This window comes from Tachypleus tridentatus, chromosome 12 (genome assembly GCF_004210375.1).
Source record: "Tachypleus tridentatus isolate NWPU-2018 chromosome 12, ASM421037v1, whole genome shotgun sequence".
Lineage (NCBI taxonomy): Eukaryota > Metazoa > Arthropoda > Merostomata > Xiphosura > Limulidae > Tachypleus > Tachypleus tridentatus.
In genome coordinates, this window is record NC_134836.1 from 118050780 (window position 1) to 118111727 (window position 60948).

General features: G+C 33.7%; 1 protein-coding gene across 1 annotated transcript; it reads left to right on the forward strand.

Moving 5' to 3' along the window:
* The first annotated feature begins 22462 nt into the window (after window positions 1-22462).
* On the forward strand, window positions 22463-60197 carry LOC143234481 (corticotropin-releasing factor receptor 1-like). The gene is made up of 11 exons (XM_076471874.1): window positions 22463-22795; window positions 44085-44219; window positions 44905-44993; window positions 46502-46605; window positions 49534-49663; window positions 49826-49982; window positions 53978-54108; window positions 54698-54783; window positions 55620-55749; window positions 57329-57370; window positions 59786-60197. The coding sequence occupies exons 1-11, from the start codon at window positions 22699-22701 to the stop codon at window positions 60020-60022; spliced, it is 1338 nt and encodes a 445-aa protein (XP_076327989.1). The 5' UTR covers window positions 22463-22698; the 3' UTR covers window positions 60023-60197.
* Window positions 60198-60948: the final 751 nt, after the last annotated feature.

Here is a 60948-nt window from a genome sequence, read left to right on the forward strand (position 1 = left end):
TAATTATAATAACACAGTTACAACATTGTATTAATAATAATATTGTAATAACAATATAATTAGAATAACACAGTTACAACATTGTATTAATAATAATACTGTGAAACAATATACTTAGAATGACAAAGTTACAACATTGTATTAATAATAATACTGTAACAACAATATAATTAGAATAACACACTTACAACATTGTATTAATAATAATACTGTAACAACAATATAATTATAATAACACAGTTACAACATTGTATTAATAATAATATTGTAATAACAATATAATTAGAATAACACAGTTACAACATTGTATTAATAATAATACTGTAACAACAATATAATTATAATAACACAGTTACAACATTCTATTAATAATAATATTGTAATAACAATATAATTAGAATAACACAGTTACAACATTGTATTAATAATAATATTGTAATAACAATATAATTAGAATAACACAGTTACAACATTGAATTAATAATAATACTGTAACAACAATATAATTAGAATAACACACTTACAACATTGTATTAATAATAATACTGTAACAACAATATAATTATAATAACACAGTTACAACATTGTATTAATAATAATATTGTAATAACAATATAATTAGAATAACACAGTTACAACATTGTATTAATAATAATACTGTGAAACAATATACTTAGAATGACAAAGTTACAACATTGTATTAATAATAATACTGTAACAACAATATAATTAGAATAACACACTTACAACATTGTATTAATAATAATACTGTAACAACAATATAATTATAATAACACAGTTACAACATTGTATTAATAATAATATTGTAATAACAATATAATTAGAATAACACAGTTACAACATTGTATTAATAATAATATTGTGAAACAATATACTTAGAATGACAAAGTTACAACATTGTATTAATAATAATACTGTAACAACAATATAATTATAATAACACAGTTACAACATTGTATTAATAATAATATTGTAATAACAATATAATTAGAATAACACAGTTACAACATTGTATTAATAATAATACTGTGAAACAATATACTTAGAATGACAAAGTTACAACATTGTATTAATAATAATACTGTAACAACAATATAATTAGAATAACACACTTACAACATTGTATTAATAATAATACTGTAACAACAATATAATTATAATAACACAGTTACAACATTGTATTAATAATAATATTGTAATAACAATATAATTAGAATAACACAGTTACAACATTGTATTAATAATAATACTGTAACAACAATATAATTATAATAACACAGTTACAACATTGTATTAATAATAATATTGTAATAACAATATAATTAGAATAACACAGTTACAACATTGTATTAATAATAATACTGTGAAACAATATACTTAGAATGACAAAGTTACAACATTGTATTAATAATAATACTGTAACAACAATATAATTAGAATAACACACTTACAACATTGTATTAATAATAATACTGTAACAACAATATAATTATAATAACACAGTTACAACATTGTATTAATAATAATATTGTAATAACAATATAATTAGAATAACACAGTTACAACATTGTATTAATAATAATATTGTAATAACAATATAATTAGAATAACACAGTTACAACATTGAATTAATAATAATACTGTAACAACAATATAATTAGAATAACACACTTACAACATTGTATTAATAATAATACTGTAACAACAATATAATTATAATAACACAGTTACAACATTGTAATAATAATAATATTGTAATAGCAATATAATTAGAATAACACAGTTACAACATTGTATTAATAATAATATTGTAATAACAATATAATTAGAATAACACAGTTACAACATTGAATTAATAATGATACTGTAACAACAATACACTAAGAATAAGACAGTTACATCATTTTAATAATAATAATAATAGAGTAACAACAATATACTAAGAATAAGACAGTTACAACATTGTATTAATAAAAAAATAATACAATAACAACAATACACTAAGAATAACACAGTTACAATATTGTATTAATAATAATAATAATACAGTAACAACAATATAATAAAAATAACACAGTTACAACATTGAATTAATAATAATACAGTGAAACAATATACTTAGAATAACACAGTTACAACATGGTATTAATAAAAAAATAATACAATAACAACAATACACTAAGAATAACACAGTTACAATATTGTATTAATAATAATGATAATACAGTAACAACAATACATTAAGAATAACACAGTAACATCATTGTGTTAATAATAATAATAATACAGTAAAACATTATGCTAAGAATAACACAGTTACAACGTTGTATGAATAATAATAATAATATAGGAACAACAATATACTAAGAATAACACAGTTACAACATTGTAATAATAAAAATAATACAGTAACAACAATATACTGAGAATAACACAGAACATTGTATTAATAATAACTATAATACAATAAAACAATATACTTAGAATAATACAGTAACAACAATACACTAAGAATAACACAGTTACATCATTGTATTAATAATAATAATACAATAACAAGAATATACTAAGAATAACACAGTTACAACATTGTAATAATAAAAATAATACAGTAACAACAATATACTGAGAATACCACAGAACATTGTATTAATAATAATTATAATACAATAAAACAATATACTGAGAATAACACAGTTACAACATTGTATTATTTATAATAATAATACAGTAACAACAATACACTAAGAATAACACAGTTACATCATTGTATTAATAATAATAATACAATAACAAGCAAATACTAAGAATAACACAGTTATAACACTGTATGAATAATACTAATACAGTAACAACAATATATTAAGAATAACACAGTAACATCATTGTATTAATAATAATAATAATAGAGTAACAACGATATACTAAGAATAACACAGTTACAACATTGTATTAATAATAATAATACAGTAACAACAATATACTAAGAATAACAGAGTTACAACATAGTATTATTAATAAAAATAATACAGTAAAACAATATATTAAGAACAACACAGTTATAACATTGTATGAATAATAATAATAATAAAGTGAAATAATATAATTAGAATAACACAATTACAACATTGTATGAATAATAATAATAATAATACAGTAACAACAATATACTAAGAATAACAGAGTTACAACATAGTATTATTAATAAAAAAAACAACAATACACTAAGAATAACACAGTTACAACATTGTATTAATAATAATAATACAGTAAAACAATATATTAAGAATAACACAGTTACGACATTGTATTATTAATAATAATAATACAGTAAAACAATATACTAAGAATAACTCAGTTACAACATTGTATTATTAATAATCATAATACAGTAAAACAATGTTCTAAGAATAACAAGTTACAACATTATATTAATAATAATAATACAGTAAAAGAATATATTAAGAATTACAGTTACAATATTTTATTATTAATAATAATAATACAGTAAGAACAATACACTAAGAATAACACAGTTACAACATTGTATTAATAATAATAATAATAATAATACAATAACAACAATACACTTAGAATAACACCATTGCACAGTTATATTAACAATAATACAGTAAAAACTTGGTATTACAAATAGTATAATTTCAACGAAGTGTGTTAAAGTAAATTATTGAATTAAAAAAAAGTGAAAACATATGTTTTAACTTTCAACGGTGATGTATGTAATGCTAAACAAATACGACGCTATTAATACAACGGGCAGGACGTATCATAGCAGTTAACTTGCTAGGCTGTACATCGAAAGGCCCAAGGTTCGAGAAACTATGATGCTTAACACATACCGCTTTTTATTTCAACAGTATGCATACAATAAAAGTAACAATCAGTAATGTTATTAGGTTCCCAAATTCAAATTTTCTGATTGGCTGCCTTCGGTTGTTCAGCAATTGAAAACTATATACAACGAGGCTCGTGACCTGCTAGTTTAACCCAAGTGCTCGTGAAGCATCATTCTGGTTGAAGAGTTTCAAAGTACGACAGTGCTGTTTGTGCAATACTTTAAACGTTTAAACCAGCATGGCCAGGTGGTTAGGGCACTTGAGTCGTAATCCGAGGTTCTTCATGGGTTCGAATCCCCATCGTACCAAACATGCTCGCAATTTCAGCCATGGGGACGTTATAATGTGACGATCAATCCCACTATTCGTTGGTAAAAGTGTAGCCCAAGAGTTGGCGGTGGGTGATGATAACTACTTGCCTTCCATCTAGTCTTACACTGGTAAACAAGGGATGGATAGGGCAGATAGCTCTCGTGTAGCTTTGCCTGAAATTCAAAAACAAACCTTGTATAAATCAAGTACATTAAACTATATATTCAAAATTAAACTGAATTAGTTTAGCAAATATACTAACTTTCCCTTTATATATTTATTAAAATTTAAATTATACTTTCTCCTGAGGCTCACATTAGGTTCTTAGCTCGTGTTTTTTTTTTATAATATTAAACGAGTGATAATAGAATAAATAAACATTTATGTATTTCCCATGAAACATCTCGAGGTCTCCAATAATTGTTTATCGTGCTCGTGGTTAAGTCGACAATGATGACATATAATGTAGCTCAAACATAACAACTGACTATTTAATATAGATGTGACAGCGTACATTTACGAGCTACCACCGTTAACAGAAATTAAATAAATTCGTCTCCTCGATTAAACTTTATTACCTCCGAATCTTATAATGTTTTAACAATCATTTTATAGTTCAACAAGAGTTTCAGGAAAAAAAATCGTTTTTTTTTAGCCTTGGATTCCGTGTTTTTAATACCCTAAAGTACATTTTTTTTCTTCTGAGCCCCCAAACCTACAAATCTGCCTTAAAATAGATATGAGTTTATAATTATATGTCCCCTCACTCTACTTTAGCATAATGATCGAAAAATATAGTAGTAGTAAAAATAATAATAACACCTCTTTTCGACCTATTGTATCATTTAATTAATTTAACGTATTGCTTATTTAAAATTAGAATTAATTCGCCATCTTTGTTTTCGACCCATCTTTTGGCGCCTCTCCTTAAAAAGCTTCACAGCCCCTCCCCCCGAAGCCGCGGCTTCCACTTCGGAAAACACTGCCCTAAAGAAGTTGGTCAAATTATTTAGTTTGAACCCTAATTTCACGTCATGAAAATGATTAAATTCTCTATAAATATAGCAGTGATGGAAGATTAGTTAACCAAAACATTAAATTAGTTACTGTGTTTATTTCTATATCAGAAAATTTGGTTTGTTTTGAATTTCGCGCAAACCTACATCGAGTCGTCCCTGAGTTATCAATGACAGACGAAAGGGGAGGAAGATAGTCATCACCACCCACCGCCAACTCTTGGGCTTCTCTTCTACCAACGAATAGGGGGGATTGATCGTCATATTATAACGCCCCCATGGCTGAAATTGCGAGCATGTTTGGTGTGATGGGGGCTCGAACCTGCGACCCTTGGATTGCGACTCAAATGTCCTAATCACCTGATAATATCGAGCCACCACGAGGTTGAACTCAGCCGTATTTGACTTAACACCAATGAACAGAATCCAATGCTTAATTTGAAAGCAACATGAAAATACGATGGATAAACAAGTGAGCTTACTGGTTCTTAAAAATACACAAACCTTGCTTGAAAACAAACAATAATTATCTGGTCAAACATTTTGTCCAAACAACTTTGGCTACTGCAAATAAAAAGAAAAAAAACGCATTCTGTACTCTGAGGCAGTGGATGAGTTATCAGTGTTTTTGTTTGTTTTCTGAATTTTCGCGCAAAGCTACACGAGGACTATCTTCGCTAGTCGTTCTTAATTTAAAAGTGTAAGACTAGATGGAAGACAGCTATCATTACCACCCACCGCCAACTCTTAGGCTACTCTTTTACCTACGAATAGTGGGATTGATCGTAACATTATAACACCCCCACGGCTGGAAGGGCGAGCATGTTTGGTGCGACAGGGATTCGAACCTGCCACCCTCAGATTACGAGTCGAACGCCTTAACCCACCTGGCCATGCTGGACCAGTTATTAGTGTAGAGATCAAATCCCATAATTTGATGACAGTAGTCCAGGTATCGGCTAGTTGCCTTTCCTCCAGTCTATCAATTGAAAAGTTGGTACAGTTTGTGTAATATATAAATTTAATGGCACCTGAAGCTATTTGATCTTCAAACTTCTCTGAGGTAAGTCTGATGGCTTATAAAAAATGATTTTGATACCCGTGGTGACCTCAGCACAGATTGAACTATGTACAATGTGTACCATTGTGAATAACTATAAACTTTTTCCACTTGATATTCAGATTTATTCATTACTTGGTGTTCTGCTTTATTCATTACTTGGTGTTCTGTTTTATCATTTATTTGGTGTTCAGTTTTATTCATTACTTGGTGTTCTGTTTTATCATTTATTTGGTGTCCTGAGAATTTTATTTTTCATGAATCAGAATGTAATTGGTGAAGGCCCTTTTTGTTTTTGTTTGTTTCCTAAAGCTAACTCCACTGTGCCCTTCCATTGGAATCGAAACCAAAATTTCAATTATATAAGCCCTCAAAATTACCACCGATTCACTAAATGGGGGAACATTTAAAAACGTAAATGAAGGTACGAAATTTCAGAAGAGATATGAAGATAAGCAAAAGATGTGTACATCCGCCGTAACTATGTTGTAAAGATGTGTACATACGCCGTAACCATGTTGTAAGAATGTGTTCATCCACCGTAACTATGTTGTAAACATGTGTCCATCCGTCGTAACTACGTTGTAAAGATGTGTCTATCCACTGTAACTATGTCATGAAGATGTATCCATCCACCGTAACTAATGTCCATGAAAGGTTTGAATTAGTTTGTCTTATTTAACTATAACAAAACTATAAAGACATTAACTGAGTGTCATTATTGCGAGGTAATATGTTTGAGTTTTTGTAGCAATAATCCGTAAAATATACACCATAAACTTCGTCACCTGCAGTTATTAGGATCAAAGCTACATCAGTTGATTTACGATCAAAGCTACATCAGTTGATTTAGGATCAAAGCTACATCAGTTGATTTGGGATCAAAGCTACATCAGTTGTTTTAGGATCAAAGCTACATCAGTTGATTTACGATCAAAGCTACATCAGTTGATCCCGATATTTCATCGTTTCTTCAATGTGGCCTTGACATTTGACCTTCGTTCAACAAAAGCTAATAACTCTAATTAAACGCGGGTGAAAACGTTTTGAGCTATATTGTGTTGACACAAACATCGGAGTGAAAACAACACACCTGACATCGTGGGGGGGGGATAAAGCACAGTTTTAAGGAATATCTCAAAGAGGTTAGTTAATTTATTTTATCTGTTTAGCACCATTGTATAATGGTAGTCACTGTTTTAATACCAGATATAATGATAGTCACTGTTTTAATACCAGATATAATGGTAGCCACTGTTTTAATACCAGATACCTTGGTAGTCACTGTTTTAATACCAGGTATGCTAGTAGCCACTATTTTAATACCAGATATACTAGTAGCCACTATATTAATACAAGGTATAATAGTCGCCACTATTTTAATACCAGATATACTAGTAGCCACTATTTTAATACAAGGTATAATAGTAGCCACTATTTTAATACCAGATATACTAGTAGCCACTATATTAATACAAGGTATAATGGTAGTCACTGTTTTAATACCAGATATAATGGTAGTCACTATTTTAATATCAGATAGAATGGTAGTCACTATTTTAATACCAGATATACTAGTAGCCACTATTTTAATACCAGATATACTAGTAGCCACTATTTTAATACCAGATATGCTAGTAGCCACTATATTAATACAAGGTATAATAGTAGCCACTATTTTAATACCAGATATACTAGTAGCCACTATATTAATACAAGGTATAATGGTAGTCACTGTTTTAATACCAGATAGAATGGTAGTCACTATTGTAATACCAGATATACTAGTAGCCACTATTTTAATACCAGATATACTAGTAGCCACTATTTTAATATCAGATATGCTAGTAGCCACTATATTAATACAAGGTATAATAGTCGCCACTATTTTAATACCAGATATACTAGTAGCCACTATTTTAATACAAGGTATAATAGTAGCCACTATTTTAATACCAGATATACTAGTAGCCACTATATTAATACAAGGTATAATGGTAGTCACTGTTTTAATACCAGATATAATAGTAGCCACTATTTTATTTTGTCACGTACATATCAGTGAAATATAAAATAAAAATGTTCTCTCGAAGTTTAATTAGGTTATTTGTGGAAAACCCCTTGATAACTCTGATCATCAATTCTTACATTTATTAATAAACAAAACACAAAAGATGAAAGTCATACATAGTTAGAGCCATCTACATACTAATATAGTTGTACCATTAACATAAAAATTAAATTGTGGACCTCAAATAGAACCTTGTGGAACACGATATTCCATAGTCATTGGATCACCCATTATTTCTCCATTTCTTGTTGTCTTAACCCTATTATTCAAATAATTCAAGAATCAGCTACCTGAATTCCCATTAATAGCCATCACGTATAGTATGTCCAACAGTGTTTAACAATTTAATGTATCAAGGGCTCTACTTAAATAAAAATAATGCGAGTACCTTTTGGTTTTTATCTAATTCTAAGTGTACACCCTTTGAAAATATTTCTAACGGTAATTTGGTATTTTTAATAAATCCATCTTAATACATATTTATAATGTGTGTTTTTTTTTCAATAATAGTGATCACGTTGATCAAACTAACATATAAGTAATTTATTACCTATTCGTGATGACGAGAAACCCAGTTGAAGTAAAAATGTGTCGCAGAACGGCTGGTATGAGTATTAACACTTTTACTGATAAAGCAGGTTGGTTTTGAGTTTCGCGCAAAGCTACACGAGGGCTATCTGCGCTAACCGTCCCTAATTTAACAGTGTAAGACTAGAGGGAAGGCAGCTAGTCATTACCACCCACCGCCAACTTTTGGGCTCTTCTTTTACCAACGAATAGTGGGATTGATCCTCATATTATAACGCTTAAAGGACAAGCATGTTTGGTGCTACCGGGATTTGAACCCGCGACCGTCGGATTACGAGTCGAGTGCCTTAACCACCTGGCCATGCCGGGCCACTAATAAAGCAGAGAACAGCGTTTCGACCTTCTTAGGTCATCTTCAGGTTGAAACGTTGTTCTCTGCTTTGGTAGTAAAAGTGTTAATACCCATACCAGCCGTCCTGAGATACATTTTTACTTAAAGTGGGTTTATCGTCATCACGAGTGATGTCACTTTCATTAGGGAACCTAACGTGTGACGTCACTTATATTATAAGGGACTTTATACGACTTGAGCATGTGATACTTGGACGTTGTAGGCACCGAAGAGAACGTAATGTCGTTTCCAATTCAGAAACAGCTGTTAAAACCGAACAGAACCTGAAATAATTTATATTATAGGAACACGATTTTTTTTATTGTAGCATTCCCTTGTAAGGTGTTCTTTTAGCCTAATCTCTCCTTTTAGACTAATCTTACATCTTAGACTAGTCCTATCTTTTAGAATAGACCTATTCTGGAAGAAACGATTTTAATGGTTGTTTTTGGGTTACATTAATATAATATGTCAATCAATAAATCCATTATATTCAGTTGCGGATTAATATCTCGGCCTGCGATGCGATATGTGCTTCATGTAATTCATGTTTTCCTAATCTATTACAACCTTTCTACTAGATTAATCTCTCAGATGTACGTTGTAATAAAATAGATGATGGCATTACTATAAAAAAACTGTAACGAACACTGAGTAGCAAGTGCGAAGTATATTATACGATTTATTTAATTGTTTTATTTGGAAAAGTTCATTTTCATTATTAAAAAAATCAAAAATATTAAATTTATGAAAATTATTTACATTTGTGTTTTCTTTTATTTATGAAAAAGCAGCTACGTCGATCCGCCACTGTTCCTGGTTTTGAGCTACATCAGAAAATTTATATATGTATATATATTTATATATATATTTAGTAGTATATCAGCAATGGCGAGAAACCAAAGCCTATCAAATTTGAATCCTTTAATATGCATTTGTAACTTCGTCCTTGTAAAGACATAAAAAGTAAAGGCCCTATAGCTTAGGAAAATCAAAACTTTTATCCCTTTTACTTTGAGTGTGTCTCTTCCGAGCATTGACCCTTGTACTGGCATTCATTGACCACGTGATTATTTTCCAATTACGTCAGTTTTATTATAGTAACAATTCTCTTAAAACTACATTTCTTGTAAACACATGATCATCGTTTAATACCTTCTGTTCATAACAAATAAATTAATTTCACTCGGTGATAAATAAATCCTAGGTACAAAAATTCCCTCTTTGACAGGCTTTTATATAGCAGAAAAACTGCCAAATTTTGGAATCTATTTACATCTATGTTAGCAATTGAATTTGACTAAAATGGGAACGGGCAATGAAAATATGAAGTATTATTGGAAAAAAAAGGATTGTACTCGTGTAACTTACGAAATTCGGAGAATATTAGCGAGACCGTGAGACACTTGTTTTTTATTATTATGTTATAGTATTGTTTTTTGTTTTTTTTTAATTTCACGCAAAGCTACGCGAGGATTATCTGCACTAGCTTTCCCTAACTTAGTAGTGTAAGACTAGAGAGAAGGTAGCTAGTCATCACCACCCACCGCTAACTCTTGGGCTACCAACGAATAGTGTGATTGGCCGTAATATTATGACGCCCCTTATCCTTATAGGTTGGTAATGGGAGTTAGCCTAATTACCTGTTTAATCGATATCCCATTATTAGTCAAATTATTTGTTTTACCTTCAGCTTAAAATTAGCTTAATTATCTATTTAATACATTTCCTATGGTTAGCCTAATTATCTGCTTAATAGCTATCCTAGTATTAGTCTAATACGTGTTTTACGTCTGCTCTAAGCTTAGATTAATTTCTTGATTTAACTAAACCTTAAAGTCTGTCTAATTTCTGGTCTGATCTTTATTCTAAGATTAATCTAATTACCTGGATTATTTGTACCTTGGAAGTTCTATTTTGTTCGCATCACTTTTCTAATCGAATCTTTTATAATACAATGTGTTTCGTGTTTGGTGGGCCTAAACAGAACATCACCAAATAAAAGGTTTGTTTTTTAAAAAAATGAATGAGATTTATGAAAGAGAAAACGAAAACGAGCTGAGAAAATCCACAAATTCTAGTAAAATGTTTGTTTTTGTTCTCATAGGTTTATAAAATGATAAATTTAATATTAAGAGAAAAGACGTCTTCAGGTAAGAATTAAAACGGAAACGTGTTAGGCTAAAGAATTGATGGATTTATCTGGCAAACAGAACCCGATTTACTATAATTCAGCATTTCACATCTCGAGGCTTAGTTTTACACAAGAACTCTAAGAAATCGTTTTGAAAAATTTCTTCTGAAACAGGCTGAAAATCCTATTAATATATCTTTAATTTTACGTAAACAATATTTAATGGATATGAAAATAACTTTTAGCGAAATATTTCAAATCGACATTTCTGACGTGAGGGCCATTTAACTTTTTCGAAACAAATCTCGTTTTATATACGAACAATTACAATTTAGTTTAAAAACACAACGTTAAACCTAATAAAAATGGTGTTTTAAAAATATGACAGTATAACAAAACCTTATATTGAATCTCTTCATATTCTCCTGTTGTAAAGCACAAAACATTCTTGATGTAATTATTACGATGTAATTTTAGCTTAGTGAAAATGAAATTCTGAAAATTCCGAAACATTTTTAATTTTAGTGGCGTTATTTATAATTACGTATCAAAAATATGTCAATTACCAGTAAGTTACTTACTTATTTCTTTTCTGAAGAATAATAATATTTGTGTTTGAAAGAGATTTTTAGTAGAACAAACTTGTATCTAATTTTCTTTTTCTCTATACAACTGTTTGTTAACTTTGTAATAAGATATGATACGAACAATTTATTAAAAACTAAATATCACTAGAATTATAATTACAGGGTTCTATTGCTGTTGAGGCCCAGGTGGGTTAAGGCGTTCGACTCGTAATCCGAGGGTCACGGGTTCGAATCCCCGTCACACCGAACATGCTAGCCCTTTCAGTCATGGGGGTGCTATAATGTTACAGTCAATCCCACTATTCGTCAGTAAAATAGTAGCTCCAGAGTTGGCGGTGGGTAGTGATGACAAGCTGCCTTCCCTCTAGTCTTACACTGCTAAATTAGGGACGGCTAGCACAGATAGCCCTCGTGTAGCTTTGCGCGAGTTTGAAAAACAAACAACAGTCTATTGCTCTTATAGACCTATCTTCAACATGATGTACAACAGATATTTTATAATAACTACAAAATTCTAACGCCTAGTTAACTCTTCACGGGTTTCAATACCCGTGGTTGGAACAGCACCGTAACTGTAAACAAACAAACATCTAGTATTAATTACGATAAGTATAAATAACGTAACATCCACCTGCAACGTCCCCTACAATCCCGTACCAGTTTATACTCTCGTCCCTAAGACACGTGTCCGTCAAAGGTACCATTCAAACTCTTTCTTTCTTATCCTGAGGACGACCTAGGAAGGTCCGAGCGTTGTTCTCTGCTTGTAAATAGAAGTGTTAATACCCATACCAGTCATTCTGAGATACATTTTTATTTCAAGTAGGTTTCTTGTCATGAAGAGTAAAACAATGTTTTCAGCAAAGATAATTTTATAAATTACGTAATTTTCATCATAAGAAAGAAGATGTAGTTTTTCTTAAGCTGAAGTAGAAAAATAAGAAACTTCGTAGAACATTTTAAGAAATTACTATTGCAATTTTTTATTTTCTTTATGTTTTATATAGGCCTTACGAATACTTCATAATTCTATATTATCACATATTTCTATCTTGTCGTTACTTTTGGCCTTATGAATGCTTCATAATTCTACATTATCACACATTTCTATTTTGTCGTTACTTTAGGCCTTATGAATACTTCATAATTCTCTATTATCACACATTTCTATCTTGTCGTTACTTTAGGCCTTATGAATATTTCATAATTCTATATTATCACACATTTCTATCTTGTCGTTATACGAATACTTCATAATTCTATATTATCACACATTTCTATTTTGTCGTTACTTTAGGCCTTATGAATACTTCATAATTCTATATTATCACACATTTCTATTTTGTCGTTACTTTAGGCCTAATGAATGCTTCATAATTGTATATTATCACACATTTCTATCTTGTCGTTATACGAACACTTCATAATTGTATATTATCACACATTTCTATCTTGTTGTTACTTTAGGCCTTATGAAGACTTCATAATTCTACATTATCACACATTTCTATCTTGTCGTTACTTTAGGCCTTATGAATGCTTCATAATTCTATATTATCACACATTTCTATCTTGTCGTCACTTTGTCTTATTTAAGACTTTATAGTATCAAGGTAACTTTCACCATGATTTGCACTATTTTGTTGATTTATCTACTGAATAAAGAAATAAGAAAATGAGTCTATACAATTTCAAAATTATGTATGGTTAAGCCTAGTATCATGAAACCATAATGGTGATGCTAAACAGATTGTTCAAAGAGAGACTTATGTTCACTTAATAAACATATTGTTCAGAGAGAGTCATTATGTTTGCTTAACAACCACATAGTTCACATAGAGAAAACATTATATGTTCCCTTGACAATCAGATTGTTCAGAAAGAGACATTGTATGTTCTCTTAAGAACCAGATTATTCACAGAGACATTATATGTTCCCTTGACAATCAGATTGTTCAGAAGTTAAACATATTAGGCAAGTACTCTGTACATAAAAAGGGTGTCATTACAAAAACACAACTACGGAAGCGTGTAAAATGAGAGAAACACGGGTAAAGATTTTGTTTGTGTTATTGAACGGTTAAAGAAATGTGGCTTAAGACGTAAATAACTGGACACGAGCAACTCAGTTCAACAACATTTGTACCAAGTACAAACAATTATCGAAACTAACTAATCATTTACAAAAAGCTACATGAGGGTTATTATCCCTAATTTTGAAGTGGTAAACTAGAGGGAAGGCAACTAGTTAATATAATCCACCGCCAACTCCTGGGTTTCTCTAATCGAATATTAAGATTCGGACGTCACTCCTATAACACCCTCACGCTCCCAAAGTGGAACGCAGCATTCTCTATTATTATTATTTTCTAATGGAATACGAACTATTCCAACTTTGTTGCAGAGCCCAACACGCTGACCATAAAGCCACGTCCGGCCTTCCTTATCAAATAATTTGTTGACTACATGCGAGGAAGATGGTGAGTTGGTGTTTCCTTTGTCGGGGGCCCGGCATGGCCAAGCGTGTTAAGGCATTCGACTCGTAATACGAGGGTCGCGGGTTCGAATCCCGGTCGCACCAAACATGCTCGCCTTTTCAGCCGTGGGGGCGTTATAATGTGACGGCCAATTCCACTATTCGTTGGTAAAAGAGTAGCCCAAGAGTTGGCGGTAGGTGGTGATGACTAGCTGCCTTCCCTCTAGTCTTACACTGCTAAATTAGGGACGGCTAGCGCAGATAGCCTTCGTGTAGCTTTGCGCGAAATTAAAACAAACAAACAAAAACAAATCCTTTGTTGGTGGAAGATGCATAGGTGGAGAAACAACTTTTGTTAAACCGAATAACAAAGCCAATTGTTCCCACAGAGAAGGCGATTTCGTTACTAATTTCGGCTTAGTTTTAAAGTCAGTGAATAGCGAGCGTAAAACGTGTTTCAATGATGATAAGGCGAGTTAAAGATTGTATGATATTACAAAAGAGATAACTGAACCCACAACTTCCTCCGGATAATCTAACAGGACGTTGGGTTTTAATTAAGGAAGCTTTTTTCTTATCGCCGTGTATTTAAAGTATTAATTAATTATATTTACCGCAAAGAATTTATTATTATTATGAATGAATGAACAGTATTATTTTGTTTCTCAGTCTCTTTTGACGACTGAAACCAAACAAACACGTTTCTCTGAAGAAAACAGTTGGAAATATCCGTACCTACGGGCCCCGGCATGGCCAGGTGGTTAAGGCACTCGACTCGTAATCTGAGGGTCGCGGGTTCGAATCCCTGTCACACTAAACATACTTGCCCTTTCAATCGATCCCACTATTCCTTGGTAAAAGGGTAGCCCAAGAGTTGGCGGTGGGTGGTGATGCCTTCCCTCTAGTCCAGGGGTCACCAAACTACGCCCTTCGAGGTCATTTTGTCTGGCCCGCCAGCAGCTAGCCGCTTGGAAATAAAAAGTGACATTTCATCAAATGTCTGACTGTCATAACAAAATAAATCACACCGATGGTCGCTTTAAGCTGGCAAACACAAGACGTTATGATAAAAAGAAACAAGACTGTCACGCTCATTTTTAACCAATAGGAAAATTCTTCTTTTGTCCTTGCTGCCCTTTTATTCATATCGAGGCACGTATCTATGAAAGCATTAGGATTTCGAAAACAATTACAGACTTAACCCTCGTCCTATCGACTCGTCTTGTAAATTCAGCGGCCTGGGGTTACCGCTTCAACAAGCTCATTTCTCTTAGTAGTCGGGTTATGCGCTTTTCGCATCTCGTTCTTAGGTAAGTGTCGTGGCAAACGTACGTTTCAATATATTTTGTTTGTGCGTTCTTGGACCAGTACAATACTTTTCTCACAGCGTTCTGTATTTTTTCATTTTCAGATCCTGTTTTATTTTCACTCATCGTTATGGCTGCTTTTAAAAGTAAAAAAGTGGACTCTGAGTGTTGTGCTTTCAATGAAGAATGGGGAGAAAAGTACTTCTTTGTGGAAACCAGAAAGCAACTTGTGTGATATGCACCGAAAGTGTTGCCGTTTTGAAAGAGTACACTCTTTGGCGTCACTATGAAACAAAACATCTATCAACATATTTGAAATTTTCAGGAAAGTTCCGTTCTGAGAAATTTGAATCTATGAAACGTGTTTTTGAATCTCAAAAGAATCTCTTCACGAGAAAGTTTGCTGAAAATGAATCTGTCACTCGTACAAGTTACAAAATAGTGCATAGGATGGCAGAGCGAGGAAAACCTTTCACTGACGGCAACTTCATCAAAGAGTGTACGATGGAAGCAGTAAATGAGCTGTGTCCTGAAAAAGCCAATTTCTTTGAAAGTATCAGCCTTTCAGCAACTTCAGTTGTACGGAGAGCAGAAGAACTTGGAGAGAACATCGCATTACAGATACGCCAGAAAGCTAGAAACTTCCTATGGTATTCTCTGGCACTGGATGAGTCTACTGATCTCTCGAGTACGTTACAACTTCTCGTGTTCATTCGTGGAGTTAATTCGGACTTTCAGATCACGGAAGAGTTGGCATCAGTTTGCAGCATGCACGGAAGATCAACTGGAGAAGACATTTTCATGGAAGTGCATAAAACTTTGCAAGACTATAACCTTCAGTGGAATCAGCTTAGAGGTGTAACAATTGATGGAAGAAAAAACATGGCTGGAGTGAAGAAGGGTCTGGTGGGGCTGATCAGGAAACAGTTGGAAGATCTTCAACTCCCAAACGCTCTGTTCATACACTGCATCATACATCAACAAGCACTCTGTGGAAAATACTTAGATATTACTTGCGTACTGAAACCAGTCATTTCTGCAGTGAACTTCATTCGGGGTCATGCACTTAATCATCGCCAGTTCAAGGTGTTTCTTGAAGAAATTGATTCGGATTTCTGTGACTTGCCTTATCACACAGCGGTGAGGTGGCTCAGCTGCGGTAAAGTCTTGTCTCGTTTTTATAAGCTGAGAAGAGAAATAGATATATTTCTTATCGAGAAATATAGAGTCGATCCACTTCTGTCGGATCCAACGTGGTTGTCAAAGTTGTCATTTTTGGTTGACATCACATCCCACATGAATGAATTGAACTTGAAACTTCAGGGGAAGAATAACCTTGTCTGTGATCTCTATAGAATCATTAAAGGATTTCGGAGAAAGCTGTCATTGTTTGAAGCACATTTGGAAGGAGGAAACCTCTCACATCAGTGTTTCAATGAGTTTCATGCTGAAATTACAGAAGATGTCAACCTGGAGTTTCAGTAAAAGATTATTGGTGATTTAAATAAGCATTTTTAGAGAGATTTTCGGATCTTAACAAAATCGAAAGTGACATTCTCTTTTTCAAAATCATTTTAATTGTGTCATTGATGGCGTGCCAGTGGAACTTCAGCTGGAGGTCATCGATTTGCAAGGAAATGACTTCTTGAAAGCAAAACACAGAGACGGGCAACTTATTGAATTTTACAGCTGCATACCTGAAGATGATTTTCCAAAGCTGAAGCAGTTCGCATCTGGTATGTCATCAATGTTCGGAACAACTTATGTCTGTGAACAAGCATTTTCAAAAATGAAGTATGTGAAACCGGTTCATCGATCAAGGTTGACTGATGAACATTTGAAAGCAATTCTAATGATTGGATGGAGCAATTCAAAACCGAACATTGAAGATATTTTGAAAGCCAAACGCCAATTTCATAAATCTCACTAACGTTTTTGGGGCTTAGTGAAATTCAGATATGTACTCACTATGTGCGATGTGACAATTGTTTTTGCTAGTGTCACCTTCTTTGATAACCTTTTGGTAAATAAAAATGTTGGTTGTATTTCTGTTTGTTCTTTATTACGTGTTTGTATTGCATGCTACTCCCACATGGCTAATGTGGCATCATAAACTTAGTGTTAAGTCTTTTATAGAGAGCTTTCGTTCTAGCTTATGAGTATTGAACATAATGATCATGTGGCACGCGCTTCTCATTCCCCAAGTAATCTGGCCCCCTGTGAAAAAAGTTTGGTGACCCCTGCTCTAGTCTTACACTGCTAAATTAGGGACGACTAGCGCAGACAGCTCTCGTGTAGCTTTTCGCAAAATTCAACCAAATCAAACAAATCGTACCTGTGGCAAATTATTTTGCTATCTTTGAGTCGTACTTTGTTTTATTTGTTCCTAAGCTTAGGGTGTGGTGGTGATGAAACTTGAGGCTTCTAAGGCTGAAATTCGAGGTTCTAGCCTTGCATGGAACATAGTACTGTGCAGCTACGTTCAAAAACAAAATAAATATAAGAACATTTTAAAAATAGAGCTATTTAAAAACGTCTTTTACTCTCCAGAGAACAATAGAAAAATATTTTATTTCAGCCAATGTTTTTTAATATTATCTGAGGAGTGGATAGATGTCGCTCGTTTGTAACTTTATTGACGAAAAGTCTGAATCCCTTCAGCATGCGCCTCAAACACAAAAATATAAGCTGTTTTTTTGTTTTTGAATTTCGCAAAAAGTTACACGAGGGCTATCTGTGCTAGTCTTCCCTAATTTAGCATCGTAGAACTAGAGGAAAGGCAGCTAGTCATCATCACCCAACGCCAATTCTTGGATTACTGTTTTACCAATGAATAGTTGGATTAACCATCACATTATAACGGTCAATCGAACCCGCGACCCTCAGATGACGAGTCGAACGCCTTAACCACCTGGCCATGCCGGGCCGTATAAGCTAGTAAAGTATTCTTAAAATAATATTACAAATTATCTGTATAATGTTTTCTCATCGTAACATTAAGAAAGTTGTTTTCTGTTTTATTTTAAGAAAAAATAAAGGTAACAGTCAGATTTGTATAACTCGTGCGCAGCCCTATTGACAGTTTTTTAATGTTACCCAAAGTCAACAAAACATGGGAATAAAATTCGTTTTTATTTGAAATAAGTAGCTTCTACTTACACAAATTCAAATTAAGATACACTTGTTTAAAGATCAAAACTATAAAAGACGTGACAAATTTATAGCTTAAAATCACACGTTTATGTGGACAATTGTTTAACTACGTTTTGTTGATACAATAAACAGGAAAGATGTTTATGTTTGATGTACATAGTCTACACTATCTTGTTTACATTGTTTTTGAAAGATTGGTACAAGTCATCCTTACATTTACTTACTTTTGATATTAGCCATTTCCGAGGGTTGCGGGTTCGAATCCCCGTCTCTCCAAACATACTCGCTCTTTTAGCTGTGGGGGCGTCATATTGTGACAATCAATCCCACTATTCGTTGGTAAAAGAGTAGCTCAGGAGTTGGCGATGGGCGGTGATGACTACCTGCCTTCCGTTTAGTTTTATACTACTAAATTTAGGACGGCTAGCGCAGATAGCCCTTGTGTAGCTTTGCGCGAAATTAAAAAAAAAGCCATTCCTACATTTACATACTTTTGATACTGGCCATCCCTACATTTACTTCGTTTTTATATTGGCCATCCCTACATTTACTTGTGATTTTGGCCATCCCTACATTTCCTTACTTGTGATACTAGCCATCCCTACATTTCCTTACTTTTACTATTAGCCATCCCTACATTTACTTACTTTTGATAAAGTTTTCTTTACTTGTTTACAAGTCGTGTTTTAATATAGTGTTTCAACAAACATAGGAAGGTTGTATTTATAACTAAGTTCTAAATACAATAAGGTCTCACCTGTAACATTTATTGTTTATCTGTATTATTGACTGGTAATTCATGTTAAACCATGTACTCATGTTTTTAAATGAACACAAAATGTCTGTTAGAAAGCTAACTTCAAATGATAATTATAACATTGTTTACTTACACTAGAATTATGTTGTTTTTAGGTGCTACTAATTAATAATATATCTATAAAAGCTGATATTCCGTTTGAAGCTATATCATCTCTTGATTGTCACCATTGCTATTGTTTTTAAGTTATCGTGTTATAAAAAAGAACATAAATATAAACTTTTTGTTATGATATTTACAGACATTACCAGAACTTGTGACTCAATTATTACATAGATATTGTTATAAAAGAAAACATCATATAATACTGTAAAGTTCTGATGACCTATTGAGGAGATATTTAATATACCATTTTGATAAACAATCCGAGCCATATCTACATAGACAGTGCTGCCACCTGCATGATAAATATGTAGAAGCAAGTTAGGGACTACAGTTAGCCTGATAAATATGTAAAAACACGTTAGTGATTCCAGCTAGCCTTATGAATATGTAGAGGCACGTTAGTGACTCCAGCTAGCCTACTAAATATGTAGATGGACATTAGTGACTCCAGTAGGCCTAATAAATATGTAGAAGCATATTAGTGACCCCAGCTAGCGTGATGAATATGTAGAGGCACGTTAGTGACTCCAGCTAGTCTGATAAATATGTAGAAACACGTCAGTGACACCAACTAGCCTGATGGTTATGTAGATGCACGTTAGTGACTCGAGCTGGCCTGATGAATATGTAGATGGACATTAGTGACTCCAGTTAGCCTAATAAATATGTAGAAGCATATTAGTGACCCCAGCTAGCGTGATGAATATGTAGAGGCACGTTAGTGACTCCAGCTAGTCTGATAAATATGTAGAAACACGTCAGTGACACCAACTAGCCTGATGATTATGTAGAGGCACGTTAGTGACTCCAGCTAGCCTGATGAATATTTAGAGGCACGTTAGTGACTCCACGTAGCCTAATAAATATGTAGAGGCTCGTTAGTGACTCCGGCTAGCCTGAAAAGTACGTTAGTGGCTCCAGATAAGTTAGTAAGTGGAACATTGTCTGACTCTATATAGAGGACCAAACTTTGTATCTAATCTGGGATACAATTACGGTTATTACAAATGCTGTTTAAAATTACATGTACACCAAGTTCTCTAAAACCATGTGTAAACCAAGTTGTCTAAAACCTACGTGTACACCAAGTCATCCCTGGTGTTGAAACCAAGCTCCAGAGTTGAATGAAACCTTCAAAGCAGTAACCGGCTGCAGCAATCCGGAACCTGCCATTCGGATTTATTATAAATATGCAGTAGTAAAGAATATGAATAGTTTACAAAATGCCAAAACAGATCTAATAGGAAGTTCGTTTTTACTTCAATGAAAAGAAACCTATTTTCGAATATTTTACTCTGTTTTGATACAAACATACACAACACAAATTTGTAGCTGATTAAGCCTAGTTTGTGTGTGTGTGTTTGTGTGTTTTCTTATAGCAAAGCCACATCGGAGGACTTAAGCCTAGTGTCCAACCATCGTTACTGGTGCGAAATTTTCAAAAAATAATTATACTAAAATAGTAATATTGAGTAAACCAACAAAAAATAATGCAAATATGTTTCATGTTTATCTAACCATGTATATCATGGAACATGGAAATCAGCGTTCAACAGATGCTTCTGATGTCCTCTAGTAATAATGATCGTTTCTCCTAGCTTCGGATTCAAATTTTCAGAAGATATTTGATATGTAGCATGTAAATACTTGCACAGAAATAAGGGCTAATAACAGCGTTTTTCACTGAACATTACTTATGTCTTTAAACCTAAATTATCAAAGGAGATGATTGTTTTTCACCCTCTCTAAACTTACAAAGGAAACACCAGGTTTTTTCATTAAAAGGATTAGCAGATCAATAGATACCAAAGTCTGACTTTAAAATGGCGAAAGGTCTCGTTATTTGTGATGTGATTGATTAAAAAATAAGTACAGTCCCGTATGGGAGTTAAAGGCTGGATAGCTTATTGGAGATAGAGGCAGACAAAAAAAGTAGCTAATGAATCTGTCGAAATCAGAACTCTCATTGGCTAGAAACTAACCCACATGAGTTTCTGATGTAGGATTATAATCTCAGCACCAGGAGCATCATGCAGCGCGTGGCCTGTTTATCGTGGAACGGGAATAAACACGATTAATAATTACTTACACCGCATCTCTCTCTTACCAGTTGAAAATGTATTATATTTTAGTACTTTTGACTTATTGTCAAACACTATTCAACGAATCTGTAATTAGATTCCTGGGTTCAGAGAAATGTCTCTTGACAGTCAGAGTTGCTGTAGTCAATAAAGAATTCACTTTCTCCAAGCTAAGCCTAACAGTGCGTTGAAATTGCCACCAGTCTCTACGGCATGTTAAAATTTATTGTACGAGACTAAAATGTCTATTGCAGTTCGCTTAAACGTTTGAAAGTAATATGAATTCGTGTTTTTTTTCCTTTTTCCCCACTTTTTTTTTTTAGTCACGACTGAAGAAACATTAATTTTAAGACAGGAAAGACAATTTTTCTTGATCTCCCTACATTCCACGCAAGCTGGGCGAACATATATATAATTCTAAACTGCTGACAGTGGTTCGATTCGACGGCAGTGTTGTGACGTCATCAAGACGCACGTGACATACAACGTTCAACGTGAGCAGTTTCAGATTTCTAACAGTACTTTTCGTAAGAAGGGTGTTACTAGTGAGGTTTTAACATTAATAAATTATGTCAAAATGTGACTGATTCGATTACAAAACACATTTAAACGTTAGAAACGGTAGCGTAAATTGAAATGAGGTAAACTGCTCCATTGAAAAGAGGGTCATAGTAACAAAAGGGTTATAAAACGGCGCTTTAGTTCTGGGTTTTGTAAGCGGTTTTATAAATAGGACGTTTTTTAAATCGACACATCCTTTCTGTGTACGTCTGTATATCACAATGGCATTACAAAATTTAACCGTGGTTGAAACCAATCCAGGATCATTCGAGGGAATCGACTGCTACCTGCGATATGTTACACAAAACGAAACATCAGGTAAGATAATTCAAGGTTACCGTAGGATTGTAGATGTTTGTCACGTTTCTCAGCTCTATTTATAAGTTTTAAGACGAAGTTTCACAAGTGATAACAGTTGGTATTTTCTGTTTATCGGGTTTTGTTTGATTAGACAGTAACAGTTACACCCTTGTGCAAATTAATTGAAACAAGACGGAAAATTACCATTTTTTCAGTTGTTTGCGTTTTATTTCTGAGAATCCAAAAATTATTCACAAATTAATACATGATATGACCGCCTTTATTTTTTAGAGGATCATTAATCCGCTTTGGCATCGAGTCCACAAGTTGGCTGCAATCTTTACTAATTTTTGGATCGCGGTACCACACCTCAGTTATGGCCTCAATTAACTTATATTTCGTAGTACAGTCTTTTCCCCGAAGTTTTTCTTTACAAAACGCCCAAAATTTTTCTATAGGATTTAAGTCCGGAGAGTTTCCAGGCCAGTCCAGCATCTTCATTCGCGTTGTAATCATAAAATTCCTCACGAGTTTCGATGTGTGGCACGGAACCAGATCTTGCTGAAAAATGCCAGATCCATCTGGAAATCTCCCTTTCAATTCTGGAACGACTCTTCTCTGCAAAACTTCGATGTACTGTGGTCCTCGCGTCGTACCTTCTACGACATGTAAGCCTCCGACGCCATAGTAGCTGAAAAAGCCCCAAAACATCTTCTTCAAGGGATGTTTTAAGAACTAATTAATGTGAGATTCTCGAAGTTTCTCACCCGATGATCTGCGAACATACAGACTTCTTTGACCCTGTACGAAGAAATGAGTCTCGTCACTGAATAACACCTTCCTCCATTGTTCTTGTGTCCAGTTCTTGTATTTCAGACCCCATTGATACCGTTTCTTCTTCATTGAGTTGGTAAGAAATTGTTTTTCTAATTGGTCTCCTTGCCCTTCTAACGCAGTTTCGAATGACGTAATATTCCTCAAAATTTCGTCATATATCCCAAAAATAGATCGATCGTACTGCAAAACACAACTTATGACGCCGTTTGTGTGAAAAAATGACTATTAAAGAAAATCAGCGGGTCCAGCGAGCCTACACTGGCCACCATGCTGAAAATATTGTAAAATGACCATTTGTTTCAATTAATTTGCACAAGGGTGTAGTATTTTCTGTTTACAAAGCTTAGTTTGGTCAGATAATAACATTTAGTATTTTCTGTTTATATACCTTCGTTTCTTTAGATAATAACAGTATTTTCTGTTTTTATAGCTTCGTTTCTTCAGATAATAACAGTATTTTCTGTTTATATAGCTTCTTTTCTTCAGATAATAACAGTATTTTCTGTTTATATAGCTTCGTTTCTTTATACAATAACAGTATTTTCTGTTTATATAGCTTCGTTTCTTTAGATAACAGCAGTATTTTCTGTTTAGATTGTTTTGTTTCTTTAGATAACAGTAGTATTTTCTGTTTATACAGCTTCGTTTCTTTAGATAACAGCAGTATTTTCTGTTTATATAGCTTCGTTTCTTTAGATAACAGCAGTATTTTCTGTTTATACAGCTTCGTTTTTTTAGATAACAGTAGTATTTTCTGTTTATATAGCTTCGTTTCTTTATATAATAACAGTATTTTCTGTTTATATAGCTTCGTTTATTTAGATAACAGTAGTATTTTCTGTTTATATAGCTTCGTTTCTTTATATAATAACAGTATTTTCTGTTTATATAGCTTCGTTTCTTTAGATAACAGCAGTATTTTCTGTTTAGATTGCTTTGTTTCTTTAGATAACAGCAGTATTTTCTGTTTATACAGCTTCGTTTCTTTAGATAACAACAGTATTTTCTGTTTATACAGCTTCGTTTCTTTAGATAACAGCAGTATTTTCTGTTTATATAGCTTCGTTTCTTTAGATAACAACAGTATTTTCTGTTTATACAGCTTCGTTTCTTTAGATAACAGCAGTATTTTCTGTTTATATAGCTTTGTTTCTTTAGATAACAGCAGTATTTTCTGTTTAGATTGCTTTGTTTCTTTAGATAACAGCAGTATTTTTTGTTTAGATTGCTTTGTTTCTTTAGATAACAGCAGTATTTTCTGTTTATACAGCTTCGTTTCTTTAGATAACAGCAGTATTTTCTGTTTATACAGCTTCGTTTCTTTAGATAACAACAGTATTTTCTGTTTATACAGCTTCGTTTTTTTAGATAACAGTAGTATTTTCTGTTTATATAGCTTCGTTTCTTTATATAATAACAGTATTTTCTGTTTATATAGCTTCGTTTCTTTAGATAACAGCAGTATTTTCTGTTTAGATTGCTTTGTTTCTTTAGATAACAGCAGTATTTTCTGTTTATACAGCTTCGTTTCTTTAGATAACAAAAGTATTTTCTGTTTATACAGCTTCGTTTTTTTAGATAACAGCAGTATTTTCTGTTTATATAGCTTCGTTTCTTTAGATAACAACAGTATTTTCTGTTTATACAGCTTCGTTTTTTTAGATAACAGCAGTATTTTCTGTTTATATAGCTTCGTTTCTTTAGATAACAGCAGTATTTTCTGTTTATACAGCTTCGTTTCTTTAGATAACAACAGTATTTTCTGTTTATACAGCTTCGTTTTTTTAGATAACAGCAGTATTTTCTGTTTATATAGCTTCGTTTCTTTAGATAACAGCAGTATTTTCTGTTTATACAGCTTCGTTTCTTTAGATAACAGCAGTATTTTCTGTTTATACAGCTTCGTTTCTTTAGATAACAACAGTATTTTCTGTTTATACAGCTTCGTTTCTTTAGATAACAGCAGTATTTTCTGTTTATACAGCTTCGTTTCTTTAGATAACAGCAGTATTTTCTGTTTATATAGCTTCGTTTCTTTAGATAACAGCAGTATTTTCTGTTTAGATTGCTTCGTTTCTTCAGATAACAGCAGTATTTTCTGTTTATACAGCTTCGTTTCTTTAGATAATAACAGTATTTTCTGTTTATACAGCTTCGTTTCTTTAGATAACAGCAGTATTTTATGTTTATACAGCTTCGTTTCTTTAGATAATAACAGTATTTTCTGTTTATACAGCTTCGTTTCTTTAGACAACAGCAGTATTTTATGTTTATACAGCTTCGTTTCTTTAGATAATAACAGTATTTTCTGTTTATATAGCTTTGGTTGATTACATAATTAAATATCCTATATTCTGTTTATACGGTCCGGTTTGGTCAGATAGTATTTTCTGCTTATACGTTTTTCTTTGATTAGATAAGACAGTTAGTATTTTCTGTTTATACAGCTTAGTTTTGTGTGGTAATAACATTTAGTATTTCTGTTTATACAGCTTAGTTTTGTGTGGTAATAACATTTAGTATTTCTGTTTATACAGCTTAGTTTTGTGTGGTAATAACATTTAGTATTTCTGTTTATACAGCATTATTTGGTCAGATAAGAACAGTCGGTGTTTTTGTTTATTAAATATTGTGTGGTGAGAAAAATACTTAGTATTCTCTGTTTAAACGTGTTTGCAGAACATATGCTTGTAAACTACAGTTGTGTAAGTCATGTAAAGTACAGGTTTGTAACATACTGTTGTTTCAGTCATGTAAAGTATAGGTTTGTAATCTACCTCTGTTTCCTTCTTGTAAAGTGTAGGTATTGTAACCTATAGTTGTTTCAGTCATGTAAAGTGCAGGTTTGTAACATACAGTTGTTTCAGTCATGTAAAGTATAGGTTTGTAATCTACCTCTGTTTCCTTCTTGTAAAGTGTAGGTATTGTAACCTATAGTTGTTTCAGTCATGTAAAGTGCAGGTTTAGAAGCTACTGTTCTTCCAGTTGTGAAAAGCACACATATTTTGAGTAAACTTGACATGCGCACACGATGACCATTGTCTAGACATTTTGGGAATAAAAAAGTTCAGAATAGTTTTCGGTACACGTGCAAGGCATGGATTTACAGTAACAATTTTAAATGTCTAAACAAATTAATTATCTTTAAGTGACACCACTCTGAAGCTGTAGTCTTTGGGTAGAGTTTCTTTAAGATTAAACACAGCTTTCTTAATTAAGTAAAAAGACACGCAGTTTTCGCCTCGTCTATGAGATTTAATTACGTGTTCCAAGTATTTCAAGAATTTGAATTTTGTTTAAGTTGTTGCCAGCCGGATCTTTACTTCTTCATAATTCTTGTCTTTATACCTTAGTAACTGATTTTGTTTGCCTGCATGTGCTATTGTAAGGCAATCTGGAGGTGGGAAATGGAAGTTTACGCAAGGAGACATTATAGGCTGCGTAACCGTCTTTATATCAGTCAGAAGGAATTCGACTTGAATGTGCAGTCCAATTAAAAACTTTAAAATAAATGTTATAGGTACAGCTTATATAAGTATTATACGTATTTGTAATTCGTAATTTACGGCAAACCTACCAAGGTTATACTTTAAACAACTGGTCATAGTGATGCGAGATGACGAGAAACCCATTTGAAGGAAGACGAAGAGAATGGTCAAAACGTTGTTCTCTGCTTTATTAGTGAAAGTGGTAATACCCATACCAGCCATCCTGAGATTCTCTACCACTATCCGTTCAGTCGGAGGGTTCTCTTATAACGCACCCATAGTGTAAACTGTGAACGAATATTTTGTGGTATTTACAATTGACACGCCAACTTAGAAATATTCTTTACTGTACTCAAACAGCAAGCTTTACTCACCCTAGTGGCAAAACGGCAAGTCTGAAGGCTTATAGCGCTGAAAACAAAGTGCTGTGTCCAACCCATCAGGTAAGTCTGGTTTGTTGTGAATTTCGCGCAAAGCTACACGAAGGCTATCTGCTATTTAGCAGTGTAAGATTAGAGGGAAGGCAGCTAGTCATCACCACTCACCGCCAACTCTTGGGCTACTCTTTTACCAACGAATAGTGGGATTGACCGTCACATTATAATGCCCCCACAGCTAAAAGGGCGAGCATGTTTGGTGTGACGGGGATTCGAACCCGCGGCCCTCAGATTACGAATGTCTGTGTTGAACTTGAAACAATAACAAAGCAACTGAAAATAATTTTTTTGTTTTCTAACCGAGAAATAAAATAAGAGTAAATATAGAATTAAACAACGTAACAAATCTGAGTCAGACAGATGTTGTATTTAAATTAACTGATAACTTAGTCGGAATCTTTATTACGTATCAGAACTTACACAATCACCCGGAACCTTTATTACCTATCAGAACTTACACAATACACACAATCACCCGGAATCTTTATTACGTATCAGAACTTACACAATCATTCGGAATCTTTATTACGTATCAGAACTTACACAATACACACAATCACCCGGAATATTTATTACTTCAGAACTTACACAATACACACAATCACCCGGAATCTTTATTACGTAACAGAACTTACACAATACACACAATCACCCGGAATCTTTATTACGTATCAGAACTTACACAATCACCCGGAATCTTTATTACGTATCAGAACTTACACAATCACCCGGAATCTTCATTACGTATCAGAACTTACACAATACACACAATCACCCGGAATCTTTATTACGTATCAGAACTTACACAATACACACAATCACCCGGAATCTTTATTACGTATCAGAACTTACACAATACACACAATCACCCGGAATCTTTATTACGTATCAGAACTTACACAATACACACAATCACCCGGAATCTTTATTACGTATCAGAACTTACACAATACACACAATCACCCGGAATCTTTATTACGTATCAGAACTTACACAATACACACAATCACCCGGAATCTTTATTACTTCAGAACTTACACAATACACACAATCACCCGGAATTTTTATTACGTATCAGAACTTACACAATACACACAATCACCGGGAATCTTTATTACGTATCAGAACTTACACAATACACACAATCACCCGGAAACTTTATTACGTATCAGAACTTACACAATCACCCGGAATCTTCATTACGTATCAGAACTTACACAATACACACAATCACCCGGAATCTTTATTACGTATCAGAACTTACACAATACACACAATCACCCGGAATCTTTATTACGTATCAGAACTTACACAATACACACAATCACCGAATGCAGAAACAATTCTTTGAAACACTTAACACAGTTCTCCTGTGGGAAGTAATGTTTGTTGTGATAAATAAACAGCCATAGAAATGACGAAAGACAACATATTTGTTTAGCATTTTGGAACACATAGATTCTGTGTGTGTTTATCTTATAGCAAAACCACATCGGGTTATCTGCCGAGCCCATCGAGGGGAATCGGGCCTCTGATTTTAGCATTGTAACTCCGTAGGCATGCTGCTGAACTAGCGGGGGCACACATAGATTCTCTCTTTGCCGAATTTCAACAGTAAGTACAAAAATAGAAATATTCATCTGTATGTTGGATATGAGCTTATCTAATGCGAATAACATGTGTATTAGTAATATTAAGTTTGTTTGTTTTGAATTAAGCACAGAGCTACACAATGGGCTATATGTGGTCTGCCCACCACGGGTATCTAAACCTGTTTTGTCTTGTTTTGTTCAGTGGGAGTCCGCAGACATACTGCTATGCCACCGGTGTGTAGCAATAATAAGAGTCAGAGTGAAGGTGGGTGGGTGTAAAATGTAGGTGGACGTGGCTATAATACAGAACCTCACTAAAAGGCTCAGTGAAATTGATGAAACTGTCAATAGCGAGGATACCCGACGAATCAAAGTATAAATTGTAATTATTATAAATTATATTTTTCTTCAGTGTTGATTTATGAAATTATGTATATTGTAACCAGTTTGCCGAAGAGAACTGGCTTTCCAAAGTTAGAACGAATCTTGTAGTTCTCGTCTGTGTAATTTATTTATTTTCAAGTACAGTTATTTGCCGCTGTTTATTAAACAATAATTAAGATAATAATTATCTTTTAACGTGTTTAAAAATTCCGAATTAGAGATTATTTCATTCTGCGGTATTTCTATGTTGCACGATGTATTTTGAAATGTTTGAAGTACGTTATTGAAATATTTTTGTAACGAAGATACTGGTACAGCAGTATAAACTATTGTCACTTGGCCTGGCATGGCATGGCCTAGCGCGTAAGGCGTGCGACTCGTAATCCGAGGGTCGCGGGTTCGCGCCCGCGTCGCGCTAAACATGCTCGCCCTCCCAGCCGTGGGGGTGTATAATGTGACGGTCAATCCCACTATTCGTTGGTAAAGAGTAGCCCAAGAGTTGGCGGTGGGTGGTGATGACTAGCTGCCTTCCCTCTAGTTTTACACTGCTAAATTCGGGACGGCTAGCGCAGATAGCTCTCGAGTAGCTTTGCGCGAAATTAAAAAAAAACAAACAAACAAACAAAACAAGCTTTTTTATGAATCCAATAGAAATAACCGATTGAGGTAAGTGTTAGTAATCGCAAGTGTGTTATTTCTTAAGTTTTGACGTAATTTATTCAAGTTAAGACTTTGGGGAACTTTTTTCTTTTATTGAGTTTAAAATGTATGTTGAAATGCTGTAAGATTTCTTCTTTTATTTTGTTAAGATTTTTTTCCCCTCAACCAAACGTATGAACAAACAAAGAAACATTTTCTGAAAAAGGAAAAAAATATTCCGAGCTTCAAAATTAGATCTGATCGAACCTACGGCGATTATTTATATTTTTGAATATTTACTTAGTAGATTTGCACGTTAGAACAACAAAAACACATCTTTACTTTGAAGTAAAGGATTCTTCGTTAAAAAACATTTGATGATAAAAAGGATATTTTTCTGGATTATTTTGTTTATTAAAGGCGTGTAAACACCGTCAGTAACAAATGATTATAAAATTCCCGCTGGTTATGGTATGTGTACAACGTCGTGTGCACTCGGTTCTTGTCTTTGCTGTACATACGTCAAAAGGCATGTTTGAAATTGTGAGGTAAAACTGATGGGATCGGTATGGCCAGGTGGTTAGACCGCTTGACCCACAATTTGAGGGTCGCAGGTTCGAACTCCTGTCTCTCTAAACATGATTGCTTTTTCAGCCTTGGGGGCGTTATAACGTCACGATTAGTCCCAATATACGTTGGTAAAAGAGTATCCTTAGAATTTTCAGTGGGTACTGATGACCAGCTGCCTTCCCTCTAGTCTTACGCTGCTAAATTAGGGATGGTTAGTGCAGATAGTCCTCGTATAGCTTTGTGCAAAATTCGAAATAAACCAAACAAGAAGTGATTTCGGTTGAGTTAATCATGAGAACGAACCACAAGCTCTTAAAGAACCGAATGAAGCTAATAAAATTATTTCGGTTTTATGAACAAGAAAGTTTACCATGATAAACAATTTTACCAAATAAGGAAGTGTACTCTTATTGTCCGTGTGTGATCAAGATATTTAGTACATCAGGAGTAAACTGTAGATCTTAACGTTTGTTCGTTTTTTGAATTTCGCGCAAAGCTACACGAGATCTATCTGCGCTAGCTCTCACTAATTTAGCAGTGTAAAACTAAAGGGTTTAATTTGCTTTGAATTTCGTGCAAAGCTACACGAGGGCTATCTGCGTTAGCCATCCCTAATTTAACAGTGTAAAACTAGAAGGAAGGAAACTAGTCATCACCACCCACCGCCAACTCTTGGGCTACTCTTTTACCAACGAATAGTGGAATTGACGGTGACATTAAACGCCCCCATAGCTGAAAGGGCGAGCATGTTTGGTGTGACAGGAATTCTAACCTTCGACCCTCATACTAAGAGTAGAGCGCCCTAACCATCCGGCCATACTGGGCCTAGATCTTAAAGATAAGGAAAAACATTGTCCTCAAGCCAGATAGTTGAAATAAACCTCTCCAGCGCCTTGGGTTTGTAGTCAACTGTACAAAGTAGTTTTCATAAGTTTCATTTATGGAATTGGAAACTCCAAGTGTGAGAAATGATAGTTGTTTAAAATAGGGACAACATTAAAGATGCAGTCACGCATAGAATTTGTAGTGTCGAATAAAAGGTTTCGGAGTTTTATTTGACATATTACAAAGTAAAATATAAAGATCAAAGCTCACCTCCTGTTTGAGGGGAAAAAAACAACATTTTTATTAAAATACCTTTTGGAACTCAACCACCGTTTGTTTGTGACAAGACGAAAGCGTTGCGTACTTCATTGTCTGTTTCATCAGTAATATACAACTAACGATCCAGAAAACTGAACTTTCTATATATATATCATTACGTGATGTGTACTGAACCATTTCATATTACACTGAATATTATAGAAAAACACAGCGATTTTCTTTCGGAATATGACGACCTTGGATAAAGTTACTGACTTTTCTTCAGATTTGGTCACATATTTTGTTTCCGAGAAATTTGCTTGTGAGTTTTAGGCTGTAATGTGTGTATTAAATAAATATTTAGTTCTTTTGAAATCAAGCAAATAACAAATTTTGAATAATAGTATTAGCTTAGTAAGACGTTTGACGTTGTTGTGTATTTATATATTCATAATCGCATATTTTAAAGAATTACATGTGATACTCACATCATTATGGTTGTTATTCTAACAATAAACTTACGTAAATATACTCTTCAAAAAAAGAAACGCAAAAGGCAAAATATGAGTCAAATTGTTAACAAGTTTATTTCGGGTAGTTCTGTATGACATGTGTGAAACTTTGCACATTCACTGCTGAACATTCAAAGTCTGCAAAGGCGAAGTCCACGCTCACTAGTTGAAGTTTAACATCACTCAACGTCAATAACGAGTATGCCCCCCCCCCGTGAGCATCAATAACTGTTTGGCATCTCCTGCCTATGGAAGCGATGAGATGACGAATCACATCCTGTGGAATGGCTGTCCACTCAGCCTGTAAATCTGCTGCAAGCTGAGGTAGAGTCTGCGGTTGAGGTTGTCGCCGTCGCAGACGTCAGTCCAACTCGTCCCAAAGATGTTCGATGGGGTGTAAATCTGGTGATCTGGAGGGTCAGGGAAGAACGTGGGATGTTGTGATGTTGATTTAATTTTTTGAAGGTAACGTGTGGGAAAAGTCACCATTAACTTTTTCAAAATTTGACGTCACACTTTACTTACAGTACGAGTGGTCTGTAAAAGGTTAAATTATAATTTATGTATAATTGTACACAACCATCGATAGGCCTCAGTTTAATCTTTATAGATAATACATCGATACTTAGGTTTATGGGGGTGTTGGTAAAAAATGGTAACTACCTTGAACGATACAGCGGTATACAAAAAATGTATTGAAGGTATACGTAAAAAAAATGTTGTGTGAGGATATATATTATTGCTATACAAAAAATACTGTGTGAAGAGATATATTGTTGGTATACAAAAATGATGTCCAAAATGATATATTGTTGGTATACAAATAATGTGTGAAAAGATATATTGTTGTGGTACGTAGATGTTTGGTACGTATTTTCACGTCTAAGAAGTTCAATACACAGAACTGTGTTTGCCGTTTCGTAAAGTGTTACATTTTGGACGTTCTACTCATGTATATTCACATAATAAGTATTGATACGACTTGTCACAAGTTGAACCCCGAGCAGAGTATTAAGGTTATAATAATACAAGAAAGATGGCGTTAATACTTATCTGGATAGTTAATAGTTGTAATAATACAACAAAGTTGAAGATAAGACTTATCTACACAGCTAAAAGTTATAATAATACAACATTTTTAAGTCTAATACCTAAGAAACTATTATCTGTAATTTCCGGTGTAAGCAACTGATATGTGGTAATACTAGTTCATTAGGCATATTCAACGTGATTAACAATTTCACGTATTAGTGGCCCAAATAGTCAATATAAAAAAAAAATTGAATTACTAAAAGATCATTTTTAGCCTTATATAAAGACCTAACAACAATCTAACAAAACTGAAATTTGAATAAGAATAGAGTATAAAATATTTTTATATCACATTTTATTTGTTGTGCGTCTCTAACAACGAAACCCCGTAGTGGGCAGAACACAAATAGCCCGTTGCGAAGATTTCGGCTTAACAACAACCACACACAAAAAAAAAATCTACCAGCGAGATCTCGCGCTCGATACAAAACCTCACGAGTTTGAAGGGGGGGGGGAGTTAAAATACCCGCTATCTAAATGTAACGCACTTTTTAATAATTGTTTAAGAATCTTCAATCTTTATAGTGTACAGTGTGTAGGTTGGCAATATTACATTACGAAATCTAACGAAATGATGAGAATAGAAAATTTGGATTCTTTTTATAATCCGGATGATTTTTTTTCCAACGGACAAATCTTCCAAATGGAAAATTTAATCTGTAATCCATACATTCAAATTCTGAATCCAAGTCAGTAGCGTAAGTGTGCCCCCCGAGCCCAAAAGGTGGGTCTGGTAAACTGAAGAACTGTCGGTAATGGGTGAGGTGTTGTAGTTGGTCCGGATGTTGATAATTTGGATAATGTTTTATAGAGAGAAATTTTACACCCGGAAATTTAATAATCTCATCACTAACATTCTAAATCTAAACATCTACTTCATGTATCAAACATACATGTCCTATAGATACTTGATACAATAATCCCTACACGACCCCACGAGAGTCTAGGAGTCATGTAGAACAGCAGCGGTATGTCTCCGGATTTACAACGCTAAAATCAGGGATTCGATTCCCCTCGGTGGGCTGAGCAGATAGCCTTTGTGGCTTTGCTAAAAGAAAACACACACAAACACACATGCAGAACAGATATTAAGATGATAATTGCTGCCCATCAAACAACTGCTTTAACTGGTGGATTTCTGTTTACAACAATTTTTCTGAAGACAGTAGGAACGTACGTACAACCTAGAGCAAACATCCAGAGATAATATTATTGTTTATGTAACCTGTGTTACAGTTAACTCACAACACATCAACACGAAGACATGTAGGAATATCGGTGTGAGTAAAACACGATGTCTATTTATACATAAGAAAGTGAATCTCTGGTCAACCATAAAGTAGATAAATATTGATATACATAAGAAAGTGAATCTCTGGTCAACCATAAAGTAGATAAATATTGATATACATAAGAAAGTGAATCTCTGGTCAACCATAAAGTAGATTAATATTGATATACATAAGAAAGTGAATCTATGGTCAACCATAAAGTTGATAAATATTGATATACATAAGAAAGTGAATCTCTGGTCAACCATAAAGTAGATAAATATTGATATACATAAGAAAGTGAATCTATGGTCAACCATAAAGTAAATAAATATTGATATACATAAGAAAGTGAATCTCTGGTCAACCATAAAGTAGATAAATATTGATATACATAAGAAAGTGAATCTCTGGTCAACCATAAAGTAGATTAATATTGATATACATAAGAAAGTGAATCTATGGTCAACCATAAAGTTGATAAATATTGATATACATAAGAAAGTGAATCTCTGGTCAACCATAAAGTAGATAAATATTGATATACATAAGAAAGTGAATCTATGGTCAACCATAAAGTAAATAAATATTGATATACATAAGAAAGTGAATCTCTGGTCAACCATAAAGTAGATAAATATTGATATACATAAGAAAGTGAATCTATGGTCAACCATAAAGTAGATAAATATTGATATACATAAGAAAGTGAATCTCTGGTCAACCATAAAGTAGATAAATATTGATATACATAAGAAAGTGAATCTCTGGTCAACCATAAAGTAGATAAATACTGATATACATAAGAAAGTGAATTTATGGTCAACCATAAAATAGATTAATATTGATATACATAAGAAAGTGAATCTATGGTCAACCATAAAGTTGATAAATATTGATATACATAAGAAAGTGAATCTATGGTCAACCATAAAGTTGATAAATATTGAGGTTAACGGACAAAAACAAGTCTTAAGTCCAGTGTTACAAAGCTGAAGTAAACTGTATCTATCTACGTGTGATGTTACATCAAGAGATGTGTGTACTGATGCTTACCGAGACATCTCATAAACTATGACAACATCTTGATGTAACAGAACTTAAACACTAAAGACGATGGCTGTAGAGTTTCAGTAAAAAGGAAGACAAAGATGGAAGTGTTGGTCCAGACAAGGAATGACACTATGTCAATCTAACTGTGGCACATCTTCGACTCTTAATAACCAACTAGTTGACAGATGAAGACATCAAGAACGAGATGATTGCAATTATTATCTCTATGATGATGAACCAGTCGAATCAGTCATTCTGAGTAAACCATAATCTACACTCCTCTATGATGATGAACCAGTCGAATCAGTCATTCCGAGTAAACCATAATCTACACTCCTCTATGATGATGAACCAGTCGAATCAGTCATTCTGATTAAACCATAATCTACACGCCTCTATGATGATGAACCAGTCGAATCAGGCATTCTGAGTAAACCATAATCTACACTCCTCTATGATGATGAATCAGTCATTCTGAGTAAACCATAATCTACACTCCTCTATGATGATGAATCAGTCATTCTGAGTAAACCATAATCTACACTCCTCTATGATGATGAATCAGTCGAATCAGTCATTCTGAGTAAACCATAATCTACACTCCTCTATGATGATGAACCAGTCGAATCAGTCATTCTGAGTAAACCATAATCTACACTCCTCTATGATGATGAACCAGTCGAATCAGTCATACTGAGTAAACCATAATCTACACTCCTCTATGATGATGAACCAGTCGAATCAGTCATTCTGAGTAAACCATAATGTACACGCCTCTATGATGATGAACCAGTTGAATCAGTCATTCTGAGTAAACCATAAGCTACACTCCTCTATGATGATGAACCAGTCGAATCAGTCATTCTGAGTAAACCATAATCTACACTCCTCTATGATGATGAACCAGTCGAATCAGTCATTCTGATTAAACCATAATCTACACGCCTCTATGATGATGAACCAGTCGAATCAGGCATTCTGAGTAAACCATAATGTACACTCCTCTATGATGATGAATCAGTCATTCTGAGTAAACCATAATCTACACTCCTCTATGATGATGAATCAGTCGAATCAGTCATTCTGAGTAAACCATAATCTACACTCCTCTATGATGATGAACCAGTCGAATCAGTCATTCTGAGTAAACCATAATCTACACTCCTCTATGATGATGAACCAGTCGAATCAGTCATTCTGAGTAAACCATAATGTACACGCCTCTATGATGATGAACCAGTTGAATCAGTCATTCTGAGTAAACCATAATCTACACTCCTCTATGATGATGAACCAGTCGAATCAGTCATTCTGAGTAAACCATAATCTACACTCCTCTATGATGATGAACCAGTCGAATCAGTCATTCTGAGTAAACCATAATCTACACTCCTCTATGATGATGAACCAGTCGAATCAGTCATTCTGATTAAACCATAATCTACACGCCTCTATGATGATGAACCAGTCGAATCAGACATTCTGAGTAAACCATAATCTACACTCCTCTATGATGATGAATCAGTCATTCTGAGTAAACCATAATCTACACTCTTCTATGATGATGAACCAGTCGAATCAGTCATTCTGAGTAAACCATAATCTACACTCCTCTATGATGATGAATCAGTCGAATCAGTCATTCTGAGTAAACCATAATCTACACTCCTCTATGATGATGAACCAGTCGAATCAGTCATTCTGAGTAAACCATAATCTACACTCCTCTATGATGATGAACCAGTCGAATCAGTCATTCTGAGTAAACCATAATGTACACGCCTCTATGATGATGAACCAGTTGAATCAGTCATTCTGAGTAAACCATAATCTACACTCCTCTATGATGATGAACCAGTCGAATCAGTCATTCTGAGTGAACCATAATCTACACTCCTCTATGATGATGAACCAGTCGAATCAGGCATTCTGAGTAAACCATAATCTACACTCCTCTATGATGATGAATCAGTCATTCTGAGTAAACCATAATCTACACTCCTCTATGATGATGAACCAGTCGAATCAGTCATTCTGAGTAAACCATAATCTACACTCCTCTATGATGATGAACTAGTCGAATCAGTCATTCTGAGTAAACCATAATGTACACGCCTCTATGATGATGAACCAGTTGAATCAGTCATTCTGAGTAAACCATAATCTACACTCCTCTATGATGATGAACCAGTCGAATCAGTCATTCTGAGTAAACCATAATCTACACGCCATCAAGTGGTTCGAATAAAATAATTTTCATGTAAATATGATAATGTGTTATTATTACATATGATAATGTAATGTGTTATTATTACATATGATAATGTGTTATTATTACATATGATAATGTGTTATTATTACGTATTATAATGTGTTATTATTACATATGATAATGTAATGTGTTATTATTACATATGATAATGTGTTGATATTACATATGATAATGTGTTATTATCAAAAGTAGGCTGAAAATTGACTTATTGTATATTCGACCAATACTACGTACTTGTATATTTAACCAATATTATACATTTTGTATTGTGTAAGTGACCAATACTATATATCTGTTCTATATATGACTGATACCACGTACTTGTTGTATATTTGACTAATATTAGGTATTCTGCAGTTCTTTGGATAAGGTGATGCTTTATGTAAATATAATGGTGTTTTAATTATGTAACTTCTATAATTATTGCCCCCTAGCGGCACACCGGTATGCTTGCGGACTCATACTGCTAGAAACTGGTTTCGATACTCGTGATGGGCAGAGCACAGATAGCCCATTGTGTAGCTTTGTGCTTAATTCCTAACTATCAATCAATAAATCTATACCTATTGACCAATACAGTGGTAAAAGCACTGTATGTGTAACTTCTATACCTATTGACCAATACAGTGGTAAAAGCATTGTATGTGTAACTGCTATACCTATTGACCAATACAATAATAAATCTGTTGTACATACGATAATTTTTATTTGTCTTACTGAACCCTTACATTTATTGACAGATAAATAGTGTCCATCGTATTCAGAATTATTGATATGATTACACTGGTTTACAAAAAAATACTTTTTGTCTGAGGCAAGAATGTGAATAGGTGTTTTTTACTAATATACCTGCTTATTTCAACAGTTGCAGCAGCTTATTACAGATAAAACAGGATAGATAAAGAACATTGACGGAATAACTATACTTGGATGACACAATGTACACAATTCATAGTACCGCAGACAGTTAGAAGTGTGTTTTCTTAGATGATCTGGTGTATTTTGCCTCCGGGATGTCACGCAAGAGCATCCAGCAGAAGTCTCCCATCATGCTGGGGTTCCACTTGCCTTGGTAGTTGCTCTCCATCTTCGTAATGTCTTGGTGGAATCTTTATCCGTGTTCATCACTCACTGCTCCAAGGTTTGGAGGGAAGAAGTTGAGGTGGGAATGGAGAAAATGAATTTTGAGTGACATTCGGCACCCCATATCCTCATAAGTCTTTAGCAACTTCTCAATACAGGCTTGGTAATTTGGTACGCGTGTGTTACCAAGGAAGCCACTACAGACTGACTTAAATGCTTCCCATGCTCTCAGTTCCTTTAAGGTAAGAAGCTCCTCAAAATTAGTATCCTTCAGCACTTCTCGGATTTGAGGTCCGACAAAGATGCCCTCTTTGAGCTTAGTAGCACTGAGACCTGGGAACACAGTAGACAAGTGTTGGAAGGCAGCACCATTTTTGTCCATGGCCTTCACGAAATTCTTCATCAAACCAAGCTTGATGTGAAGAGGAGGAAGAAGCACCTTCTTCATGTCAACCAGAGGATTCTCCTTGACGCTGTGTTCGCCAGGAACGAAAGTGCTTCTAGACCCCCCAGTCTTTCTGCTTGTAATGCTGGGATACAGCTCGACTATCCCAGAGACAGAGAAAGCAACAGTACTTTGTGAAGCCCGCTTGCATACCCATAAGAAGACCAATGACCTTGAGGTCCCCACACAGACTCCACTGGTACTGGTTGTACTTAACAGCTTCTAAAAGAAGCTCCATATTGTCATAGGACTCCTTTAGATGGACAGAGTGTGCAGTGGGAATGCTGGGATATTTATTCCCATTGTGCAGAAGCACAGCCTTGAGACTTCGCTTGGAAGAGTCTATGAAAAGACGCCAGTCTGAAGGATTATGTGGCAAACCAAGGAAAGTGAACAAACCAGGTACATTTGTGCAGTAGCACAACTTGTTTTCCATGTCGAAAAATGAAGCAAGGTCTTTGTTCCGATTCCTGAAACTGGTGATCCTTACATCTTCCTGGACTAGGTTCCACTGTTTAAGCCGAGAAGCCAAGAGCTCTGACTGCTGTTTTGACAGATACAAATCACGAGCAAGGTCATTCAGGTCTTCTTGCGTGATCCAGTGTGGCTCGTTGCCACTTGTTCCTGAATAAGAAGAGTCAATATCTTCGGAAGAGATTGACCTGGCAGAATCTTCCCTTGGAGGCATTTCTTCATCTGATGAGGAAAGAAGATCCTTATTTACTGGAGGTGTTGGGACAGGAAGATCATCTGAATGGGGAACGGGTCTCATAGCAGATGGAAGGTTGGGATATTTGATCTTTTTTCTAGAAGATGCATTGAAACCAGTTATATTTGTTAGACAAAAATAACAATCATCTGCATGGCTTCGTGGCTCTCTCCAAACCATCGGGACTGCAAAGTTGAAAGCCGCTTTCTTGCCATTAAACCAAGCAGTTAGTTCATTGTAGCAGGGTTTACAACAGATGTGTGGAGCCCAAGATTTGTCCTGATCACCAATTTTACAGTCAAAATAATGAAAGTAAGCAGTTCTGAGGAGGGAAGTGATGGTTCGACGCTCTGCAACTGTCGTGAAGTCCCCACACACGTAGCAGAAAGAATTGGCCTTGTTGAGGCATCCTCGGTGTTTTGACGAGCTTGAAGCCATTGGAGAATCTGAAAAAAAACAAAGTAAAATTAAATCATATGTAAGGCAATAATAATTATGTGCGTCGTTGGAAATTGTAATACAAATATATACCCAAAAGATTGTGTAACACAATTGTAGAGGGACAAAAACCTCCTGCGCTGACTGCCAGTGCACTACTTGCTGTTGATTGAGACGTGTTGGCTACGCTTAACTGCCAAAATCCGTCTTGATATATAGCTATATATATATAATGTAATGCTATCACTTACATTTATTGCATAATAACTAAAAGAGAAGACATAAGTCACACAATATTATAAATTAACCCTGAATGTATATACGCCTTTATGTACAGTATGTGTACAAAATGTACAGCATGCATATCTAAAAAACTAGAGGTGATGAGTAAAAACGGATTTCAAATCTGAATTCAGCACCCCAAAATTAGGTTAAAACAGCTATTTTTGTGCTTGCCTCAATTTCTTTGTAAACCAGTGTTATCCGGATGTCTCAATTCTGCAGATGAATTAATTCCTTACATATACGTGCAGATTAAAGAAGTTTCAACGTATTGTCATATAAGAACAGTCCAACAGTTGATGACGAATGCTATAAACTGGTTTCTCGCTAGTCTATCAGTTTCAGAATTAGAGAAAATAGTCCCTGAGTGAGTGTCCGAAAACAGACAAACAGTAGCTTCTTGACTTGACCAAGTTAACATGGGTCGTTTAAAATATCATCATTTTTATTGTTTAATTCTACCGTAAAATAAATCATCTTTCGCCAGCTGAATCGCTTTGTATCGCAAACACTTCGCAACTGTAACACAGCTAGGACTAAGTACGTCAAACATAACGGTGTTATAAGCTAAATCTTCAATGTTGCAACCTGTTAGCTAGAGGGAGTTGCGTGGCATAATAAGGCTAGAATATTCTGAACTATTTAACGTTAAAGTTTTTTCTAGTACCTTCGAGACCGGATTACAAACATAAATGTAGGAAGAAGATATTTAAGAAAATAGTAGTTTTTCAACACGTAAGATATTGTACGTTTTTTGATGTTATATTTAAATAAACAAAACGTGATTTCATTCTTAGAATCAGTGATGACGAGAAAACCCACTTGTAGAGAAAAACATATATGTAAAAACGATTAGTATTGGTTGAGAATTTTTTTTATGTAGAGGAGCGAACAACGTTTCGACCTTATTCGGTCATCGTCAGGTTTACAAAGAAAGAAAGAGGTAACTGACCGATAGCTGACCACATGTTTGAAGGAGGTTGTGTAATTGAGTGTAGGAATGTAGAGGGCGTGCTTAGATGTTTGATTATATATTTAATATAGGTATAAAGGTGTTCCTTTGTATTGGTTTATTTTGGGCTTGAGTTGTTGTATAAGTAAGGCTTCCTTTATTTAGCATTTGGGTGTTTTCTATTGTTATGTTGTGTTTATTTGACTTGCAGTGTTCGGAAACGTGTGAAGGTGACTTTTGTGTTCTTTGAATCTGGTTTCCATTTTTCTACTTGTTTCTCCAATACAGAGGTCGTGATAGTTATCACATTGTATTTTATAAATAATGTTGGTGTGGTGTTTGTCAGTGTAGTTTTTACATAGTATAGACCTCAGTTTTGTGCCTGGTATTAACTGGAATGTCATATTTTGTTACTAGTTTTTGCCAAATGTTGGTTATTTATCTGCTGAGGTCGGGAATATATGGTATACAGCAGTATATGGTTTCGTGATTTTTTATTCGTGAGATATATTTACTTTTGTTAGTTGATTTTGCTTTTTGTCTAGGTGTGTGCGTATAATGTTTTCTACGGTTTATGGAGGAAACAACCGTGACCCATTAAATATTTGTTAATTACAATGCCAAATCCCCATAGTAATTTGATGTGTTTCTCCAGTGTTTTGACAACAACTGTGACCCATTAAACATTTGTTAATTACAGTAGCAAATCACCATAGTAACCTGGTGTGTTTCTCTAGTGTTTTGACAACAGCCATGAACCATTAAACATTTGTTAATTACAGTAGCAAATCACCATAGTAACCTGGTATGTTTCTCTAGTGTTTTGACAACAACTGTGACCCATTAAACATTTGTTAATTACAGTAGCAAATCACTATAGTACCCTGGTGTGTTTTTCTAGTGTTTTGACAACAAACGTGACCCGTTAACAATGGATGTGATTCTAGTATTGAATATTAATATGCGTTGAGACTATGGTTGCTGCTAAACTCAAAGTTTCGCAATGGGGTATCTACTCTACGTCCATTACGAGTATCGGATCCCTCACACTGAATAAGTCAACAGTAAATTTATAGATTTAGAATGCAAAACTTCGAAATTCGATTCATCACGGCGCACCAAGATAACACGAGAAATTTAAAGCCTTTGTGTCACTTAAGGTGCCATTCAAGTAAAAAATATCAGTTCATTACTGTTTTTGGAAGAAGTTCATTTTTCGTTCTTATTTAGAAACTTCTAGAAAAATATGTTTGTAGTGACACAGCTGAATAACGTTTTATTTAACTGTGAGTTTTATGTACTTCTTTATACAAGCATCAGGTGGCGCTGCACTAGCCAGCATTCTGCTGCCAGGTTTGTGTTTGGCTTGTCCGCTTGTTAGACGGTAATATATAACTTTCTAGCCTACAGATTCAGCTCTCTGAAAGCAAGAGACAATTCAACAACTTGAAAAGAGACTTAAGGCTAGTTGTCGTAAAACAAAACATTACTATCTTAATGTTTACAATGAGTTAAAGATGAGACACAGACTCACATCCTTGTCGTTTCGAATTACGTGGAAACTAAATAATGAACTTCATTTACCTTTTTAACTCTATTGTTATCCAATATAACCACGTGCAGTCTGAAACAAAAACAATGTGTTATGTAATTTCTCTGATTGTTCTTGTTTTATTATTGGTTTAGTTTAGTTTACAGAGCAGGATAGCTTAGATAAATCAGAATGGTCCGTGTTGGCCTTTGACCTTATGTTATATTCCAAAAGAATTTGTTAGCAGTCATGAAAACTGTGAGTTACAAAGTTTTCATAAAAGTTTTGTAGGTTAGTAAAATTCAAGTTTTCACTTTAATTGTTTAGTTTTTCTTACAAATTCTGTGATAGTTCTCTCCGAATTTCTTTATTTTGTGCTTTGAAGACTTTAGTATTATTGTCTGAAACTTAAAACTAAAATGTTAAAATATCTTTGTTTCGAAAAGTTGAAGTTACCTTAAAAAATAAAAGTGATAAATATGCCTGGTATGTAATTTACATAGAATTCCGAGTTACTTAGGCCTGATTACGTTTGTAAAAGCAATAGCACGTGCCTTCCAAGAGCTGAGCAAAATACGATAATAATTTGAAATAATTAATTTTGATGTTTATTAAAACCTGATTTATTTTATTAAAGATCTGTATTGTGGCGCCGCCTGGGATGGATTTTACTGTTGGCCACCTACGTCTGCTGGACAAATCATTTACAAGACCTGTGACTCTATATTTGCTCGCAACAAACTCCCAGTGACTTCCTACTCCGTAGGACCAGGTAGGACGGAACTAAGAAACATCAGTTTATCTGTAAGTTGATACAATGTTACCTTTGCACATATTTACTACATGTGAAAGTTGTAAGAGTGTTACGCTAGAGTGATCTGATGACAGTCTACAGTGATTATTTTACAGTAAAATCATAAGAATGTCTAGCCCTTACAAACGAGAACTTCCCGTGTGACGTCCAGTAATGTAACCTTTCAGAGAACTTCCCCTGTAAAGTCCAACTATGTAACCTTCTCGAAAATGTTCCTGTGTAAAGTCCGGTTTTGTACTCTTCCCGAGAACTTCCTCTGTAAAGTCCAATTATGCAACCTTCCCGAAAACGTCCCGTGTTAAGTCCATTTATATAACCTTCCTGCAAAATTCCAGTCATATAATCTTCTCGAGAACTTCCCTGTAAAGTCCAATTGTGTAACCTTTCTGAAACTTCCTGTGTAAAGTCCTGTTATATAACCTTCCCGATAACTTCCCACGTAATATAAACTTCCCAGAATTAGACACCGTCCGTAACTTACCGTACTGAACTGAGTCCACGAAGGGTTACCAGATGTCACGTGAGTAAATAAACAAATTGTTACCAGAGGTCATGAAAGACCCTTTGTTCGTCTCAGTAATCTAATTAGAAGTAAAAATGACCAGTTAGAAGGAGACATAAGTAATGTTTGTTTGTTTTACAGAACAAGCTTATCGGGTGTGTCAGGAAGACGGGACCTGGCTGTGGGGGAACTGGACGAATTACACCGAATGTTTGAATCTTCTGACCCCAGTACGTTCTTTTACAGGTCTTTGATTAACATCAATAACACAAGTAACACAATTTTTACTTTTTCTTGGTCCTGGGCAGAAAGTGTTATTTCCCAGTTGCTTATGCCTAAAGTAAATGGAAAATACCTATTTTTCTCTTCAAACTTTGCTTTTGTGACCTAGGAGCGTATAACGAAAACATGATGGGAGACTATATTTGGGGGCTGATATGTGAAAGTGATTTACATTACAGTCACAAACCTCGAAAAACTACTCACTTCTAAACATTTTTGTATAACTTTAGTATAAATACATGTAAATCTTGATTCATATGTTGTTTTATTTAGACCTTATGTAAATGAAAATGTGCAAATTTGCCAGTTTTTACATAGAAAATAGGTTAATTTCTAAATTTCATTATTCAGGTCACAAAAGCAAAGTTTGAAGGGAATAATGGCCATTTTCTGTACTTTTACAACATAAGATATTAAAAAATAACACATACTATTCAGGAACAATATTTGTGTTACATAGTGTAATAACACATACTATCCAGGAACACAATTTGTGTTATATTGTGTTATTATACACCTTCAGATAAAGTAATATAAAACACTGTTGTACTCATTTAGACTATTCTTGAATAATTCATATAGCCACGTAGTTAAGACGTTCGACGCGCACTCTGAGAATCGCGGGTTCGAATCTTTGTCACACCAAACACACATCTCTCTTTTAGTCGTTGGGGCATTATAATGTTACGGTCAATCCCGCTATTCGTTGGTGAAAGAGTAGCTCAAGAGTTGGCGATGGGTGGTGATGATTAACTGCCTTCCTTCTAGTGTTACACTGCTAAATTTGGGACAGCTAGTGCAAGTAGCCCCGGTGTTGCTTTTTGCGAAACTAAAAACAAACAATGCGCAGTGAATATTAATATAATCACTTGTATCTAAGTACTGAAATTTATCTGTATTGGTTTAAAAAGTAACACTATAATGCCTCAGTTTTAAGTTGAAGTTCGTATGAAACTGCGGCGGTAACTGATAAAAACGTTTACGATTCTCGCGGTGGACCGAGTACAGATAACCTGTTATACAGCTTTGCACAGTTTGATCGCGAAAAGAAAGCACACATACAGACAGCGACATCTGTTGTCGAAATAGTTAAACAAGGGTTAAGGAAATATGAAAAAACCCTAAAAGTGTTGATAGTGAGAAAAAAAAAAAAAAAGTGTTAGTTGAGTGATTGTATGTGTTTGTTCTTATGATAATTATTAGTAAGAATGTGTGTGCGATCGTGAGACACCTAGAAACTGTTACATAAATTACACGAATAATTATGTTTAGAATATATAATTCTGAGGTTCTTTGGAAAACTGTTTATATAATTTCTATATAATTATAAATATATTTTGAAATAATATTTAATAACCATATTTTACGCCGTTATATCCAATGACTAAAATTCAACTGTGTAGTTAATTAATTACTGTTGTGTATTGCAGTAACAGTGTTTTTTTTTCTTGAACAGGGAACAATCAGGAATCCCGCTACTGCTGGTTACATACTATTTTTTGGTTCTATTATATCTCTTCTCACTCTGGTGGTGACATTGTTTATATTTAGTTACTTCAAGTAAGTTTTACTTTTATAATTATCATTAGAAATTAATTATAGTGAAAACGGGATGACCTAAAGTGACTAACAACGTGACCCGAACCATGGAACTTAGGATTAATAGATCATCCCTGTTAAAGAAGAGTTTCACTACTCATCGTAAGATCTTAACGTAATAAGTCGGTTGGCATGATCCCCACTGGTGGGGGACAATTGACTTTAAGTTTTGGACCACGTGACACACCGATAAGCCACCAACTATTATGTTTCAAAACCTAGTTTTTCGTGTGACACATGGGTTTGAGACACAGTGGCTGTTCCTCTACATCTTCTAATGGGTTTGAGACACAGTGGCTGTTCCTCTACATCTTCTGAAAGTTTGGTTCTATTTACACATAGTTTATCATGTTAAATCGAATTAATTTAATTGTTAGTTAATCAAATAATGATAACATTAGACGGACTATATGTCTGCCTTTAATTCCTTTGTTACTGGAAGCTATAGATTACTGGACGTTTTCCCTTCAGATAATGTCCTTTCATCCGTGTTACTTAGTTATAGATTACTGGATGTTTTACCCTCAAGTAATGTCTTTTTATCCGCGTTATGTAGCTACAGATTACTGGTGTTTTGCTCTCAAATAATGTCTTTTTATCCGCGTTATTTAGCTACAAATTACTGATTGTTTTACTCTTAAATAATGTCTTTTTATCCGCGTTATTTAGCTACAAATTACTGATTGTTTTACCCTTAAATAATGTCTTTTTATCCGCGTTATTTAGCTACAGAGTACTGGATGTTTTACCCTCAAATAATGTCTTTTTATCCGCGTTACTTAGCTACAAATTACTGATTGTTTTACCCTCAAATAATGTCTTTTTATCCGCGTTATTTAGCTAGAGATTACTAGATTTTTACCCTCAAATAATGTCTTTTTATCCGCGTTATTTAGCTACAAATTACTGATTGTTTTACCCTCAAATAATGTCTTTTTATCCGCGTTATTTAGCGTCAGATTACTGGATTTTTTACCCTCAAATAATGTCTTTTTATCCGCGTTATTAGCTACAGAGTACTGGATGTTTTACCCTCAAATAATGTCTTTTTATCCGCGTTATTTAGCTAGAGATTACTGGATGTTTTACCCTCAAATAATGTCTTTTTATCCGCGTTATTTAGCGTCAGATTACTGGATTTTTTACCCTCAAATAATGTCTTTTTATCCGCGTTATTTAGCGTCAGATTACTGGATTTTTTACCCTCAAATAATGTCTTTTTATCCGCGTTATTTAGCGTCAGATTACTGGATTTTTTACCCTCAAATAATGTCTTTTTATCCGCGTTATTTAGCTAGAGATTACTGGATGTTTTACCCTCAAATAATGACCTTCTATCCGCGTTATTTAGTTACAAATTACTGGATGTTTTACCCTCAAATGATGTCTTTTTATCCGCGTTATTTAGCTACAAATTACTGGGTGTTTCCCTTAGTTTCATTAAATTCATTCTCTTGCTTGTTTGTTTTCTATTGCATGATTCATGTCCTTCTATAGCTACAGTCATAGGTTGAACACGTTGAATGATTATAACTTCATATTTTGATTGCTTTAATTGCAGTCATAGTTCTGTTACTTCCTGTTTACCTCCTCATGAATATCCTTACATTAGTGGAAACCTAGCCAGTGACGAATGGCACGTGACCTTTGATTTTAGTCATCTGAGATTTCAAACTACCGACAAAGCTAGAAAGATGTATGGCTTACATTCAGGGATCACATTCGAAACATTTTTTTAACATGAAGTGAGTCCGGCACGGCAAAGTGGTTAAGGAACTCGACTCGTAATCTGAGGGTCGCAGGTTCGAATCTCCATTTCACAAAACATGTTCGCCCTTTCAGCTGTGGGGCGTTATAATGTAACATTCAATTTCACTATTCGTTGGTAAAAGAGTTGGCGGTGGGTGGTGATGACTAGTTGCCTTCCCTCTAGTCTTACACTGCTAAATTAGGGACGGCTAGCGTAGATAGCCCTCGTGTAGCTTTGCGCAAAATTAAAAACAATCCAAGCATAAAGTGAAAGACGCAAAGTTGGGAAAGGCATTGTATATTTAAGGCATTATGGGACATTTTGATAAACGAAATATAAAAACGATCTATACATTCCAGCTAAATAAAAAAAAAAAAAATTTAAACCAATGTTTCGCCTTTGCGGCTTCTTCAGGGTTAACATACATAACTGATAGAATAAAATATATATTATTTTATATTTATCTGGATTGTAAAGGTAGTTCACTTAACCTTTATGAAAATGTGTAAATCTCTCCAGTATCTACTACACATTGTGGGATATATTTTTTAAGTTATACAACGTCACGTACTCTACATTTAACTGATCAAATGTCAAACCAAACCTTCCACATTTTTAACAAAACCCTTATTTGTTACCTCTTCACACGCCTATGCGAAGCCATTACACGTTTTCACGGTTTGAGACATTACAGTTACCAACGGCAATTGTCACTGTCATTCTGTGGTTAAATGTTCAACTTATTGTTGAATAATATTACAGATCTACAGACTAGATAGAGATATTTGTATTGTTACTGTTGTTAAATGTTCAACAATAAGTTAAACAATACGGTAGTTTAATTGTTTTAAACCTCTTTCAGTTGGTTTAGTTCTATTGCTAATTAAATGGCTCGTTACGTAGAATGTATCATCCTTTAGAATCTAATCATGTCCTACTCTTCTAATGTTCCAAGTTCGACGTATTTTCGAATACATTTGTAAACACAAACATGTGATTCGAAAGACAAGCACTTCACTGGAACCTATACGATAAATTTCGCGTTTTAGACAATTTATCGAAGTTTAGGTTTTGATGTCGTTTTATTTTCTCAAACATTGTTAGCATTTTACTGTGTTTTGTTTTGTGCTTGTATTTAGATCTCTACAGTGCCAAAGACTTCGTGTCCACAGAAACTTGGTGGTTTCTCTGATCATACATTCTATCTTACTGCTCGTAATCTCGACGCCAGTGATTCTCAGAAATAAATCGCCATCTTACAAGAAAATTGTGAGTAGTTATTAGAAATATAAATAATCTTCTCCGATAGCAACCGTTTTCCATATCATGGTCAACGTAGATGAAAATAATCGTTTTCTTATTACTGTATTTTACTGGTTAATTAATAATTAAATTTAAAAGCATTTCTCTCTTTTGTTTTTTTATACACAGGACTGGCTATGTAAAACGATTCTCTCCCTGAAGATGTATTCGGCCATGGCTAGCATCAACTGGATGTTTCTAGAAGGTTTAATTTTACACAGCCGCATCACAACTTCCGTTTTCGAACCGGAAGTTTCTTTTAAGGTGTATTATATTATTGGCTGGGGTAAGTGTACTTTTAAGCGAAATAAACTACGTATATCCAAGAAGTAAAAAAACACTAACTGCATAAGTTAAACTGCCTCATATTTTACCCATTTTTTCTTTCTTACTTCCCGGTGGCTTAGCGGTAAGTCTGCTGGCTTGTGACGCCAAATATTGGGTTTCGACACCGTGGATGAGGTGATCACCAATAATTCATTGTGTAGCTTCGCGTTTAACAAGAAACAAACAAATTCCCCATCGTTTATATATCACACAAAACTGATATTTTCAAATACGTATCTGATTTAAAATATCACCTTTCTGAAAAATATATAATGATATAATTTTCATTCTAAATAAATATACTGTTATTCAAGCAGCTAGATCAGAAACTGTGCTAAGCTTACTCAATGAAATGAAACATGTTAGATTAAAACTGTGTATTTTCAGAAATGATATTATTATAAAATAAAAACTGAAGGAAATCTTTAAGTGGGATGAACACGATTAATTTGGATTTAGTAACCGTATGTATCTAACATTATTATAATATTGTGTGATTAGACAATTCAATGTACTAAATATCATCTTGTAATTAATAATTTTATGTATGGTAACATTACTATAATCTTGTGTGATTAATAATTTCATGCATGGTCAACATTACTTATCTTGTAATTAATAATTTTATGCATAGTTAACATTATTTGTAATTAATATTTTATGCATGATTAGACAATTAATATTTATGCATAGTTAACATTACTTATCTTGTAATTAATAATTTTATGCATGGTTAACATTACTTATCTTGTAATTAATAATTTTATGCATGGTCAACATTACTTATCTTGTAATTAATAATTTTATGCATGGTCAACATTACTATACATGTAATTAATAATTTTATGCATGGTCATGTAATTAATAATTTTATGCATGGTCAACATTATTCATCTTGTAATTAATAATTTTATGCATGGTCAACATTACTTATCTTGTAATTAATAATTTCATGCATGGTCAACATTTCTTATCTTGTAATTAATAATTTCATGCATGGTCAACATTACTTATCTTGTAATTAATAATTTTATGCATGGTCAACATTACTTATCTTGTAATTAATAATTTCATGCATGGTCAACATTACTTATCTTGTAATTAATAATTTTATGCATGGTCAACATTACTTATCTTGTAATTAATAATTTCATGCATGGTCAACATTACTTATCTTGTAATTAATAATTTTATGCATGGTCAACATTACTTATCTTGTAATTAATAATTTTATGCATGGTCAACATTACTTATCTTGTAATTAATAATTTTATGCATGGTCAACATTATTCATCTTGTAATTAATAATTTTATGCATGGTCAACATTACTTATCTTGTAATTAATAATTTCATGCATGGTCAACATTACTTTTCTTGTAATTAATAATTTTATGCATGGTCAACATTACTTATCTTGTAATTAATAATTTCATGCATGGTCAACATCATTCATCTTGTAATTAATAATTTTATGCATGGTCAACATTACTTATCTTGTAATTAATAATTTTATGCATGGTCAACATTATTCATCTTGTAATTAATAATTTTATGCATGGTCAACATTACTTATCTTGTAATTAATAATTTCATGCATGGTCAACATTACTTATCTTGTAATTAATAATTTCATGCATGGTCAACATTACTTTTCTTGTAATTAATAATTTTATACATGCCAACGTTAGTTATCTTGTAATTAATAATTTTATGCATGGTCAACATTACTTTACTTGTAATTAATAATTTCATGGATGGTCAACATTACTTATCTTGTAATTAATAATTTCATGCATGGTCAACATTACTTATCTTGTAATTAATAATTTTATGCATGGTCAACATTACTATACTTGTAATTAATAATTTTATGCATGGTCAACAAAACTTATCTTGTAATTAATAATTTCATGCATGGTCAACATTACTTATCTTGTAATTAATAATTTCATGCATGGTCAACATTACTTTTCTTGTAATTAATAATTTCATGCATGGTCAACATTACTTATCTTGTAATTAATAATTTTATGCATGGTCAACATTACTATACTTGTAATTAATAATTTTATGCATGGTCAACATTATTCATCTTGTAATTAATAATTTTATGCATGGTCAACATTACTTATCTTGTAATTAATAATTTTATGCATGGTCAACGTTACTTATCTTGTAATTAATAATTTTATGCATGGTCAACATTACTATACTTGTAATTAATAATTTTATGCATGGTCAACATTATTCATCTTGTAATTAATAATTTTATGCATGGTCAACATTACTTATCTTGTAATTAATAATTTCATGCATGGTCAACATTACTTATCTTGTAATTAATAATTTTATGCATGGTCAACATTACTTATCTTGTAATTAATAATTTCATGCATGGTCAACATCATTCATCTTGTAATTAATAATTTTATGCATGGTCAACATTACTTATCTTGTAATTAATAATTTTATGCATGGTCAACATTATTCATCTTGTAATTAATAATTTTATGCATGGTCAACATTACTTATCTTGTAATTAATAATTTCATGCATGGTCAACATTACTTATCTTGTAATTAATAATTTTATGCATGGTCATTACTTATCTTGTAATTAATAATTTCATGTCAACATTACTTATCTTGTAATTAATAATTTCATGCATGGTCAACATTACTTATCTTGTAATTAATAATTTCATGCATGGTCAACATTACTTATCTTGTAATTAATAATTTCATGCATGGTCAACATTACTTATCTTGTAATTAATAATTTTGCATGGTGGTCAACATTATCTTGTATCTTGTAATTAATAATTTTGGTCAACATGCATTACTTATCTTGGTCAACATTACTATACTTGTAATTAATAATTTTATGCATGGTCAACATTATTCATCTTGTAATTAATAATTTTATGCATGGTCAACATTACTTATCTTGTAATTAATAATTTTATGCATGGTCAACGTTACTTATCTTGTAATTAATAATTTTATACATGCCAACGTTAGTTATCTTGTAATTAATAATTTTATGCATGGTCAACATTACTGTACTTGTAATTAATAATTTTATGGATGGTCAACATTACTTATCTTGTAATTAATAATTTCATGCATGGTCAACATTACTTATCTTGTAATTAATAATTTTATGCATGGTCAACATTACTATACTTGTAATTAATAATTTTATGCATGGTCAACAAAACTTATCTTGTAATTAATAATTTCATGCATGGTCAACATTACTTATCTTGTAATTAATAATTTCATGCATGGTCAACATTACTTTTCTTGTAATTAATAATTTCATGCATGGTCAACATTACTTATCTTGTAATTAATAATTTTATGCATGGTCAACATTACTATACTTGTAATTAATAATTTTATGCATGGTCAACATTATTCATCTTGTAATTAATAATTTTATGCATGGTCAACATTACTTATCTTGTAATTAATAATTTTATGCATGGTCAACGTTACTTATCTTGTAATTAATAATTTTATGCATGGTCAACATCACTTTACTTGTAATTAATAATTTTATGGATGGTCAACATTATTCATCTTGTAATTAATAATTTTATGCATAGTCAACATTACTTATCTTGTAATTAATAATTTCATGCATGGTCAACATTACTTATCTTGTAATTAATAATTTCATGCATGGTCAACATTACTTATCTTGTAATTAATAATTTCATGCATGGTCAACATTACTTATCTTGTAATTAATAATTTTATGCATGGTCAACATTATTTATCATGTAATTAATGACTTTACGTAAATTCAAGATTATTTATTTTGAAACTAAGTTTTTAGTTTAAGCTTTATATTAATTTTTGTTGCTCTTCAGAGAGGTGAAGAAGATACGTAAAGAAATATGGAAGTGTTCGTTAGTTTACCGACACTGGACTTTTTGTTTTCCACAGGTGTTCCTACTGTTTTCATTCTCACTTGGAGTTTAGTGTTGTCACGTGATCTTAACTCACTGTGTTGGAAGGGTTATGGTAGTTCAGTTTCTGTATGGATACTCACAGGACCAATGATGATAGTGTTACTGGTACTGTAATATTTCAGTCCGAGTCTTAAGTTAGTGTATTAGAGAAAAATACTTTACGAACTTATATTCAACAGATTTATTTAATTATTATTTTAAAACATTATATTAATTCTTGTTTTCCATTTCCACGACAAAAATATATTTAGTTTTTTGTTTGTGTCTCACAGCAACTGGACATCAACAATGCAATACGTTAGTTATCATTTGATTTATTTAAAAATATATCTTTCAATTGAATTCTACCTTTATTTTTATCCAATAGATGGCAGAACCATATTTTCCGAATAGAATTGATTGAGTCTTCTGTAATGGTTTACTGAATAATGAACAGATTAATGCTCTCTTTCTATATTTGCAGATAAAAATGATACTTAAAACCGCGTGTGTTTTTTTCCTTAAACTTTACAAAATATTTTAGGATTAATTTGCTACCTAGGTAGATAATTAGTGCATTTTAACTTTTAACAGATTCGCGAGAAGCCGTTCCATTTTATTGAGCAAAAGATCTGTTATAATTTGATGAATTCAAATATTGTTTATAAGTATTTATTTGCGCTGTTCTGTTACTGAAAATTTGACTCTTCTCTAGATCAATACCTTTTTCTTAGTGAACATTATTCGAATTTTGGTAACAAAATTACGGGCTAGTGTCTCTGTTGAAACAGCCCAAGTTAGGTAGGTACCACGTCTTTTATCTTTCCTTCATAATTTGTAAACGAAATACGTTAAGGTTAACTTCAACTACACTTATCATATAAATTACACCATTTTCTTCGCTTGTTTTATCCTACGATTTAAAGGTAGTTTCAAGTAAAAAAACAATGAAGAAAAAAGTAATAAAGGTTAAACAATGTTTTAAATATTTGGTTTTAATTGATATCCAAGGTTTCCCTGTATTATTTGAAACCTGCAAGTTGTTTCCCGCTAACCCTAAATCGTTCTGTGACAAACTAAACTTGTAACTTATTTTATGCTAATCCTAACTTCTTCTGTAACGAGTTAAACTTTTTTAACCCTAAATTGTACTGTGAAAATTCAACGTTTGACTTGTTACCTGCTTACCCTAAATTTTTTCGTAAAGAGTTGAACTTGCAACTGATGCTAACCCTAAACTGTTTGGTAACAAATTATCACTTAACTCGAATTATTCTGTGACGGTTTGAACCTACAATAAATTATCAGCTAACCCTAAATTATCCTGTAACAAGGTAAAATTACAGCAAAATTATCACTTAACCCGAAACTATTCTGTTACATTACAAATTAAGCCTACAAAAAGATGTCAGCTAATCTGAAACTTTTTTGTAAGAAGTTAAAATATTTTTCTTGTTGCTCATCGTTCAGCTAACTAAATTTATCGTGTTTTTTTTAACAACGATTGTAAATTAAAACATGAAGAAAGATATTTTCTCAAGAAAATCATGCGTGAGGAGTTGTTCTTCTCGAAGCATCTGGTAAAAATACCATATTTTATTGTTATCAACTGCATTTATTATTTTATGTTTCTTCAGAAAATCAATAAAGGCGACAGCACTTCTGTTTCCCCTCCTGGGGATCACTCATCTTTTGTTCTGTATCAACCCCAGAGGCACACTGGAAAGGGCTTACATGATCACCAATGCTACAATGCAGTCCTCTCAGGTTTGTGCGGATACTCAAGAAATTATTTATTTATTTATTTTTGCTTGCGGCATTGCCCAATTGTAGAACTAGGGTTTAAGAATCCGGCGATTTGACTTTAAATCCGTGCAATGCTACAAAATATTCTTTACACTTTCAGCTTTAGGTGCGTTATAAGCGTGACCGTCAACCAATTAGCATGGAAGGTAGATGGTAGGGATCTGTTGACTGCCCACTTTCTCTGTGAATGTTAGTTCAAAAATTATGGACGCCAGTAGATAACTTTAGTAAATTTACCATAATACAAAAATACAAATGTTACGTCATTACGATATAACTACATGTTTACCGTATATACGCTCATCTTTAAAGCATAATTTTTTGAGTAAATTACACACATTCTATTTTGTTTGACATTGTCTCGTGATACTCACGAAAAATCTTCCAACTGATCTTATGCTCAGAGCGTTTCTGTATCAATAACTTTAGTCTGCCATTTATGCTGCACGAAACGTTTCAGAAGTGAGATTATGTACGCTTCTAATGCACATTATGTAATTCTAGTTGAGCACAAAGCTATACAATGGCTATTTGTACTATGTCCACCATGAGCACTGAAACCCGATTTCTAGCGTTATAAGTCCACAGCCCTACCTATGTGCCACTAGGTGGCGCATTTTATTCTAAGATACACAATAAAAATAACTTTCTTCTCGTGTGGCCTGATAATTAGAGCTTCGGGCTGAGGATCGAAAGGTCCAAGATTCGCGTCGCCATGCACCTTAAGAGTCTATCTTGCTATTCGGCTCAGAGAGTCAGACGAAGCCCTTGGGTTGTGAATACTACCTTCATTCTGGCCAAATGTTTAACGTTGAGGACAATTACATCAAAATCTGCTCTTTTAACCCACAAACTTATCAGGTTGAATATTTTCCTTTAATTAATTTATTTTATATCAATTTTAGTACCATTAAAATACACTACATAGGTGGAGAAACAACACATGATTATTCTTTTTTTCCGTCTTTTTGTTTTCAAGAAAGTGATTGGTTTTTGAATTTCGTACAAAGCTACACGAAGGTTACCTGTGCTAGCCGTCCCTAATTTAGCAGTGTAAGACTAGAGGGAAGGCAGCTAGTCATCACCACCCACCGCCAACTCTTGGGCTACCCTTTTTACCAACGAACAGTGGGATCGCCTGTCACATTATAACGTTCCCACGGCTGAAAGGGGGAGCATGTTTGGTGTAACGAGGATTCGAACCCGCGATCCTCGGATTACGAGTCGAGTGCCTTAACCACCTGGCCATGCCGGAGCCTTCTTTATTGAGTTAGATTTTTTTCAATATCTCTCTCGGCCTTAATTCTGTGATGTAGTTTGTTTAACTTGCTACCTGCGCTATATTCACAGCAGGAATTGGACCTCGAACGTTAACGTTATAAGTTTATTTTTGAATTACAAAATGCCCAATGAATATACAGCTTATAATTAACAGTGTTTTTATTGTTTCAATAAAACGTGAAATAATTTTTTAGAAGTTAATGGTTGTATGTTGTTGAATAAAACACACTAATTACGTTAATTACCATTTTGTTTTCAGGGACTATTCCTGTCTGTGCTCTACTGTTTCACCAACTCAGAGGTAACCTGATAATGTGTGTTGTTTTATTATTTACCGGAGAAAGAACCTGTGATAGTAATGTCAGACTTTTAGTTGTTGTTGTTAGTAATATCTTATTAAAGAGACTGTAGAATTAGCAGTTGACTGAAGAAAATTATGAAGTTTCTTTATATCAAAAAACTGGACTGTGAGGTGAGTTTTACAATGTTATTTGTTCAGAATCCCAGGCTAGAATCCGTTCGCTTCAGATTTGGAATTAGGTAAAGTATGATAGTAACCAATGTATATCGTATGATGTTTCAGTTACGAAATTATCCAAACTTTAACGGTTTGTTGTATCCTATTTAATCGTGATCCAACTAGCTAGTTGTAACGTCTGAGTGTTTTATATAAATCAGTTGCACGAGAAGTGCATTATTCAAAACAATTAAAAATAATTGGTATTTGTAGTGATGTAACAAAGTTATTATAAAACACGTCAACCAACTCTCTTATTTAATTGTTATGAAATTTAGTCATGTGATATGATTAGGCACGTGAAGATTTGTCACGTGACCTGAAATGCATATGATTGGTCGTCATTCGGTTCAAGTCATGTATAATGGTTTCACGCATTCTTACCTCAGCCGTTGCGTTGAAATGAAATAATGACCTTGTACTTCAACTTGTTCATGAACCGTAATTAGATCTCAGAATCGATATTTCATTTATGTTTAGAATGATTGAGCAACAAAGTGTTGGATATAGAGTCCGAGAAGGATGTATGACTGGTTGGATCATCATATACTGTACAAACAAGTGACCGCTGTCCTTCGTTTCTGTCTAACTGCAAACATAGGGTAAAAAAACCTTCAAGGTTGGATCAAATGTTCGCAGCCGCAACTGATGGATTACTTTCACAGAAGACATAAAAAATGTAATGTCAAGAACACGTCCAAGTGGACTAACATGCTAAACAGGATCATATTTAAATATGAGTCGAGTTTTGCTCTGTACTCATATAACATATAAATATGAAACCCCATAATACTCGCTGTCATACAATAACACGTGACAGTGGGGGCAATATAGTATGAAAACGAATAACTCCACATCTTGCGGAATGATATCACATGTGAGTGCAGTTGAATGTTTGCGATTTCAGTGTAATAGGTGGAAAATCCACTGTCACTCATGCCATGTTAAAATGGTCGACACATTCCTTGACAAAGAAAAATTATTTTTCACATTCGTTAGACTTTAACCTTATCTAGCGTCTCTTTTAGAAGTTTATCAACACTGACCCCTCTCGCAGTTCTTTTAGAAGTTAATCAACACTGACCCATCTAGCGGCTCTTTTAGAAGTTTTATCAACACTGACCCATCTAGCGGCTCTTTTAGAAGTGTTATCAACACTGACCCATCTAGCGGCTCTTTTAGAAGTTTTATCAACACTGACCCCTCTCGCAGTTCTTTTAGAAGTTTTATCAACACTGACCCATCTAGCGGCTTTTTTAGAAGTTTTATCAACACTGACCCCTCTCGCAGCTCTTTTAGAAGTTTACCAACACTGACCCCTCTCGCAGTTCTTTTAGAAGTTTATCAACATTGACCCCTCTCGCAGTTCTTTTAGAAGTTTATCAACACTGACCCTTCTCGCAGTTCTTTTAGAAGTTTATCAACACTGACCCATCTAGCGGCTCTTTTAGAAGTTTATCAACACTGACCCATCTAGCGGCTCTTTTAGAAATTTTATCAACACTGACCCATCTAGCGGCTCTTTTAGAAGTTTTATCAACACTGACCCCTCTCGCAGTTTTTTTAGAAGTTTTATCAACACTGACCCCTCTCGCAGCTCTTTTAGAAGTTTACCAACACTGACCCCTCTCGCAGTGTTTTTAGAAGTTTTATCAACACTGACCCCTCTCGCAGCTCTTTTAGAAGTTTATCAACACTGAACCATCTAGCGGCTCTTTTAGAAGTTTATCAACACTGACCCATCTAGCGGCTCTTTTAGAAGTTTTATCAACACTGACCCATCTAGCGGCTCTTTTAGAAGTTTATCAACACTGACCCCTCTCGCAGTTCTTTTAGAAGTTTAACAACACTGACCGTTAATGTCATGGAAAGTAACCGATACAGTTTTATAACCGTGAACATAATCACAAGTTGTGATGATCTGTTAGTTGGATAAAAGGGGTTAAACCAAGAGAGACGTAAAAATAATCTTATATTTTTACCCAGAAATAAAATAATTGGAATAATTAACGCTGTTAGGTTCAAACACTGTGATGGAAGTGAAGTTTTACATATGAATTAATTAAATAACAAGTTAATCACATTCGAAAATAAACCCAATCTAAATTGTTGTATTCAATCCAAGTCTGAAACATTGATACAGCCACCATTTCTAGATACGATACCAGAAAATAAAGAGTGAATGGTTTTTACTTCCAGGTGCAGACTACGTTACGCATTGCGTATTATCGCTCGGTTCTGAAAAGAAACCTAACCAGAACTTCCACAAGACGTCGAGGGGTGTCGCATACTGCAGACAGTTCTATCCAGTTTTCACATAACGACCATCCCGTATCGGAAACGTTCCAGACGGCATCTTTCAAAAGAGTTGTTTTGCCTCTGCAAGACCTGCTAGGAAACGTTGTTGCGAAAGGTGAAAGAAAAACCCAGGTCTGACGGTTTTAGAGAAACCCGGCCATGACTTCCCGCCATTCCTCACTCGATACCCGTGAAAAACACGTGGTTGCTATCGTGCACGAGAATGATGAGGCTGTACAGTGTTTTATGACTTTTCATGTTTGTGACACGTGCTCTTACATTCTTACATTAGATTAAAATAAAGCTAGACTGTTAACCCGTGATTCTGTGTTCTCAGTCCTCACAACTCGTAACACTGACGTAGCGTGTTATATTTTAATATAAACTTATTTCAATTAGAATCATCACCTTTTATATTACATTCGTTTCTTAACTTTGCTCTTTCTGTGTGAATAAAGATACATCTTACACAAGATTATATAAGAGAGAATTAAAATAAAGATAAAAAAATCAACTTTACTTCTAACGAGATTCAATTTTAAACATCCGTGCAGAACCCGTCAGTACAGAAAATTAAACAAAAAAGCACGTGATCGTCGTGCGTGGACAGCATGGACCTGGTATCGACAGGTGAATCGAACTTATTACACCGAGCATATCGGAAATCTCAGAATGTAGAAAAATACTTTGGTTTTAATTTTCCCCAACCTTTCATAAAGGCATCATGGGAAAAAGATAAAAAATCTTTGTTCAATTGAATTAGATTGTAATTGACAAAACAGGTGTTTGTTCAGAATTAAGCACGAAACTGCACAATGGGGACTATCTGTGCTCTACCCACCATGGGTATCGAAACGCGATTTTTAGCGTTGTAAGTCCGCAGACATATCAGTGTGACGTTGAGGGGACAAGGCTTTCATACAAGTCTTGAAGGGTAATGTGGTACTACAAATAAAATAATAAACAACAAATATTACATCTTAAAACCTGCCTCAACTGTGGTGATCCTTTATATTAAGAGATTATCTGAATAGGTTGTCAAATCACCACAACCGTCCCGAACG

Bases quoted from the DNA above. Each gene is read 5' to 3' on its own strand.
- LOC143234481 (XM_076471874.1), top strand. From the start codon at position 22,699: ATGGCATTACAAAATTTAACCGTGGTTGAAACCAATCCAGGATCATTC. The intron at 44,994-46,501 runs GTACGTTCTTTT...TTTCTTGAACAG, and splicing joins GTTTGAATCTTCTGACCCCA to GGAACAATCAGGAATCCCGC. The intron at 49,664-49,825 runs GTGAGTAGTTAT...TTTTATACACAG, and splicing joins CGCCATCTTACAAGAAAATT to GACTGGCTATGTAAAACGAT.